The 62,031-nt window shown below is 44.2% G+C and overlaps 1 protein-coding gene across 1 annotated transcript; it reads right to left on the bottom strand.

Moving 5' to 3' along the window:
- Positions 1 to 1,561: 1,561 nt before the first annotated feature.
- Positions 1,562 to 50,372, bottom strand: zswim5 (zinc finger, SWIM-type containing 5). Its single transcript, XM_060905631.1, has 14 exons — positions 49,446 to 50,372; positions 18,197 to 18,553; positions 15,025 to 15,173; positions 14,695 to 14,845; positions 13,660 to 13,836; positions 11,958 to 12,134; positions 11,730 to 11,876; positions 9,058 to 9,195; positions 7,712 to 7,969; positions 7,479 to 7,614; positions 5,992 to 6,149; positions 5,632 to 5,795; positions 5,472 to 5,553; positions 1,562 to 5,358 (listed from the first exon to the last, which is right to left on the bottom strand). Exons 1-14 carry the CDS (start codon positions 49,972 to 49,974, stop codon positions 4,496 to 4,498), a joined length of 3,486 nt encoding a protein of 1,161 aa, XP_060761614.1. The 5' UTR covers positions 49,975 to 50,372; the 3' UTR covers positions 1,562 to 4,495.
- Positions 50,373 to 62,031: the final 11,659 nt, after the last annotated feature.

The raw sequence follows: 62,031 nt of genomic DNA on the forward strand, positions 1-62,031 counted from the left end.
ACTCGTTTTGTGCAATATTTCGTTTGGAAAACAGTTTTCAAAATGGCGGCACTGACACCTGGCTGACACTTCACGTTTCAAAGTCTCGCACAAGTCTCGTGAAGATCGCGCGGATAAGCGACGCCTGCCGTGGACCAAACGAACTAAATTCAACATGGCTAAAAACCGAATAGGCCGATAAGTATCATATTTAATTGCAATTAGTTGCCAATACAAGTCACGATATAAGGTTACTAAAACCGAAAACGTGATTGAATAACACGTTAATTAAGAAATTAAGCAAGTTTAAAAATGACTTCAGTTCTCCTTTAATAATCAAGGGCATAACTCTGGTAAAATTTGCCCAAATTAAACAAAATTTCAATCTGCGTATAACTGTCATATAACAAAGCGTTTTGCCAAGTTTGGTGAAATTCCTCCACTAATTGAGAGAGGAGTTGATTTCAGAAGAGCGTACACCCTCATGAAATTATCAAAGTACAAGTTATTTAATCAAGGGTCAAAACTCTGGGAAAATTTTCACAAACGAAATTAAATCGCAATCTGTGTATTACCGTAATATAATAAGGCCTTTTGCCAAGCTTCGAGAAATTCGTCTAAAAATTCTGAGAGGAGTTGATGTCAGAAGGCAAGCACACCTTCATGAAATTGTGAAAGTACAAGGTTGTTAAATCAAGGGCCGTAACTCTGGTTAAATGCGACCGAATTGAACAAAATAACAATACGCGTGGGCGGCACGGTGGTGTAGTGGTTAGCGCTGTCGCCTCACAGCAAGAAGGTCCTGGGTTCGAGCCCCGTGGCCGGCGAGGGCCTTTCTGTGCGGAGTTTGCATGTTCTCCCCGTGTCCGCGTGGGTTTCCTCCGGGTGCTCCGGTTTCCCCCACAGTCCAAAGACATGCAGGTTAACTGGTGACTCTAAATTGAGCGTAGGTGTGAATGTGAGTGTGAATGGTTGTCTGTGTCTATGTGTCAGCCCTGTGATGACCTGGCGACTTGTCCAGGGTGTACCCCGCCTTTCGCCCGTAGTCAGCTGGGATAGGCTCCAGCTCACCTGCAACCCTGTAGAACAGGATAAAGCGGCTAGTGATAATGAGATGAGATGAACAATACGCGTACTACCGACATATAACAAAGCCTTCTGCCAAGTTTGGTGAAATTCCTCCATAAATTGTGAGAGGAGTTGATGTCAGAAGGAAAACACACTCATGAAATTGTGAAAGTACAAGGTTGCTAATCAAGGGGCGTAACTCTGGTAAAATGTGACCGAATTGAACAAAATAACAATATGAGTATTACCGACATAGAACAAAGAATCCTGCCAAGTTTCATGAAGTTCCTCCAAAAATTGTAGAGGAGTTGATTTCAGAACATGAGCACCCTTCCCGGGACGGACGGACAGAAATCACCATGACATAATTCAGGCCTTTCGGTCAGCGGGAAATAAATCAAATGATTTGAAGAAGTCACTTAACTAAATGTGCTTGAAGAATGAAGCTCTTCCATCAGATCACGAAGAGACGATGACGTGTTTCACACTTTATTCATAGAAAAAGCACTGAAATTCAACACAAATCATATAAAATGGTAGTAGCATTACATAAATAGTAATAAATTTTTGTTTATAGACATTAGCTCAAGAGGTTGCACAAACAAACAAACAAACAAACAAACAAAAAAAAACGTCGTCGAACTATACTTTTGTGGCAACAAATACTGGATACCTTTTTCATAATTCAGTAGCACGGAGGTGACAAAACACTTTTCCCTTAAATTAAAAATGAAAGGAGAGAGAAAGAGAGAAAACAGAACTCAAAACAGTAGATGAGCTAGTGAACAATCTCTACCAGCGATTATTATTATTATTTTTTTTTCCTTCTAAACTCTAGGGACAGATCAGAACACTGATACAGTCAACACATATAGACACTGAAAGAGTTATGGGACGGAGAGAGAGAGAGAGAGAGAGAATGAAATCAGAGCCGCAGGAATTCTGGTTGTTTTTTCCCCCTCTTTTTGCACTGCCGCTGGATCAGCTGGGTGAGCTACTGAAGATGTTCGGATGCATGGAGTTTGTTTAAGCAGGCAGCTACGATCATCCTGCATTCATCAAGAGGGAAAAAAAGGCCGATTTAATCCCTAAACCTGCAAAACATCTGCTTGCTCTTCCACCGATCACAGCTGGATCTGGTCAAGGTCACACCAGATGACTTGGAGAAAGGCTGTGGAAGGTTTCTCACTTTTTTTTTTTAAGAAAAAGGAAAAAAGAAAAAGAAAGAAAAGTGACTTATGTGACTTGAAGGAAGTTACAGAACGGAACTGGAGGGGAAAAAAAAAGAAACCTCAAAAGTGACTGAAAGTGAAGAATCCTGACATGGAGCCAAAGCGGCGTCTTTCAAAAGTCTCGAGGCAACATCACATCAAAACAGAGCTTTTCTCCAATTCCCTCCGTAAAAATATAACCAGTGGGTTTGGACTAGGCGTGTGCTGATGGTAACGTCAGTAACATCGCTACGTTCGCTTTTACAGCACGACGCAGCGTGTGCTTCCTTTATATAATTGAGCATCCCATAATTCCAAGACAGTTTGAAAAGCATGGTGGATAAAACTGTCACTCTGACTGAGGAATAATTCTTTAGCACTTACAATTAAATGCTTAAGTGAACGTTAGATTATGGTGATGTAAGATCAACACAGGCCTAGTTTACACCGCTCGTGGCATCCTTCTGCAATCAGACTTGCTAAATCACTTTTAGAATTTGATAAGGCTTCAAAGTTAAAACGAAAGAAAGAAAGAGAGAAAGAAAGAGACATATGCAAGTCACTCAATCAAAAGGCAAATGTCCCAAAACTCTCCGTTCCGAAAGAGGGTTAAATAGAGGGAGAAAAAAATATATAATATATATATATATATATATCAGGAAGTGGTTCTGCATAGTCAGTTCAACGGCTGTTCTTCCTTTTCTTTCTTCCCTTCAGTATTTTTTTTTACAACACACCATGCTTCTCTTGCCAAAAACTAAGTGTACAAAAGACCAAAAAAAAGAAAGAAGGAGGAAAAAAAGGAACTGTTCACAGGAGCACCTGAGAAATGTTTTTTTTTTTAAAGTCTTTCTGCCATCACATTCCCAGCCCGCGACAAATTCAAGTATCCGAAAAGAAAAAAAAAAAACAAAAACATACAGTTATCATAAATAATTATAACTTTACAATTTTTTGAATTGACACTTTCATATTTACAATATCTTAAATGCTTATGCTACTATTTTTTTGTTTCGTTTCTTTAAGTGATTCCCTGAGAACTGAGTTGAGCATCTTGTCCTTTCTTTCCAGGTTTCCTTCCGTTCATAGCCGCCGAGTGCATTCTAAGTGTTGGGAGCCGAGCAGGCGCTTGGAGGGAGGGAGGGAGGGGCGTGGTCAGGGGTGGCATGTGGAACAGGTTTTATTTAAAAAAAAAAAAAAAAAATCTCAAAATGTGACCAAATTTTGATTAATGCTTAGGAAATAGAATTGTTAATGCAGACAAGGTGAAAGGGGCCGGAGTGAATCAAGTGCTTGTATTACAACACAATTACAGTTAGGATATTTTTGTTTCTGATTAATTTTCTCTAAGAATGTCTTGGATGAGAAGAGTCACGTGCCAATAATCGCTGCCAGACATTACTACTTCCAAGAAGTCACAGCAAATTTGACGAAGCATTGCATGCATGATAATGCTAAGCTTTAACGGTGCAAGAATCTCCATCTGCAATAACCCCTCCCCCAAACCCCAAAAGTAAAGCCATCTTTATAAAGATGAGGTTTTTGTTCAGATTCAGGCGGAGAAGGAAACCCTGTGCTCTTCTCAGGTGTGGAGGCGTGGCTCTCAGTAACGTTCCCTTAAATCGCTTTCTTCCCAACACGAGAAAAAAGGGCAAAGACAAACCAAGAGGAGCGGGGGGACACACACACACACACACACGGAAGAGTGGCGTTCACGGCTTGGCTGATTCCTGGGTTACGTGGGATTGCGTTAAGATGACGAACACCTCGATATTTCAGCTAGCTTTTTTGCTCTACCCCCGGCGAACAAGGCCTCAGCCTCGTCCTGTTAAAGCTGTTCCTTAAAATACGATCGAGGTATAACTAACACTGTGTGCGAGTGTTTTTTTTTTTTTTTTTCCGGAATGACTGTTTCGAGCGTATGAGCTCTTTGCCGAAAAAAAGAAGAAGAAGAACCACCAATCACCACGATGGAAAAGGCTCGAAAGACTCCGCCTATCATTTGGTTTCTCTTTATGTGCCACTTCTGCATCTCTATTAAACTAAAGCCAAAATAAAAAGGTTGTTCTGGCCTCCACAGGTTCGAATAAATCAGTGAACGTTGGTTGTCCACTAAACGCGAACTGTATTCGACTAAGAAAAATAAAAAATAAAGGATAATCAGAATATACAGGAAGAAAATAATGCCTTAAATAAACGAGGAGTGAGGAGCGGGTGGGGAGTCGTTGATAATCTCCTCAGCCGAATCGCTCACGCACGAGCATCATGAGCTTCTTCTTGCCCTTGTAGATCTGCTTGAGGTTGTCGATAAACTGGGCGAACTGCACGTGACCGTCGTGCGCCATCAGGAAGGTGTCACGAGCTTTGCCCAGGAATTCAATGAACTCACCGTAGTGGCGTGGGCTGATGTGCGTGAGGCGCGAGTGTGTGGTGCTGATGTAGGCGCCGATAGCGGCGTCCAGCAGTTGGCGCAGTGGCGCCTTGTCCGTGCTCATAAGCTTGCCTGAGCTGCGGCGGCCAGGGATCCCAGCCAGGCCAGGTGCTGTGACCGTGCAGCGGCGCAGGATGTCCGAGAGCACGGTGGCACAGCGTACACCTTTTACCACCAACGGCACCATGGCGCCCAGCTCGTTCTTGCCCAGTGAGTGGCTCAGAGCGCACGCCCACAGGACGTCGTTGATGGCTGGATGTGTGTCCTGGTTGTACGCCAGGCTCACGTGTGCCATGGCCAACGACGCCAGCTTGAAGGCACGCAACGGGTAGCCACGGTGCTCCATGTATCGCGCGATGGTGAACAGTTGCGCGTGCGTCATAGCCGTCGCCGCCGCATCCACGGCGATCTGGTAGGCTGTCTCGAAGGCCACGTGCTCCTTCTCACAGAGTGTGAGTGCAGACAGTGCACAATTGGCAGGGTCCTTCATGGCACACTGCAGTGCGAGTGTTCTGGCACAGCTCGCCAGCTCCTCACGCTGCCCGTAGTCCAGGCTGAGTCGCAGCGCTGTGCCGTGAGACATGACCGCTGCAGCAACAATACTCGTAGCCTCAGTGGGTGTGAACAGCGTGTACCAACTCTGCAGAATGCTCACCAGCGCCCGCAGCCCTACAGAGAGACGGCAGGGACAAAGAGAGCGACGAACGTCAGAACCAGCAAGAAAAAAGTGTTCCAGATTGATTTTACAATAATATAGAATGCAGGCGGAGTTTGATACAGACCGACTTCCGTAGCGCAGGTGACGAGCCAGCGCACCATCTCTCTGCGTCTCCAGTTCAGAGTGGACAGAGTCATCCTCATCACCTACAGGAAAACAAAACGCCTTGATATAACGGACTTCACACAGATGGACAGAATAAACGAGACGAACGGCACACGCACCTGAAGGCCGAGCTCCAGGGCCACGTTGAGCAGGGTGATATCAGGCGGGCTGTCTGCGGGCGTGGCAATCTTGAACGCGTCTTGAGCCAGTTTGAAGATGAGTGACGAGGAGTGGATGTTTTTCTGGATGGCCTCGAGGACCGTGCGCAGTCTCAGCATGTCTCCTGAGCAAAACAGAACACTACGTTAGCTTCAAAACTACAGAATCGGAACCAACACGTCTTTGGGTCTCTGTGTAATGGACGCTCTATGACGGAAATTGTGTAATCATTTGCGTTACTTTTACTTTAATTTAATACAGTGGAAGAAGAGAAACATATGAAAACGCTGCGTGTGTGTGTGCGCGCACACGCGACTCACCCTTGGCTGCGGTGAGCATGGTTGATGCCAACTCGCACTGCTGGGACTCCAGGTGCCCGAGGGTGAACCAGCGTGGGTATCTGCTCGGGACAATGGAGATGCCATGGTGCGGGTGACCCACATCACCCGATGGAGCTGTGGACTCCAGAACAGGCAACCTGCAAAACACACACACACACACACACACACACACACACACACACACACACACACACATAATGAACTGTGCACCATCTTATTTATACACAATAACACACTATGTTTATAGATACGGGAAGCCATGGCCTAATGGCTAGAGAAGTAGCTTTGGGATCCAAAGGTTGCCGGTTTGATTCCCTGGACCAGCAGGAATGGCTGAAGTGCCCTTGAGCAAGGCATCTAACCCCCAGCTGCTCTGGGTCTGTCATACATCGCTCTGGATAAGAGCGTCTGCTAAATGCTAATGTAATTTACTGGAACATGATTGGCTCTTCCATACTGTGATGTAATAACACTTATGTCGATTTCTAGATTAAAAATGTTCCCAAAATGCAGCTCTTAAACCGACTCCAGACAACAGAGACGCTCAGGGTTCACTCAGCTCAGTCTTTGTGCTGAGGCTGCAGCTCTGTGCTCGATTGCTCGTGTCTGAGTGTGCAGCAGGAGCAACGTTATCGATCGATCGTATATCAGCAAGAACCGCAAGGATCTGGAACCTGATTAGTGACGGCACTGTAATAACAGCCTACAGAGACTCCATGCAAACACCATTACACAAGAGACACACAGTCCTGCAGTGTGACATGACCACGCAGTGCTGTTTTCTCTCCTGTAACACTGATTCAGCTCATCTTGGGTTTGATCATGAGCTGACGAGTTAACGTGAGCATCTCGCATCTGCCTTCTGCTTCATACGATGGAGCTCCAGGAACAAAAATCGACTTGTTCGCATCATAATAATAAGTCAAGGGTGTCATGATGGTGTAGTGGTTCGTGCTGTCGCCTCACAGCAAGAAGGTCCGGGTTCGAGCCCTGTGGCCGGCGAGGGCCTTTCTGTGCGGAGTTTGCATGTTCTCCCCGTGTCCGCGTGGGTTTCCTCCGGGTGCTCCGGTTTCCCCCACAGTCCAAAGACATGCAGGTTAGGTTAACTGGTGACTCTAAATTGAGCGTAGGTGTGAATGTGAGTGTGAATGGTTGTCTGTGTCAGCCCTGTGATGACCTGGCGACTTGTCCAGGGTGTACCCCGCCTTTCGCCCGTAGTCAGCTGGGATAGGATCCAGCTTGCCTGCCACCCTGTAGAACAGGATAAAGCGGCTACAGATAATGAGATGAGATGAGATAATAAGTCACCAGACAGCTTTTTACAGTCGTTGCTATAATTACGTCATGCAAATATGATTCGATATGCTTTTAATCTGCCTCTCAGAACATATTGGAGTTTTTTTTTTTTTATAAACAGGGTGTTGCACATTTTAAATGGTCTTGGGATGACTATACAACGTTCTCACCTCATGGCCCTCAGGCCGATCTTGTAGGCCAGGTCTGTGTCATGAGGAAGGAGTGCTGTGAACAGGTACTTAGCAAACGTATGCATGGGCACGCTCTCTCTGTGGATCACTTCACCCAGGCCGCTGAAGGGACCGCCTATATACATTATACACACACACACAGAGAAGAAAGTGTCAGGATTCAACATATTCTTGAGTTAAGCATCAATTTGTGGCCAGAGTTAAAATCGTACCTTCCAACAGAAGCATGGCCTGCTTGCGCAGTGTGTGTACCAGCAGCTCGTCCAGCTCCAGTTCCTGCAGCTTGGCGACAATCTGCTCCTCGTTACGACACACCTTATCCTGGGCATATAAGCCCTCGGGCATCAGTCTCTGCTGCCCCATACCCATCAGTGCTACCTCCAGCGCCAAGGCCAGGTACGACTCGCCGACGTCTGGACAGCCCCACACGGGGACGTGCTGATACACGGGGGATTTGGGATCACCGGAGTCTGGAAGAGAACAAGAGTAAAGTCAGCTGAGAAAGGTTTGGACACTATTTTTTTTTAGGCTACACTTAGATTAAAAAAAAAAAAGTTTAAAATGTGAAGGCATGCATGTGTGTGTGTGAGAAAGTGTGTAGAAGTGTACATGTGTACGTGGGTGAGTGTAACCTGGGAAAAAAAATAACAAACACCACCATCTGTTTGATAAGAGTGTCAACACCAGTGATTAAATCCTGGCTACGATTCCTGTGTTTGCATTAGATGGTGTGAGGGAACACCAAAAACACACCAACATGCACATGCGTGCGCGCACACACAGGATATAAAATATAGTGTAACACAGCAAAAGAGAAAGACAGAGAGAGAAGGCCTGGAGGACACCTACGGAGTGACAAATTAACACGATTTGTTAATTCACACGTCTGTTAGAAATGACCGAGTATACTTATGAAGGTGTGAACGAGTGCCTGGAGATCGTAAGGGTTTTCTTGCACAAGAACGAAGGGGGGAGAAGAAGAAGAAAAAAAAAAAAAAAAAACAACAACAACCCAAACCCCAAGACAGTCGGAATGCGAGAGGGAACAGAAGCAGAGGACAGAGAGAGGGAGAGAAAACCAAAGAAGGAGAGATGTTTGCGTTCGGAATATACGCTCCAGCTGTTGCTAATGCTCGAGTTTCGGACTGGATGAGCTTTTAGGCCACACCCACCATGCTACAAAGTACCAGATGTTTCCAAATGTGTGATGGGAGTCAAACAAAGGGCTGTGCTACGTACACTCCTCACACACTCCAGCACACAGACACACACACAGTACCACTTGGCTGCATTATTCCAAAATCACAATAGCTCCCTGTTAGTTTCGTACAATAGCAACACAAAAGGCTACACTCTGCAGCTTGGAGCGATGTATGGAACGCAAACGCCGATTGATTTTATACATTTCGCTCCTCTGTGTCGTCAGAGTGACCACACTGCTACAAACACACACATACAAAGTAATACAGTACTGTCGTGTATTAAGGTACGAAAGGCCTGATCAGATTCCTTCCAACATACAAGCTCCGCCCCCATCTTCCAGCCCATAATAGTCTACCTCCAGTATCCATGGCGTTGTCGTCCTCCATTCGACACGTCTCTGTTAGAGTGGCGAAGAGGCAGCCGATGGGGTCAAGCGGGTGGCCCACCCAGCCCTCCAGATTGGTAGTGTTGGTCATTCCTCTCTGCAGCAGCTCTGCGTGTGCACACACACACACACACACACACACACACACACACACACACACACACAAATGAATTATGGGTGATAAAAGGCTCAGCTCAATTACTCGAACAGCTAACAGTGAATCTGCTAAGTATCTCTGCGCTAAACATTTTGGTGTCAACTCTAGATTTGACTTGTCAATATGTTTGAGCAGGAGACACACGACAGATGTTCAGGTGCGATTCTGAAGCTCCAAAAGCAAAAGTGAGCGCCCCCCCCATAGATCAATTTTCACTCTTTAATACATTTTCTTTGCATAATCAAATATTTTTTTTTCTGTAACTGATATTTCTGTACAAGCCGTGAAATATTTTAGGGTCGTATCGATCCAGGCAACTAATTTGCTGAAACGGTCCTCACTTAAACAAATACTTTGATCTAGCACTGGGGGGGGGGGGGGGGGGATGACACACGGCATGACGACAACCCTGCTTTCTATCTAACCCTAAAGAGTTACACTACACAACACATTCAAGTCAACACAAGTCTTTTTTAGTCAAAGTTTTCATAATTTTTATATGTATTATTATTATCATCAAAAACGGGGCGGCACGGTGGTGTAGTGGTTAGCGCTGTCGCCTCACAGCAAGAAGGTCCGGGTTCGAGCCCCGTGGCCGGCGAGGGCCTTTCTGTGCGGAGTTTGCATGTTCTCCCCGTGTCCGCGTGGGTTTCCTCCGGGTGCTCCGGTTTCCCCCACAGTCCAAAGACATGCAGGTTAGGTTAACTGGTGACTCTAAATTGAGCGTAGGTGTGAATGTGAGTGTGAATGGTTGTCTGTGTCTATGTGTCAGCCCTGTGATGACCTGGCGACTTGTCCAGGGTGTACCCCACCTTTCGCCCGTAGTCAGCTGGGATAGGCGCCAGCTTGCCTGCGACCCTGTAGAACAGGATGAAGTGGCTACAGATAATGAGATGAGATGAGATTATCAAAGACACATCTACTTGGTTAGAATATTTAGATTTACTCATTAGCAAGAATGATATTTGCGTCTTTCTGAAAATTTTTGGTCTATGTTTCCAGAATTTTTATAATATATAGCTTTATTATTATTTTTTTTTTGCAAGGAATGTTTTTAAAAGATGTATATGAGTGATTCCACGCTTATGGGTACTGAAATGGGGACATAAACTTATTTTTAAAAATTCACCTAAAACCATTTCTTTTTTTACCATCAGGTCACAAAACATGTAATCTTTAATGAATGATATGTTAAAAGATAACTTTAATTTTCTGAGATGTAATAAAAACATATTTATATGCCAAAGTCAGAACGTAACAGAAGTGTTGTGACATATATATTCTCAATTTTAACAATGTAGAATTACTTTTTGAAACATAGGAAGGTGATGTTTTAGCAAATATAATTAATAAACATGTGTAGTAGAATAAACATACACATTCTTTCAATAAGATTAACATGGTATATAGCTAGATTGAAATTAATTTGTAACAGACGCGAGATGGACAATCGTAACAGAAGTAATGTAACAGACATCATTTTGGAACTCATAGGCTTGACTTTGGCATATAAATATGTTTTTATTACATCTCAGAAAATTAAAGTTATCTTTTAACATATCATTCATTAAAGATTACATGTTTTGTGACCTGATGGTAAAAAAAAGAAATGGTTTTAGGTGAATTTTTAAAAATAAGTTCATGTCCCCATTTCAGTACCCATAAGCATGGAATCACTCATATTTATTTCATAGGACCTTTTATAGTACTTTTGTCAAGCACTTTAGAGTATTACATATAAATGTGCTTTATAAATGAAATCACCACTACATAGACACTAACTTTTAAAATCAGGTAAATACACAAAAATTGCTCGTTTCAGGAAAACTCATCAGCATTTTTATATCTGCATTCATTTTAAACCTCCAGTGAGTCAACTTTAGTTCACTTAGCGAGCTAGTCAAGTTCGGTAGCCAGGTTTCTCTGCCAACATTTACTCGATCTGAAGAATAATGGACCAGTCCAGCATGAGTAAGCGTGTATACGGACTTAAAACAAACAAAAATAAATAAATAAAGTAACAACCACACCTACACAGTGCCTTTATTACACATTCAGACACATTGAGTTAAACTTTTACCTTCTGATACAATGTGAGATACTTCCTAAAACTTTAATGACATCACTTGGGTCTTGTTTGTTTGTTTATTGATTACATAAACAGTCATTTATTGCTTCATAAAATATTCATGCAATGCTAGGAAAGTGTTCTGAAAGCTCAAAGTAGGTCCTTGGTTCTCAAATCTCAGCCCAACACACCTCATCTGGACTTGGCATCAGTTTGAAACTAAACACTTAAAACACAAAAACATGCTGTGTGATGGTCGAAGGCCTTGCAGCGCTACACGAGGAGATAAGCTCAACCTGCTCAGTGTGGAGCACAATGCAGCTTTTGTAGGTTTTTGGCTTCTACAGGTGTGGTATGATGCCAAGTAGATAAAGATTGATGTAAGGTCATGTTCCAATCTGTGTGTGTGTGTGTTACCTTTCTTCTGGTGTTTGTAAATGTCCAGCTGCCTCTGCTGCTGAAGCCGGAGTGTGTTGATAATCGCCACGGCCAATCGTAGGGCTTCTCTTGGGTAACCGTGGGAACGCAGGGCGTCCACCCTGGCACATGCAGTAGGCACATGATCTGCAAGGAAGGTGACACACTGTTAGATATGGGTGTGTTTGCACGTGTACACGTGTGTGTGTGTGTGTGTGTGTGTATTACCCAGCCACAGTGGCAGGCCCTGAGGGTTAAACAGCAGGTTCTCTCCCTCTCTCTGGTAAGCGGGCGACACATAAAAATCGCTGCTGATGATTCGTTGCAGGTGGCTGTCCTGCCAGTGCAGGTCGCACGCCTCCATGGCACGAGTGAACACCGTCCGTCTCGGTCTGGCCAATGAATCTAAACCACACACGTGGAGTTCGTGTCAGTCAGGAACACACTACAAGAAACCACGAGTCACAGCTCTGTCCGAGTGGGTGATTTTCACCTTCATTTGGGTAGAAAAGTTTAAATTTTTTAATAAAAACAAAACAGGTTTTTTTTAAAAATCCTTTTATAGTTACATCTAACACAGCAGAACATCTCAGGAGCTACTTAGTTCCTGTTTTCACCCATGTTATAACATCTAAACACTTTCTGTCTTTCTTGAAGCTGTTACACTGGAGACTCCTTACTTATGAAACATTATAAAAAACAGCCAGGACTACGACTGTACAGTTGTTTATTTTTAATTTGTTACATAAAACATTTTCAAACCCATTTACTTTATCTCATTATCTCTAAGCGCTTTATCCTGTCCTACAGGGTTGCAGGCAAGCTGGAGCCTATCCCAGCTGACTACGGGTGAAAGGCGGGGTACACCCTGGACAAGTCGCCAGGTCATCACAGGGCTGACACATAGACACAGACAACCATTCACACTCACATTCACACCTACGCTCAATTTAGAGTCACCAGTTAACCTAACCTGCATGTCTTTGGACTGTGGGGGAAACCGGAGCACCCGGAGGAAACCCACGCGGACACGGGGAGAACATGCAAACTCCACACAGAAAGGCCCTCGCCGGCCACGGGGCTCGAACCCGGACCTTCTTGCTGTGAGGCGACAGCACTAACCACTACACCACCGTGCCGCCCCCATTTACTTTATCTTAGGTTTATTTTCGGATCGCGTGGCACATCAGTCATGCAAGTTTTTGTTTAGCACTTTTAACACCATATATTGTCGCAAAGCAGTTTTACAGAAAGAAGAAAACTTTATTCATCACACGCTTGTGAATTTCCTCTCTGCATTTAACCTATCTGAAGCAGTGAACACACACACACCTGAGCAATGAGCACACACACACACATACCCAGAGCAGTGGGCAGCCATGCTAACAGCGCCCAGGGAGCAGTTGGGAGTTCGGTGCCTCGCTCAAGGGCACCTCAGCTCAAGGCCGTCCCATATTAACCTAACCTGCATGTCTTTGGACTGTGGGGGAAACCGGAGCACCCGGAGGAAACCCACGCAGACACGGGGAGAACATGCAAACTCCGCACAGAAAGGCCCTCGCCGGCCACGGGGCTCGAACCCAGAACCTCTTTGCTGTGAGGCGACAGTGCTAACCACTACACCACCGTGCCGCCACTAAAATAAAGACTTTAAACATATGAGCTGATTTTATCCCTAATAAATTTATGATCAAGCCTGAGGTGGCAGTGGTGGTGAGGAAAAAACCTCCCTCAGACGACATGAGGAAGAAACCTTAAGAGGAACCAGACTCTAAAGAGAACCCATTATCATCTGGGTGAGAACAGAGCCTGTGAATGAGCTGTTGCTATAGAAACGATAACGGATTGATTAATTAATATGAATTAATCCAGAATTTTTGGTCGAATCCCAGTGCAGTTCTAAGCTCGAACGTGTTTTCTGGATGCCCACCGTGTGCCAGGTTGCTCTGAGGCAGGGCGTTGGTGATGTTAGGAAGCTCGCTGCCGTAGTTGCCGTCCTCCAGCGGGCAGATATCCATGTCGCTCCACTTCTTCAGCTGTTTGAGCCATGCGCTCTTCTCCTCGCTCTTACAGTGAGGGTTCAGCACAATGCACACCCACAATGCACCTGTGGAACAAAGAGCACCGTTACTGAGGAGTGTCTCGGAAAATGAGAGCACAAGAGGAACAGAGATAAACGGGGCAAAGGGAAAGATGAGAGAGAGAGAGAGAGAGAGAGAGAGAGAGAGAGAGAGAGAGGACAGAGTGAACAGAGAGACAGCCCGAGGCGGAAGAGTGGTGGAGGAGGAGGAGGAGGAGGAGGAGGAGGGAGAAGTGCTCTCTGCCCACCCGCCTGCCTGCAGCGTTTAAAAGTGAAATGGAAAAATGAGAAGCCTGTGTGTAATGGAGTAGGTGCTGGTGTTTGACTGTCGTACAGCGGAAGAGGATTTTTTTTTTTTTTGTAAGCTGAAGAGACCACTATCATGACCAACACACTCGCTTGGATATGTACATCGATCCCACTGTGACCCCGACATCCAATAAAACCGAGGCATGCTATCCGTGCAAATCTCCTCTCCTATTGGTCGACAGGATGATCCCTTGGCCAATCAGACTGAAGGTTCTCATTCATGTTGCTGAGAAAAGGGGCGGAGCTTTGCAACACAGCAGCCGTTTTCAGAACGTTTTAGACCCTTTAAATGAAAGTGGGCTGAAAGAAAGGCCATATTTGATGGCTAGCATTGCACTTCCTTTCACGCCAGCTGTGTCTCCCGCTTTCTGACGTGCGTTAACGTTTCGGTGCTCTTAATAGCGAGGAAATAATTTATAAAAGAGGTTCTAGTCACACATACAGTAAATAGTACAAGCTAATTTCTTGCTAATCAATATTTCCAGTGCATCCCGGATGGAACTGAATGAAGTTATAGTGCTACGATTGTTTCAGCTTGTGCATTTTCGTGACATGGAGACGGACACGACGACTCACCCAGTTCGTCCCACAGCTGCCGACACTTGTCAGTCATTCCCGTGCCTTGTTGTCGCCATAGCGACAGGCGCGGGTCAGCCATAAACTGCTCCGTGATGAGGGTGAGCATGCGCGCTCCGTTCGAGTCCCGCATACGCAGCATCTCCCGCACCTACACACACACAGGAAATAAGAGGTTGCTTGACATTTTATTAAAGCACGTCGATTTAAATAATCCTCGCGGGATTTACTAGCGCCATAATTTATCACAACAGCATCGTTAATACTGAGCATGTCTTTCACTTCATGTGCGCGCGTGCGTACACACACACATACACACAGGTCTCTCACCTTGGCGAACATGGAGTTAAGCTGCTTTCCCGAGCCGTAGTAGCCTCCCTGAGAAAGGAACTGTTTGACCTGCTCGCGTACCTGCTCCTCATCCAGGTGCCAGCAGTTATCATCATCAATACTGGCTCCTGCTGTAGGGTCCGGGGCCCCTAAAACACAAAAGCAAACGTGTTGTTTTGCTGTACGACTTGTAGTAAGGGCGGCACGGTGGTGTAGTGGTTAGCGCTGTCGCCTCACAGCAAGAAGGTCCGGGTTCGAGCCCCGTGGCCGGCGAGGGCCTTTCTGTGCGGAGTTTGCATGTTCTCCCCGTGTCCGCGTGGGTTTCCTCCGGGTGCTCCGGTTTCCCCCACAGTCCAAAGACATGCAGGTTAGGTTAACTGGTGACTCTAAATTGAGCGTAGGTGTGAATGTGAGTGTGAATGGTTGTCTGTGTCTATGTGTCAGCCCTGTGATGACCTGGCGACTTGTCCAGGGTGTACCCCGCCTTTCGCCCGTAGTCAGCTGGGATAGGCTCCAGCTCGCCTGCGACCCTGTAGAACAGGATAAAGCGGCTACAGATAATGAGATGAGATGAGATCTAGCATTTATGTTCACTCTTTAGAAATCTCCATAGCGTTTCTGAAATTCTCCGGCTTGGTTTCCGGCTCGGTTTCCTTTTAATTCTCCTTGCTGTCATTCTTTTGTCTGGTGTCGTTGAGATTTCCTGAGCTGAACCTTCACCTGATATTAATCCCTCATGACATCGTAGAGCAAACGTTCATAAAGCTGATTACAAGGTTTCAGAAATAAGAGAAAATCAGCATCCTCGAGTTCTTTTATGATGACGTCAATATAGCGGTATCATGCAGCGATAAAACGTAACTAAGCACGCACTCGGTGACTCACGTTACACCTAAAACGAACAAACGCGTCATTTCAGTAGACAATTTGCAGCATGACATTTATAAATAAAATCAGATTTACGATGTTCAGGCTGCAAAATGTTTCTCACTCTGCAATAACACCACCTCTTTGACCAAATCGCTCCAAAGCACTTGATTTTCACCTTATAAAAATGCTCTTAAGTATTAAGACTTCATCTCTGGAACGTTAACGCTAATGTTACACATTCAGCGAAGAGCACACGCTGATTGGGAAAGAGCAGATGCCAGGTGGAAAACATTAAAGATGACGCATTTCATCACTTTAACAAGATGGAGCACCATTTCTAAGATACCAGTTTGTTTAAATTGACTCGCTTTAAATCGGTTTGCTTGAAAGCATACGTGCGTACACACACACATCCCTTCTCCACACTGCAGTAGTTCTGCTTTTTATATCCAAACATAGCCATGAAGAAATGCATGCACGAAGATTAATACGATAAGCTTTCAAATTGGTCACATATAAACCACTTGCTCAGAAAAACACGTCGCTGATATGACATTAACACCCACTTCTTAACCAAGCACTTGCATTGCTAATGTTTCTTGCTAATTACACCAAAGTCACACCACATTTTAATAATAAGGCACGTTTGTAAAATATTTGGTCATAATTGTTTTGGGTTTTTTTTCTTATCTGTGGTTATAAGATAGTAGGGCAAAAATAATTTTTATAGAACATGTAAATGTATATTTAGCATCTGTGGAAGGAGTCAGAAAGAAATGTAAATGATTTCTATTTTTCTAGCTACATTCACCGGATATGAGGAATCGTGCGCTATGATTGGCTACTCGACTACAAGGATATCAACTCCTATACCGTAAGGAGAGAAAAACAAAATGTCCGAGCGTGTTGCTGAACCAACCGAGGAAGAAATAAAAACTCGACTCGAAAACAAAACCCCCAAAAAAGCAATGAAATGTGGAATGAAAGTATTTGATGGTAAGAATGTTTTTTTAATTTTTATTTTTTCAAGAGCTATTAATTATAGCATTTTTCACAAACTGCTCCTGTCATTTCGCCAAGTTGTTTACATTCTAAGCGGAAATAATTTTGTCGGACAAGTTTTCATTGATCAAATTTGCAAAAAAATAAAAATGCTCCATTTCTCAAAATCCAGTGAATGTGGATAGAATAAAGCAGTTATTCCACTCAATCTAGTCGTACATGGCTGATCGACAACTTGGTGCTACGCCGCTCGTCGGCTCATGTACGACTCGATGATTTCATGGAATAACTTAAATATCTCCAGACATGAGAAGGGGAAAAAAAAAAAAAAGATTTACTGCTTGAGACACAATTAAAATTATTACTGTATCATCATCAGGTTTGCTTGAGAGTTCATTTTTGTCCCACTAGTTCTCACCAGCCCTGGTCATGTGACCATATTCCTGAAATTTCCCCATCACCGTGTGGCTCCTGGTGAGCGCCTGATAGTCGATTCTGACACAAAGAGGGCACTTCCTGGCTAGGTTTTCTACCATATGTGCTGAAACTGGCTTTAATGTTCCACTTGAGGAGGAAGGAAGAGGAAGAAGAGGTCTGCTTTCGCTCACCCATCTACTTCAAAAACTAATTCTGGGACTTGCGAGAGCTGGGAACGCTCATATAAGCCGTGCAGGGATATTTCAGCCTAAAGAGGCGCACTTGGCAGAGCTAAAACTAACACAGCTCCCCGATAGAGTCTTAAAACGAAACGGTTACGAGCAAACACTTAAAGACTATTCTGAAGAGAACTCAGTCACATGACCAGATTCCTGGCAGGCTGCGTCCCATTTCCAAGAGTCCCCGCTCCAAGTGGAGCGTCGCTGGGAAGAGCCCGTGCTGATCGTTAACGATGATGATGTAAGGCAGATACCACAGCTCGAGTCAGACAGTAGGTGCGTGTGTACTGTACATTAAAATGAAATTTGACGTACTGTTTGAAAAGCTGAACTGTTTAATCATGCCAGAGAAACCGCTTTGAATATTTAAATGCCATCAGAACAAATTTCACTATTCAAATGTTCCATCCATCCATCCATCCATCCTCTGTAGCCGCTTATCCTGTTCTACAGGGTCGCAGTTAAGCTGGAGCCTATCCCAGCTGACTATGGGCGAGTGGCAGGGTACACCCTGGACAAGCCACCAGGTTATCGCAGGGCTGCAAATGTTACAAATTTTCCTAATATTTACGTAGTCTGAGGCAAAAAAAGTGGAAATTCCACTTTGAAATTGATTTGAATTTGTAAAACGGCATGATCCTCACCGTGCACTTGATTGATCTCAGAGTTGGAGGATAGGATCTCGTCGGCAAGTTTCTGCGCCGTGGGCAGCACTTCGGTGTGGTGCGCCGTGATCAGATACTGTACGAGTTTCTGCAGCTGGTCCCGGTTCATCTGGAAGAGTGTCTCGGAGATGGGCAGCCGCAGCTTCACCTGTTCGGCCCGTCGGATGCGGTACAGCGAGAGGGCCACCACGTGGGCGCAGTAGAAGATGTCGCGGTTGCCGCAGCCACATGTCACTGATGTAATCTTGCAGCGGTCGAAGCTGATGGCCACCCGGTGCGTCACCTCGGGCTCTGAGTGCGTGGCCGGTTCTGTTACCGTTCCACTAAGGTGGAAACCTGGAGAGAGAGAGACACATACATTATATATATATATATATATATATATATATATATATATATATATATATATATATATATATATATATATATATATATTTAAAAAAAAATGTTGTTAAACATATCCAGGTCAAAATAAAATTATTTACATTATAGACAAATTTTCTGACAAGCTAGCAAGATAAAGAGTGACAGCAATGCATGCTGGGCTAAAAAAAAAAAAGATGTCCAACGAAACACAAAGGTAGACAGTGTTAATCAAGTTCATGATCCAGAAATTGCAGTCAGGATTAAAGAAGCCATTTGTAACTTTTACAGCCCTTTCAAACCATTGGGGTGGGGGGGGGAATTCAGCATTCCAGTTACCCCAACAGCCCCTCACCCCTTCTGTCGAAACCCTGTATGCCTTATTTGTTGATATTTAATGAAACTGATGCAGGGGGTGGAGCTCATTTCAGGACCATAAAAATAGCCACAATCCACAACTTTTCTTCAATTTGCTGAAATTCTGATAACAGGTTTAGAAAAAAAAAAAAACATTCCAAACTTCAGCTTTAAAAAGTGTTGAGTACACTCAATGTGGTCACCGAACACTTTCCTGATGGCCTGAGAGGAGATCCAGCCGTTACCAAACCACCACCCGGGCTGCACTGATCTGACACAGTAATGGATTAAGGTCATCCAATCCTCTCGAGGGGGGAAATCCCAGGAGAGCTCAGAGACTCACATGTCCCGGGTCCTGGTAAGACAGGAGGTTACAAGAGGAAAGTAGATCCTCTGTAACCTTTGACCTCCATCTCCCCGTGGGCCGGGGTTGTGAATTCGTCCTTGGGGAGAGTGTATTGGAGTTTTAACACGCTCTGTAATACTGGGGCGGGTAGGTAGGGATAGGTGGGGATGCTACATAGTCTCGCCCTCAAACAAGTCCCAGAGGACATGGAGTTACGTAAAATGTGAGGTAACCGTGCTTAAGGGCGAGGGGTTGAGGAGGGAAGCGAAGGGAAAGGAAGGGGTATATGGCTAGCCAATGGGACAGCTTGTTTCCAGGCTTTGACTGGTGAAATATTAATGATTGGGGCATGGACAATGGGGGTGGCATGATGAGGATTATAGTATCACTCTACCCCTAACATGACACCATGGCAACCTGGACTGGTTCATCAACACAAGGGCTGGATTACTGGAACTTCAAACCAAAACCCACCTTGTAAACATGATGATATAAGCTATAAACCTATCTACTGTCCGAGTGAGCATTATCTACAGCAGGAAATGATGCTAGTTTACCACCGGTTGTGCTAAATGTTTGTGTGAACCCTCCTGAACTTATTAAAACCTATAGATATGGTGCTTGACATAGGAAATCCTGGTGTGTTAGCTTGCTCATAACATTTAACAGTTCGTACCTGTGCTAGCGTAAATTATCATTAGCAACGATCATCTTACAAACAAAACGCCAAGGTTTTAGCATAAAACAATGGAATGATTTCAGGATCGCGTTGAAGGCAGACAGATAAACTATAGGACTTGTGCACAGACCAACACTTTACACATCCTAAGACGACTAACCCTGTGTCCGAAATCGCTCCCTCCTCACTAATTATTTATACATGTGTGAGGACGCCATTTTGTAGTGCTGTCTGAAACCCTAGTGAGGATTATTTACACCCTGTATAGTGCACTCAAAGTATCCCACAATGCATCACGAAAAGTAGTGTACAACCAATGGTCACTAACCAAAGCAACATATCCCATCATGCATTGCAGTCACACTGAAAGCTCAACTTAAAAAGTCTCAAATTTGATTTAATAAAAGGCAGCGGCGAAGAAGAAAGGATTCAGCCTTAATTTAAAAGAACTGAAAGATGCAGGTACTTTGTATTTATTAATGTGGGAAATACGCTCAGTATAATATGAATTTATCACAAAAATACATGCATGTACTTATTATTTTGAAACCCACCAGTCGGCGGATCTGGCACGTTTTAATTGTGCGACAGTAATGACGTAAATACCAGCGCGACGGACTAGTGTCTGAAAGCGTCTTATCATTTTACCAATGAACTCACTATATAGTCCTCTATATAGTAGTTCACTATATAGGGAGTAGTGAACAAGTGAGCGATTTTGGACACGGTAAGAAATATAAACAAATGTAAATCACCTCCTATATATCCCCCCCCCCACACAAAACATGCTCATACACATTCACGATACGCTCCCACAAGTTGACGTATTGTGTGCACCAGCATCAAGTCTCATTTTAGCCTGACGTCTAACGTTGAGCTAGCATAGCTGTGCCAAATCCCACAAAAGGCTTTTCCAGACAAGTTCTCCTCAGAAGGCATCCTCCTCCTCCCTCTCCGTCGTCCCACCCCTCCTTGAAATTTTTCAGAAAACAAATCCGACGTCCAATTTACTGCCGAGCGCTTTCAGGCAGAGCCAGCGAGCGTGGAGGCACCTGATTAAGGCGAGTTTATGGTGATGTCTGTTTCCAGTTTGATAAAAGCCTGAAAAGGAGAGGGGCTAGCCTTGCTTCAAAGCAGATCTGAGCAGAAACAAAGACGCACGAGACAAGAGCAGAAGGTGGTTTTACAGACCCGGGCTTTTCTTTCAGGCTAATGTACGAGCTGTTAAGCCTTGTGTGGCCTTCATGCTGCGCCGAGAAGAACCGAGACGCCACTGAAAAAAAACAAAACAAAACAAACAAACAAAAAAAAAACCTAGAATGAAATAAAAGGAAGCACATAATGGCGAGATGCTATCCTTTTGCTAACTCCGTGGCAGGCATTGTACAGCAAGGCTGCCGGATAAATACTTAGACAAGAACGTACAGTACAATGAAACACCTCGCCTACGGCAGATCACGCAAACGTCAATGTGTTTTCCATTTCAAAGTGCTTTTGGCCTTGGAGCAGACTGAGAATCAAGGAGCAGATCATGGAGATTAGACGGCAAAACAATGGCTCTGACAGGACACTGCACCTTGAAATAAGTTCCACAACATTACATTTGAATATAAATGAAGAAAAAAACCTACGACGTGTGACTCTTTACAGCAGACTGCTGCGATATAAGAGGAATAAAACACTTCAGGATGTGCTGCTACTGGAAAATCGTCAACGTCAGCGGGATAACAGGATCTCTACAGAATTATTGATGGGATTACTAGCAAAAAATATCAAAATTAAAAACATTGGAGCGTTTCACCTGATGAGATGCAGGGAGGGGACAATTTGAAGTGTCTGTTTGTTAGTTTGTCGTAAATCACTGATTAACATTCGCATGTCAAATCACACAAACACAGACCTCCATCACATTCAACATACAGCGCAGTCTGTTACAACAACAACCAACAACACCACCGCACGTTAGCGGTCACTGAAACGCCGTAAATCTGAAGGCTGCGAGAGAGAAGAGTGCTTGAAGAAGAATCATTCTCCTGCCTCCTCCTCCCACTGTCCTTGCTGACTCCATTCCGCTAAATTGCTCTTTATCAGATACGCTGAGGGTGACTCAGGACTTCTCATCTGCTCAGGAGGAGGGAAAAAAAACGAGAGCGAGAAAGAGCAAGAGAGACAGGAGGATGGCAAGAAGAATGAAATCGAGACCGTGTGTGTGTGTGTGTGTGTGTGTGTCAGAGACAGAAAGACTCAAAAACAAGCCACAGGGAGTCTTGGGAGACCTGGAAACAGAGATTGGGGACCTTGTGCCGGTCACTGGCCTCCTTAACAAGAGGACAATATTCTCCACCAGTCTTACAGCACTGTGCCACCAACAGACACACACACACACACACACACACACACACACACACACACACACACACACGTTATGTCATCTGGCTGTCAACTTTCAATACCTTCCACTAACCACACTCCACTTCCTTTGCCCACGCTAGTTAAGCACAATTCATTGTCACCAAGTAATCAATAAACTGTACTAAGCCCCTAAAGCCACGCCTCCTTTATTGTGACTGAGGACAGAGGCCACACCTACTTCTCAGACATCAAGACACTAAAGCCATACCTTCTTCACCAAGTCTGCAGTATAGAGGCCACACCTCCTTCAACAGGACTGATGCACAGATGCCACACCTCCTTCAACAGGACTGATTCACAGAGGCCACGCCTCCTCAGATTGACTTGATTTAATTAATTCCTAAAAGCACTCTCGTAATTAAAAAAAAAAAGAAATGCAACCAATACATAAAATTTAAAGGATTTCATTCAAATCTTATATGTGACTAAACATTTCTCATTGGCTTGTGGGATGTCACATGAAAGGGGCGGGGCCTGACGCAGATGGATGTTAAAGGTCCTCCTTCTCCTTTCAATACAAGCCTTTGTTGCTTTGATAAGCAGTACATGCTTCACTACCATCCTCTCCACGGCTGCTCTTTTCAACGCTGACCTCGGAGGCCGTGTGTGTGTGTGTGTGTGTGTGTGTGTGTGTGTGTGTGTGTGTGTGTGTGTGTGTGTGCGCGCGCACACTGCTTCCTCAACCAGGTCTTTTTGATCATTTGCTACCTGGCTGAGAGGAGGCCTCGGGCACAGATCAGACAAAGAAGAGAGGAAAAAGACAGAGAGAGAGAGAGAGAGAGAGAGATTGGAACAGGGAAGATGTCGTAAGCAGATGGAGTGCCAGTGTCGATCACAATAAGCCATGCAGTGTCAGCCTGGAGGAATAATGACACTGCTCCAGTTAATGTGGGTCATTGTGCTCACTCTCACACACACCCTAGCTCGTGGGCTGGCATTCAGCCTACTTGACTAGCTTGTTTAAGATACACAAGGCTGATTCTAAACAAGATGACGCCAATGCTTAGTAAACAGTCCAATCAGGGCAAGCTAAACCAAATCAGATGCACTTTGTTGCACACAAAATACAAATCTTATAGGAATGAAGACAAAACAGTCATCAGGAGAATTCCCCTCCCTTTCCCACCCACAGCCTGGATCTAATCTCCATGCCACACTGCAGCGCTAAGCTAAAGAGGCTACAACAGTGTAATCCAGCCACAAGCTAATTCTCTCCAAGCCACAACTATTATCCAACAAATCTATTCAAGACTAAGCTCCTCGCTCCATCAAACAGATGACTGGATATAGACGACTTAATAAATTATTATTAAGACCATGGTGTTTCTTACATTTTTTTTGGCAGACCCAAACATCAGACCACGCACAACATATAATATTAACACGGTTTCTTACGACATTTTGGAACCTGAACGCTCACGGTGTCCTCGGCAGACCCGGCGTGTGGGTTTCTAACAATCATAATTAATCTATTGGCACTGGCTGCTAATTCTCAGCGCTAAGAGAGTCACTCATAGCGGGCCGCTCTATTGGCCATCTGTTTGTGGGGGGGTTGTGGGGGCTGATACCACTGCAGGCAGCGGTGCTCATTGGGAAACAGGAGGAGAGGACAAGAAAGGAGATCCACACTACACAGTCCCTTGGCACCATCTGCCAGCCTTCAAAGACACCCACGCAGAAACCCGTCAGCCAATGACAACACAGTCCCGCCCCGTTAAAGCTACAAAGACTTATCAGGAAGGATTCTGAGGCCCCTCCTCTTATGCACTAGACCCCACCCTTTGCATCCACTCCACCTCCCATCTGTCCCAGCAGCAATATGGTTAACACCGCACTCCCCCCGGTCCACCTATCTATCTCCACACAACAGACGCGCATTCGCACAAAGCCAGTCATTGAGGAGTCCAGAGCCGGGCCCCGATGGCCGCTTGGATAAAAGGCTGATTTGTTCATGACGGCTCCCGTACGCCAGGCCTTGCGCCTCATTTGTCATGATCAGCCGCAATTGATTTCTGATCCGTGGGCCTCAAAGCAGCCTTGCTTTCAGCCACCAGCGTCTAACTCAGACCATGCACGCGCTGTAACTGAGGGTGAAACAGAAGATGTAATTACACAGCAAATGATGGCATCCCAAAATAAATCAAGCACTGGATTCACAACCAACCCTGGCTGAAGAGCTTTTATTACCGTGCGGTTGCTAATTAACCTGCCGAGGGTTCGAGAGTCATGAAATGAAAAGGAGGTATAGGGAGAGGATGAATATGGAATACGGAAGGGTGGTAGAAGGGAGATGAATCGTGCAGGCCGTAAGAAGGACCGGATGTCCCACTGCAGATAAAAGCGGACGCTCTTGAACCGAAACCATGCAGCAACCATGGAAAAAAGGGGGAGGATATCCTTTCATTGTATTTCTGTCTCAAGGTCTTCTTGCGTCGGTGCTCAAAGGATGCCGAATATGCATCCAGACCCTTTACACACACTGTGCTAACCCTGGCTCTTTGAAATAGGAAGTAGAATGCATGGTGCAGAGCAGAGCGTGGCTAATTACGTTCCTGCTCAGTGACACCTTGAGGTCTACTTCCTTTTAGACATACACAGTTAACGGATACTCCAAACACTGCCCCGACTTTATTCTTGACAGTTAATAGCATACAAATGGAATGGATCAAGCCCATCCAGGAAGTGGCCTGGTCATCCAGTCTGCTCATGCATTTCCTCCAGAAACAGATCACCACCAATTTTCCAGTCACAGGGCGTCTCCCTTTGTCAAAAGAACCCGACAGGTCCTAAAGGTCATCACTTGTGTTTATGCACTAATCTGGTTCATTTGGTCCATAAATGACCGCTGCTATCATTGGGTGTGCATGATAGTTTCACAATGATGTGTCTGTCCAGCATGGCCTCCTTATCTTTATGACATGTTGGCCTTTTGCTGCTCATTCCCCCCCCAAACAGAGCCGGTATTAATATGTGATCGTGTACAAACCATCTGCTTGCCTGCAAATGACAAGCAGTAGTGGGAAGAGACACAATGGGCCTTTGGAGGCAGCTTCACTGGCTCAGTCATTCTGCACAGTCAGTGGCACTACAGAAAAAGATTCCCTTTATAAAGTTAAATCTCTTTTTTTCCCCTCCTTCCCTAAAACCTTACGACGACATCTTCTAGCACAGTAGCTTGCAAGTACGTTTGTAAAAGGTTTGCAACTTCTTAGCAAGCCTAGCTCTCTGTCTTCCACTATGCTAGCTAATATAACCGACCACCTTTGAGCTGGTCCACTCCCACCGCATTCCATCTTTTTAACCATTTCCTACAAGCACTTTGGACTTCAGCCTGCCTCGCAGCTGTAAAACAGGTACCAGAGCATAAACACTACCTTGGAACCACCTAGAAGCCTGTACAACGTTGTGTACTTTAACTTTACATCTACAAGGTTAGAAAAAGTCAATATGTGCCCAGGGCTTGTCCAAACATTTGCTAACGACTTTCTGAAAGTTAGCTATTGTCTTCCGCTCTCCCTCCCCTGTCTGAGCACACACGATGCCAAACTCATCGAGCGGCATGAGGGAAGTGGACAGTCTTGGCTGCTAGCATTCAAAAGCTGCTACGATGACAACAACAACAACATTGTCGATCAGCTCGTCTGTGCATAAAATACTCATCAACCCAGGCTAAACATATGGACGAGGACAACAAAAAGATGTGTGTTTGGAAAAGGGGGGTTTGGGGTAAAACAGACGCACAAAGCAAGGATGCACAGCCCTGTTGAGACCCTGAAGGTGTACTTTGCTTCCACAGTCAGCTGATGGCTGCATCTCGAAATTACCAACTCTCATCCCCCCTTCCTTTCTGTTCCAAACTTCAAGCTTCTCCATTGTCTGTGCCCTCCTTCCCTCCCTCCTACAGCAGTGCCATCCAACCCCTGCGTTGTCCTCTATGCTCCCTTAATCTGTCCCTGACCTGCTTTATTTACCCCGTCCTGCTGTTCTCCGGGTTCCCACCCTCCTATATTTTTTGTCTCTGCAGGGCCGTCTAGGCCTCGGGCTGGGATCTGGCTCGCCATTGTCGATCGCAAAAGAGCCAACAGCAGCAAGCAGGCGTCAGCTTGGAAGCAGGGGCATGGCGGAGAGGACAAGAGGATGGCAAAGACACTGATGCCAGATAGCTTGAGACAAAAAGCAACTGTAGTACGCATCGCAATATTTAACATCTTGTTGCAAATTTTTGTTGTTCAGGAGGGCGGCTGCTTAGGCAAGCACCATTCCTGACTGGATAAAGTCTCTCCCATTTGGAGATCATAAGCATCTTCTTGAGGTCCTGTTTTTGGACAAGCCAAGCTAACAAAAGGTTTTTACCATTACGAAAAACCTGAAATAAAAATCACACAAATGTTAAAAACTAACATCTTAGCAACGTTTATAAATGTTGGGTCAAATATCGCAAAGCACCCAAAACTTGTTCCCAACGTTAATAGTCAGAAAAATGTTCTACTAACCTCTCATTTTTAGCTGAAGGAGTGCTGTGAACACACGTGAAATATAGTCAAATATCAGGGTAATTTTGTAAACTGTCGGCAATCAGAAATAGCTAACTAAAAATGAGTACTGGAAATGTGAATTTAAAATAAATAAATTAAAAAAAAAAAAAAAAAACCTCGAGTCTTGGATATCCATTGCCGTGTTTATTTGGAATGATTAGTGCAAGATGAGAAATTCCAATTTTAATATCATATAACATCACTCAACGTAAACAGAGACCATTCGCAATTGTGTTTTGTCGACTTGATTAAAAAAAAATTGCTTCTATTTTGCGCAAAACTGTAACAGAAAGCCACCTTGTGATAAATCAGGTCACTCGTTGCTAGATGAAATTTTTGATAATGGTCCATGCCTAATGCCAGTGAGAAACCCCATCGTGTAGGAACAGCTGAGATCCATTTTGATGACTGTAGTTTTTTGTTGACAAAAGCGTCTACCTCAGAGGCATTATGGGCAAAGTTAATGGTGCAAGGAGATGAGTACCGAGCTGGATACATGCTCACAAAGAGGTCCTTGTTCGACTGGAATCATCACATGATCTGAAAGCAGTTTCTCGTAATCACTTTCTCCCCTAGGCCATTTCTTGTCACATTCCAACTAATGCAAGTAAAAGCAGAACAAAGACTCAGATTGCTTATGAAACGTGTGTCCTTTTTGGAGTGTCCCTCCCATTCAGACACATCATCAAAAACATCTCTCTGCCACACTGGCCCCACCCTTGCACAGTTTTAATAAAACTGTAAATTTGGCCCAAGTCCTCATAATTGGCATGCCTCGCTCATCTAATAAAGTCAGCAGAGCAAGACAAAGCTGCTTTGCAACACCCGAACGCGTATGTGCAGATGGTCCGCTGTGCATCGGCCATAATAGCCGATGTCATCTCTGCGCCGGCGCACTGAAGAAGGAAATCTATTCATTAAGGGGTTTCATTGTCACAGCTTACTGACCTTTTTCATTTCTGCCAGCCATGTGTGCAACCATACTGAGGTACCTACTGCAGTAAAATATTAAGACCAAAGGGGATTTCTGAAAGTGCTGACTGATCATCTGGTCAGGCTCGTTTCTAAAACTAAAGCCACTGAGGAAGAGTTCGAAAAGAAACACCTTACTGCAGCGCCGACGTCTCGGAGTCCTGTGTTCACATGCACATATGTGCATGCATACCGAAGAAAGGGAAATGTTCAGTAAACAATGCTACACAATGCGCCTTCACTGGGTTCTGCACACAAAGAAAGGCCTTTTGCCAAGCAGCCATTCATTCAAATGGCCCTGGAGCTCTCCAAAGAGCGGCTCACCAATAACAGCTCTTCTCTATGGCAAGCCGAGAGGGACCCGCAAGGTCACGTCTTTAAGACGACTGGCTCTCTTTTGAATAGGATGATTCATCGTCCTTCACCAATCAGAGTTCAAACAAACTAAAAAACACTAGAAAATATCTAAAATGGCACATCTTTGTAAGTATCCCCTGAACCGGGAGAATGAAAGACGTGCGTTTATAGCGACAGACAAAAGGTTACAGTGTGGCAACCGTGAAAGCACATAATGCAGTCCAACAACCTTGCATTGCCTTCAAAGCCCCTACAATGCACAATTACACCTCGTTTAAGCTTTATGAGGCTGCAGCTGCTTTAAGTGCCTGGACACTCATGCACAAGGTTTAAAAGCAGGCTTCGGCCTCAGCGCTTCGAGGAGCTTTTGGACGGCAAGGGCCTGCCTTACAATGGCAGCTTGATTACCAAGTACAGCTCCTTCTCCATTGAGTGTCAAAAGGAAAAGGCCATCTGAAAGTCACTTAAAGCCAAATTATGCAGATTTAAGCACAGCTTTTAGTAAGCAGGGACGGCGGCATGAATATTCACGCTCTCGACTCAAAGCCAGCTGTGAAGGACGAGGAAAGAAGAGACCGAGTGGAAGGTGGCTGATGAACCTGTAAGAACCTTTGAACAGGATGACCCCATTACCTCCAGGGGGAATAATACAGGACAGACACTTGTGGGGTTTTCAGCCATCTGTTCTTATGATAATTAAACTTGTGCAGATATGAAAATGAAAACGCTTGGCAGTAGAGGTTGAAATCGTCAGCATACTGTTCAAGTAAATGCAATAAAAAGGTAAAGTTTTTTTTTTTCCCCTCCTCCCCGTACAGTGATATTTCAATTTGAGTAGTTTCCAGGTTCTCACTGACTGGCTTGCTCTTTTTTTTTTTTTTTAAATTACATCATCCTGTCGAAAAACAATGCTTTTACTGGAAATCCGATTCAAACTGGCACAGTGTTGGAACAGAGAATATAAATAAATAGTGATGTGGCAAGAATGCACCAAAACAGCTGGTGTGGCTATACACGACAGCAACAAAATAGTCAGCTCAACAAATTTCACTCTCCACATCAAGGTCGTCGGTATCCCAAAGCCAAAACTTGGCACGAAACAGTAAAGCAGGAAAACAAAAGCCCGAGCTACGCCAGCTGGCCCTTGGCTTGCCTGGCGCAACGACTGTGCCACTATGGGAAAGTGGAAAAGGCTAGCATGCCTGGTGCCTTACATATAGGAAGAGGGAGAGAATAACTTTGCTCTTTCATTCAGTCGTGAAGGAGAAGCTTGACACCCCTCATTGGCATGCTCTGCCAGGGGAAAGTGGAGTGTGTATGTGTGTGTGCGCTTTTCCCTGCCTGGGATTAGAGGACTCAGCAGGGCCTGGCAGACCTTAAGGCAAACACTGGGCATTCCAGCAGCAACAAACACACACTCGCACACTTTCACACAGACCAAGCTGAACCATTAGGCTCGTGTGCCGTTAGGGAGGATGGAATTCTACACACCCTGAGCTGAAGTGCTCTGAAGGGCTGGGCCACAGGGTTTCCTGTTACCGTGAAGTAAAGGAGTGCATGGACACTGCACGACTAGCCCCCACCACCACACACACGAGAAATACACTCTGGAATTGTGCTTTGTGTAACTACAGCCGGAACTTTTTGTATAATAGAAAAGAAGAGCTGTGAAAGGCACCTTTAATCGCAGAGGTAAACTGAGAAAGAATGAACGAACAAACAATCTCTTAGACAGGAGAACATTCCAGAAGCTCCACAACACCAGGCGTCTCTCACACAAGCGTAGATTAAATGTCTTTAAAAAAATCTTCTTACTGCGAGTTGTGAAATGTTTTTCTGATGTAGGAACACCTTCAAATCACCAAAAAAATATGTCCCCATGGCAGTCACTGTTCAGACAACCAATTAAAACAAAGCAGTTTCAGTTCGGGCGGCACGGTGGTGTAGTGGTTAGCGCTGTCGCCTCACAGCAAGAAGGTCCGGGTTCGAGCCCCGTGGCCAGCAAGGGCCTTTCTGTGCGGAGTTTGCATGTTCTCCCCGTGTCCGCGTGGGTTTCCTCCGGGTGCTCCGGTTTCCCCCACAGTCCAAAGACATGCAGGTTAGGTTAACTGGTGACTCTAAATTGAGCGTAGGTGTGAATGTGAGTGTGAATGGTTGTCTGTGTCTATGTATCAGCCCTGTGATGACCTGGCGACTTGTCCAGGGTGTACCCCGCCTTTCGCCCGTAGTCAGCTGGGATAGGCTCCAGCTTGCCTGCGACCCTGTAGAACAGGATAAAGCGGCTACAGATAATGAGATGAGATCAAGGTCACCAAACCAATCTGCACTCAAGTCAACAGTTATTCCACTCACTCAATCTCGTCGTACATGGCTTATAGCCAACTTGATGCTACGTGTCTCGTTGGCCATCAGCTAACGTACCACTTGATTTCGTGGAATAACTTAAGCGTTGCCTAGATAGCTAATGAATAGCTAACCACTGCCAGATGGATTACTAATCGAAAATGAAACTTTTAGGAAGTAAGTATCTAACAAGCATTTACTTACAAATGCAACTAAAATCAAATGCAAAATGAAAAGTTAAGCTAGCTACTTTGTGTCACTACATGCCAACATGGCTAGCCTCCACGTCCACCATTCGATTAGTTCATGTTGATAAAGAGTAAGTACGGAGGTATAACATGCTCCTCTGAATTTTACTCTTTATAATAAACTAAGAGTTAAACTCTCAGTAACCTCACAGTGGCTTTTGTTTTCATATTTGCCTCAGTGCCCACCTCCGCTCCAACTCGTGCTTCCAATTATGATATATAAAAAACGCTGCGGGTAAAATATCATAAACCACTCTGGGAAAGAAGAATGGAATGCAGAGATGAGTCTATTTGTCATGCTGATCTTGCACAAGTCTTGGGAAGTCATGGTGAAGGAACAGAGCAATAATTACGGAGGAGTTTTTCTTGATACCACCCATGGCACTACATGTTGAGACAGGGTCCTGGGATGTCCCCTGACAAAGGGCCACGTGCCAAACATAATGACCCACGCACCACTGCCATGGCACTGGGGAGACAGCAGGAAGCCTGTGTATGTAACCGTGTGTAAGGCGGTCCAGTGGAATGCATTACTCAAATTCCACGGGCTTGCCGCCTCCCTCACCAAGGCAACAAAAAGAGGAGTGTTTGGACTTTGAGTTGGTGTGTGTGTGTGTGTGTGTGTGTGTGTGTGTGTGTGTGTGTGTGTGTGTGTGTGTGTGTGTGTAAAAAAGCAAGGGGAAGGAGGGAGGAAGACATCAATGGAGAAAACTGGGAACCAAGCCAAACTCCAGGATTTACTAGAGTAGCAGAGAGAGAGAGAGAGAGAGAGAACATGAGAACGAGAACGCGAGTCTGATGTCTCTCTGAAGGTGAGGCAATTCAATTACAAAACCTGGGAGGTGTGAGAGAGTCTCTCTAGGGGACAGGGTGGGCACGGACATCAAATACCATCTACAGAAGAAGTGGACGCAGCATGTCGCAAAGACAAACAGTACCGAAAAAGAAAGCAGCAGATAAGATGGAAGGGGGAAAAAAAAAAAAAAAAGGAGAGCGAGTATTTTGAGAGGAAGAAAGGAACAAACCTCTGCCTAATATAATCCCCTTGGATGAATCCTAGCAGGATGGCATTGCTGCATCCTAACACATACTGAGCTATTTTTCCATCAACACCAAAGTTGTCAGTCAAACACCAGTCACACTGTGGGTGTCTGAACAAAACACGCTGCAGAGCAAAACAAGATGCTTAAAATGGAAAAACTTGCCTTTTACCCCCCTTACAAGTTGGTCAAGGCAAACCTTGTTGTCAAATGATTGGTGTGGTGGCTCAACAGTTAAGGCTCTGGGTTACTAATCTGAAGGCCATGGGTTCAAGGCCCTTAAACTTTTCTGCTCCAGGAGCACTGGGTCATGTACCCCCTTGTTGTATGTTACCCTGGATAAGGGCGTCTGCTAAATACTGATCCCAAATCAGAACCTGGGAAGCTAGTACAGGATAACGCTCAGCATCCTAAGATGGACTGACCAGGGGCTCGTTAGCCCTGAACAGATGATCTGACAGAAATGCTGAACTGTTGTACGTTTTCTGAAACCAGGTTAAGACGCGTCGGACTTCAGGTTGTCGTGTAATCGTCATACCGGCAGTGGAGAATTTGTTGTTTTTCCCCCTTATGCCAGGGATTAACTTCTGCCTCTGAGAACACAACATGCCATCCATATGCATCCAAAGTTTATTTTCTCTAACTGTTAGTCTCCACTGTGCTAAGTGCAGCAAAGTACATCCATCAGTAGTGAGGCTCAGTTGGACCGCATGGACCATTAGTCTCGATCTGGTCTCTGATTATATGGACAGAGTTTGAGTTATAGGCGCAGCATTGAGCTCTGTTCCTGCGGGACGTGGGCATCAATCTTGGTTTGGGCGCTGTTTGCGTGTCCTTGAATGCCCGCTCGAGGCAGCGGTTTGTGCTAAAGATTTTACTCCGGTTTCTTTGAAGCGTTTTTCCATAATGTGACCTTAGAAATCATAAGCACAAGCTCGGATGCTTAACCTGATTATCTAAACAGGATAAGAGAAAATGAGATGCGACATTTTCAGTATTCTGCAGTTCACTGTAGGTGTTTGCGTGTGTCTCCACACGGCGGTAGATGTTCCTCATTTACAAGGCTCTTTCTTTTTAAGTTGCCCCAGGACAAGGAAAGGGTTTAATCAGCATGAGAAGGCAGATCTATCAGATATGCTAATCAGAGATCTTACCTGAACAAATACCCTAAAGAGCAGGCTTATCCATCTTAATTGGGAGAGACCTCGTTAATAATGCAGAGAGCAAGGTTTGGGAAAGAGGTGTTAATAGAGGCACAAGCACAGGGAGGGGGACTTTTCTGTCATCAGTGAGAACTGAATAGAATTAACGTTCTTTGATGACAAGTCTTGCAGTGTCTGCAGGTGCTCATCAATGAAGTAATCGAGCTAGTAAGAACCTTTATCGGAACAATTTACAAGCAGTTTCAGCAAAATGTCAAGAAAAACTGTACTTCATGGGATCTCATCAAGGGAAAAATTGGCAAAACAATACTCTACTGTCAAGCATGACATGTTGGAAAGGAATACCAAAGATAATTATCTCTGAACCAAGCCTGCATTCAGCCAACACATTGGAACACAATCCTTCCTAAGTGGAGTGAAGAGCAAGCTTTGAACATGAGCATAAAGCTCGCAGAACACAAAGGGGCTTCTAGGTTGTCAGTGGAGGCGAATGGAGGGCCAGTCGGCTATTGTGCCGTTCTTCTGGCTTCAAAGCCGGGGTGTGCATTTATGACACATGCACCATGTTTGAATTGGGCTGAACTCTATGAGACAGGAGCACCCGAGGGAAAGGAGGGGGAAAACCCCAGAAACACACACACACACACACACACACACACAGTGTTGCTATGTAAAGAAGAGCTTATAGTCCACACAGGAAAAACTGAAATAAGATCTTCCACTGGTATCATTCCTTTTTGTTTTGATTTTACCTTTCAATCTTTTCATCTCCTAGCTTGGTTTGCAATTCTGTAACAAATTGAGAGGAAGTAAACCACTAGCTTAAGTATTGTTTGAGAGACCTGGAGTTGCAAAGAGACCTGCTTCTGCTTGGTCAGGACATTGGGGTTTGAAGCATGGACGTGCCAAGTCAAGGGTTCTGATGACATGGTTTACCAGGGGCTGGTTGGGGAGTTCCCAGAACAACACTTTTGTAATAATCTGTTAAGCCCCAACCTCCTCAATTTACATGCCATCCTGGAACTAGCTTGGCTCACACAATGGAGCCTAGTGTTCAGGACAAGTTAGTCATTGGAATGCTGAATGAATAGCTAAGCCAGGTGCTGCTAACCACTTTCACCTTATAGATAATCTACACGGCTTTATTGTTGGCACGACCTATATGGAAATCATACGTATGACAACAGGCTTTATAATATTTTTCATCCCCTCCGTGAGTGACTGATCATGGAACAAAACAAAAGCGACTGAATCATCTGAAAAAGTATGACACAGGTGAAGAGTCGAAAGGAGACCACAGAGGAAGTGCTTGTTGCTGTAAGAAAAAGAATTATGAAGCCGACTTCCTGTGCAGGCGCCGCTTTTCATGGAAACCACATGCAGCAAAAAACACCCACTGGGTAAAAAATATGATTCAATATGACAGCTGATGCAGTTCTGTTTGTAACAGTGCTCGGGGACTCCTGAAACTATGACTCGTAGCTGCCGATGACCTCTTGATGGCCCCTAGGAAGCATGATGAACCCGTTAGGAAGAAGTACATCTGCTGGGATATTTCAAATTAGTTCCGGTTCAACTTTCAGACGCCGTAGCTGAGGTGCGAACTGGGAGAAAAGGAGACCCAGAGAACTTTTAATGGCAGGGCTCATACGGTTAAGGCCCTTCTCTATGTTGGACCTAGAATAGTAATGAGAGAGCGAGGTTGCAATCAAACTGAATTATCCCAGAAAGGCCTCTTCAATCACCCGCTGATTTGCTCCCTCCCTCCCTCTCACCACCCTGTTCTTTTTTTTTCCCCCCTCCAATCTCCCTCCCTTTCCCCATAAGAAAAAGCCTACGATGAAAGATAGTGGTCATGAATATTCCTTTAAATCACTCTCTAAATGAAACCTTGGAAGCAAGAGCACACCTGTTTCCAGACTGCAGAGAGCACGCACGGTGATGAGACATGGCCAGGGATGCTGGCTTTCATTAGGAAGCCTTTGTGCTTTCCCGTCACAGCCACAATGATCCACCATTTACAGGCTGATGAAAACAAATTGCGCAGCAGGCGCAGGTCAGTCGGCTCCGAACGCATCCATTACTGCGTAATATCTTTAGAACGGTAATAAGCTTTGCGAAGAAGCAAACGTTCAACTGCGGCCACCATGACAATCTGCGCAGTCATTGTTAGGGTGTACGGTAGCGTAAATTAAGTCTTCACACAAGGCTATGGAAACGAGATCTAGTGCCTAACTTTTAAGAGGCATTAATGGCATGATATGCATTTGTACAAAGCAGTTCTGTGTTTCTTGCTTTATTGCAAACTCATGCAGCTTTTTATTGCCTGTAGTGATATCCTGTCTTTCAAAACTTAAGTGAAAGACCTTTGTTACATATAGAAGAAGAAAAAAAAAAAAACCCTAGGGCTGATGAGACTTTCTGAAGGAATCAGATCAGATAATGTTTAATTGTGGCTTTCATGGGCTGCGCTTTAACGCCACTGTCGCACGCTTGTTTTTATCTTTTAGATAAGCCGGTGCACTTTCAACGCTTTGACGCCGGGTGCCGCTTCTTTTTGTGCTACCGCAGCATAAAATAAAATTGCTTATTGCTCCCAAGTTCTGAAGAGAAATTAGACCAGGCAATGATTAGAATTTAAGATCTAGTAGACAAATCAGAAAACGCAAAGCAAATTTGTTTTTTTGCCTCCAAATTTTTCAGCAGCGAATGGACATTCCTTTGGAGAACCAAATCAAAATCAGATTAGCGACCTTATTCACAACGTGGCCTTGATGCACTGCCTTTGGATCGGTCATGCTAAAGATCATAAATGCTGGCATGTGCAAAAAGAAACACCGTGCCAGTAAAAAGCTTGCTGAATAGCAAAGCCGTGACACATTGGACATCACTCTTCTTCTTCTTGACTTCATGCAATCAAGCAGAACACACAGTTCTCATTTTAATGACCCCCAAGATTACAAACAGCATCATAAATGGTTCTTTGGGTTGACTCTGAAATAAAACCAAGTTCCACAGAGCATATCATTAGGAAGGAATGGCTCCAAAAGAGCTTGGGTATTTATTTCTAGGTGCCCATCCTGGGAAAGTCCAAAAGGGTTTTACTGAAGAACTCCGTCCTCTGTCGTTCTCTTCATGCCCTCTCTCTCCCCCTCTCTTTCCTACGGTCACACAATGGCTGCCCCTGATACTCTTATCCTGTTACACCATGACCAGGAACACAATCGCGTTTCAGAATACCCTTACCCCACCCTTAGCCTATACAACTCCATGGTATATTCGAAGCATTGTTTTCTCCTTTACACATGACTCCGGTGCTAGTCAAGGCAGGTGAAGGAAGATGACTGCAGCTACGCATCCATACGAGGCATAAACAATGGAAATGGATGCCATGTCGGTTCAATATGGATGAAGACACCAAGCACAGAGCGAGACAATTGATTATTGCGTCTTCCGTGCAACACAGCTGGCTAAACGTATTGCAGCTACCATTTTTTGGAAGAGACCAGCAGTCTGATTCTGAAGGATTGCTGGCTGGGTCTGATGGGATGAATTGCATTTCCAGAGTGTTTGCCTATCGATTTGGGAAAGGAGGGGTGGGCAGAATTGTAGGGAAGTGGTGATGTTTGGGATTGTGCACGCACACGCACACACACACACACACACACACACACGTGTTCAGACGTATAGCCCCATGGTTGCTGCATTACATTACATTACATGCATTTAGCAGACACTGTTATCCAGAGCGACGTATAACGTACCCAGCATTCCAGCTGGAACACTGTGGCATTGAAGGAATCGAAACACTCAAGTGTCAACTTTGCTGGTCAGGGCATCTTGTCCAAATGGAGGACAACCGGATACCAAAAGCCCCCTTCAATGGGGAGCTAACAAATGGGCGATGCTCTCAAGGGGGGGCGGTACAAGAGGTACAAGGATGTTCTGAAGTCTAAAAAAATGTGTGACATTTCAATCAACACCTGGGAGCAGCAAGCGCTTAATCGAGCCGAGTGGTGAGCAACATCCTATGCTGGCGTGAAGCACTTTGAGGATCGACGGATGATCAAGCTTCAAGAACGACGTACAGCTCGCAAGGTGCGGCTATTAGCCCAACCACCCGGAGACACCTTTGCTTGCCCAGACTGCCAACGCCACTGTAGGTCACAAATTGGACTGCTAAGTCACCAAAGATCTAAGCACAAGGCCCCATAGAGAAAGGGGTCTGTATAACATGACGGCTCAGTCCATCATCATCATCATAACGTACCCAGAGCAGCCTGGGGAGCAGTTGGGGTTAGGCACCTTGCTCAAGGGCACTTCAGCCATTCCTGCTGGTCCAGGGAATTGAACCAGCAAACTTTTGGTCCCAAAGCTGCTTCTCTAACCTTTAGGCCATGGATTCCCCCATGCTGCCTAGATTAATCAAGCTGGAGAGCCAGGGGTTGGTGTGTATGTGTGCGAGGGTGGGTGGATAGAGGATGGAGGGCCGAGGACAGGGGGAGCCCCCTCTCTGCATGTCTGCTGCCCTGACATGTTGACTGTCAGCCCCAAAGTCAAGGAGGCCTCCAAGACTAATGAGGTGTCTCTCCGTCTTTCCCTACATCCACACTCACCCTCTCCACTTGCTAGTTATTTACTCCACCTTTCATGTGTCAGTTTGATTGTTTTCTCACTCACCCTCTGTCTTCTTTACCCCCCCAAACCCGTTTTCCTGCAGTCATCTATTCCTGGGTTGCTTCAGAAAAGCAAGTGTGTAATGGGCCATATCAGTGTGAGCACTGCTGGCAGATAGGGCTGAAATTGAAAGGCACAAAGAGAGCCAGGACAAGGAGAAAGGGCTATTGATATTTATATTGCACTAGCCACGCTGCTCGCCAGACTCACACCATCCTCAGTTTTATCAATATTTCATACGATACAGAGGAGGGTGGGGTGACGTCCAAGCTCACCATGTAAAATGGGGTATGAAAGAGCGGCTGACTCATGAATAGCCTTTTCATTATTTAGGACTCACGCCATTTTTACTCCTCTCATATGCGAGTGCTGACAGACAAGAAGGCCACGATGAAAAGACTTCAACTTTAAACCTAATCTACCGTAATGGAGGACTAGGCCATCTGCAAAAACACACACGCACAAAGATATTGGTTTCACCTTCGCTCAAAGCATCGAAATATTAGTGCTGCTCGTGTCTGCATATCACTGATCTCAGGTTTGCATGTGGCTCATCTTCTGAGATTGTGTTTTTTCCTGTTTAACGGACAAATTTGACAAAGCAGCACGTTGAACGTGCAGTTTAAGGTGTGAGCGTGTGCAGAGGTGATGAAGCAGGAAAACTCATGTTCGTGTGGTTAAAAAAAAAAGAATGAAACCTTCCACATTACACACGCGTGCACACAAACACAGCTTGCATTTCTTCCTCAAGCCAAACATCTCGCAAAAGACCATGACTCACCGAGCGGTCTCAAATCAAATCATGAGAACACCAAGGCGCATTTACTAAACACTTTGACAAGACAACACAATTCACGGAATAATTTACACACTTGACAGAATAATTTACACACTTCCAACATACAAGCTTTCCATCCTTTGCGAAACACCTACAGCTTTTCAGATTTCACCACATTAACACTCAATTATCAAAATTCCAGGCGTTCAAGCATTAGGGAACTGAACTGACGATGTCTTAGCAACATTGCTTTGTACATGTGACTTCATCTGCACTCGAGACAGAGGAGCAGTGTGCCAACAGTGCCGGCGTGGCTACACAAACATCCTCGCTGCCTCCGCCGGCCCTCCTCGAAGAAAACAGGACTCCAAGGTTCCTCTGAGGTGAAGCCACGAATGCTCGTTTACCTCAGGGTGGAGGTGCGTTCAGGTTTTAAACCCAGGCTGGTTTTCGCACCTCAGAGTCAGTAGGTAGCTTCAGAGAGAGAACGAGATGACGACGAGTCACTGATTTGGCCCTGTCCCAAATAAAAGCCCCCTCCATTTTGTGGTGCGTCTGAATTCGGAAACGTTTACGCTCAAGCCTGGACACGTGAAGCTTCCAGACGCTAAATAAAGGGTTTGATTGGAAATAAATCACAATGAAACATTTCATAAAAGGGCTTTAGATAGAGCGTGTTACTTATACTGAATGATTATACGTCCATATTCATAATACAGAGTACAATGCTGAATCTTAATTAACGGAGGTTTAATTAAAATCGCACATGCCCTTAATGCTTAACCAGGCGCATTTAGACGTCAGTTAGCAAGCGCTGGCTTTTTAAATATTCATGAAAGAAAGGGAAGCCCTTCGCCATCTGTGTGTAAACACCACAGCGGTGATACGGAGCCAAAAGAATGAGAAAATAATTTTTTTTTAAAAAAAGATTATTATGCTAACAACAACGATGCATTCCTTGAATTGCAAACAAGCTGCAATTGTTTCCACAAGTTCTATTTTAATCAAACACAACGAGACATTCATGTCGGAGTTAACCCGAGTAGAAAGCTCAGGTGCTTTGCATGGCTTTCCTGAGCACACGTTAAACACAGCCGTGTGGCATTTGCATAGAGGTTTGCACGGCGCTAACTGCCATTGACTGGGGCCCTTTTTCCCCTTCTTTTGCCTTCTGGCAGGATATTTGACCCCATCTCCAGCGTGCATTATCCTTCCTCCCTCGTCCAGACTGAGAAAATTAAGTTTCCATGTGAACTGGCCACAGAAGGAAGAAAAAGAGAAGGGGAAAAAAAAAAATCCCTTGCCGCAAATCTCAGCTGGATGAAAGAGAAAGGGGCTGCCGTGGGGGAGGGCGGCATGAGTTTCCTGCACTCCTCAGTTTAGTCTTACAGCCCCAGATGGAGGGCCTTTTCTCCTCTTTTTCCTCCCAAGCCAAAGTGCAACTCCGGTCTCTGTTCTCGACCTTGAATGTGCCTCGAGTATTATTCGTGCTCTTCCCCCCCCATTTGGTTCCCATTTCCCCTCCCTTGTCTCATTTGGACGGATTGCTTTGGTGATCATTTTCATTCAGTATTTATTCAAGAAAAAAAAACAAAAGGAGGAGTTTCAGGTTAAGGGTCTTGCTTGAGGGCCCAACAGTAATTCTGTACCAGTCCTGGGATTTGAACCAACAACCTTCCGGGTACTAGTGCACTCGTTCACTCACTCTCACACACACGGAGAACTGAACTGATCCAAGTATAATAAAACATTTTATTTATTTATACAGCGCTTACAAGGAGTACAAACCTACCATTACATTACATAAACATACACACGCACGGATGTAACCATAAATTAGCATGGGTTTGAAGCGAAGCCTGAAGTCACAGGTTGGGCAGGTTTAAGGCTTCGGAGAAAAAAAGAAAAAAAAAAAAAAAACAGACAGGAATTTGGAAGATGGAAATTTAAAATATATGTAAAACAGCTTTCCATTTTCGTTTTCCCTTGAATTCTACGGCATTTGTTAGGCAATTACAGCCAAATGTGCTTACATTAAGCAAGTCGGCATGCTGTCTGTCTGAGTAAACAGAAAGGAACCATGCCAGAAGAAAGACCATGTTCATAACTCAACCTGAGGTGAGAGCTGATGACAGATTGGGAGAAAATAATTCGGGAAATGGGAAGTCCCGTACAACTTAAGAGACTCTTTATCATCATTCATTCATTCTGAATATTTAAATAATACTGGCTTGCTTTTTTGGTGGTCTATCAGATATATTCTATTCAGCTAGCATGATACTGAACGAGTCGAAGACCAGTAGCTGAATGGAATATATCTGATATACCATGAAAAAAAGCCAGCCCATATTATTATTATTATTATTATTATTATCCATACACATTCCTTTCGGGGGCGGCACGGTGGTGTAGTGGTTAGCGCTGTTGCCTCACAGCAAGAAGGTCCTGGGTTCGAGCCCCGTGGCCGGCGAGGGCCTTTCTGTGCGGAGTTTGCATGTTCTCCCCGTGTCCGCGTGGGTTTCCTCCGGGTGCTCCGGTTTCCCCCACAGTCCAAAGACATGCAGGTTAGGTTAACTGGTGACTCTAAATTGAGCGTAGGTGTGAATGTGAGTGTGAATGGTTGTCTGTGTCTATGTGTCAGCCCTGTGATGACCTGGCGACTTGTCCAGGGTGTACCCCGCCTTTCGCCCGTAGTCAGCTGGGATAGGCTCCAGCTTGCCTGCGACCCTGTAGAAGGATAAAGCGGCTACAGATAATGAGATGAGATGAGATAATGAGATGAGACATTCCTTTCGGGTGTTCAACGCGTCTTTCTCTTTCAAAAATCTCTCAAAATCTTCCATATTTAATGAAGCAAACCTGGCGGCCATGTTTGTGTACAAATCGTCCAAGTTGCTTGCTAGCGCTGAAGTTTTACGTCTCTGACATGTGACGTCACATTGTCTTGACCATATTCAACGCTCATTCTCCATTGGGTAGAGTGACGTAATACTCATAGGATAAGCAATATGCTAACAATATTGCATGCTATCAAACCAAATGAATGAAACCCGCTAGAAGGGAATAGAACACGTTTTTATTCCATCAAAAAAAAGGTGTCCTCCATGTATAATCTCATCTCATTATCTCTAGCCGCTTTATCCTTCTAAAGGGTCGCAGGCAAGCTGGAGCCTATCCCAGCTGACTACGGGCGAAAGGCGGGGTACACCCTGGACAAGTCGCCAGGTCATCACAGGGCTGACACATAGACACAGACAACCATTCACACTCACATTCACACCTACGCTCAATTTAGAGTCACCAGTTAACCTAACCTGCATGTCTTTGGACTGTGGGGGAAACCGGAGCACCCGGAGGAAACCCACGCGGACACGGGGAGAACATGCAAACTCCACACAGAAAGGCCCTCGCCGGCCCCGGGGCTCGAACCCAGGACCTTCTTGCTGTGAGGCGACAGCGCTAACCACTACACCACCGTGCCGCTCCATGTATAATAATAATAATAATAATAATAATTCACGATATTCAGCCCACATTGTAGTTTGAATGCTTTCTATGCTTTCCAGGAGCATGCTACGGAAACATGAAGCGTTTTTGTAAGACAAACAGCATTAAAATTTGGAACCCAATGCAAGGACGTCCGTCTGAGATCGCCCATGTTGGATGAAGTCAAGGATTGGGAGTAAACTGATACAGTAGATTGTCATGTGACTGTTTGTATATTCAACAGAACAGGTCCTCGGAAAGGACAGAAAGGGCACGAGGCAGACGAGGGGCAGGGATGGGAACTTTGGCCCCTGGTAGGGAGTTAGCGCTCTATCTAATCAGTAAGGGGAGGAAAAGATTCTAGAAAGTTCCCAGACTCCCGTACGATCAAACCAACTTCACAGGAGTGACAATGATGCTACTGAACAATTATGTATTCTATTACATTTCGCACTGCTGAATTCTCGATTCCGATTGGTTGATGTTTCTAGAACTAGAAGTTGATGGAAGGAGTCTCCAGTGCCAGCACTTTGTAACAGTCAGGAGTACAGCTTTCATCACAATAAGGTTTCTTTAACCAACTGTCAAATTTATTCCTCAGCCAGAGCTACAGTGTTGTTGGTCCAGCAAACGGGGGGGGGGAAAGAAAAAAGTCCAATCCGAGACTGCATCGTCTCTAATAATCCACAAGGATAGTGGCGATGATTTTAAAAGGCCACCATAACTCCAGCATGCGCATTTGGACAATATTATTTGGATATAATTGATAAATCAGCTCATCTCTGTCCCTCTCAAATTCACTTTCTTTAGCGTCTTTCAGTCAGAAAATTCCTCTTTAGTCTTCCCTATTTCACTCGCGGAGTCTCCGACATTGTGCTGATGAGGTACCTGCCTCCTTCGCTACTTTCAAATTAATTTCCTTCCTTTGATAAAGACTTGGAGGAAGAGAGAAAGAAAAAAAAAGTGCTTAATGACCGTGTCCTTCAACGCTGACTCTTAATAAGTGCAAAAAAAGACGATTTATTTAACTGATTTTCTTTGAGACTCGCAGGCATGGAATTAATTACCTTGATTAAACACTGTCGCGAGCGGGCGCTGAAAGACGGAGCGGGATTAGCACTCACGTGGGTCTAAATGAGACGCGTCCCGATTACAAAGACCGAAATGACGCAGACGTTGACACTGGAAGGAGACGTCACGGCATTGTCACAGAGCAGACGCCCGGTAGCTGCCGTCTTTCTCTCATATGGAAGTGTTTTCTTTCATAACTGCGCCAAAAAGAAAGCGCAAAAATAGCTGCGGTTCATGCGGAGGGGAAAAATAGAGGGAAAAAAATGCGCTTGATCAAACCATCACTTAAAATGAGTTGTTTTCTGAATCGGTCGCGGTCGACCACTGCTTATGATAGCAAGAATGCACGGCAGGATTCGCCACAGCGTTCGAAAGAAAACAGTCTTTGGTGCGTTTTTAAATTTAAACTAATAAACCAAGATAAAACGAAGGAAGACTAGCTGAATTAGCAGACACACACAAACCCAAACCGCTGTGGCTTTGCGCATTCCTGGAGAAACCACTAACACCAAAAAGGCCCGTCAAAATCTGAGGATTGAGCAGGAAAGCGGAAAGCGGAAAGCTTGAGGGCAGGATCGCTCTGAAGCTCGAAGATGCAAAAAAAAAAAAAACTCTGAGGGAAGTAAACAACGATTCGTCCCTTTGGGATCCTGGTGCAACTTTTGCCTCCATAATAAAAACGCCCCGTCACAGCTGTGCGCTCATAACAACCCCCTGGACCCTCACTCTCATACCCATACTCACCTCCTCCTCTATTTGAAAACAAGAGGAATTTCTACAGCTGGGTAACAAAGCATGACCCATAATAATCCTCGGGCCTGACTCAAAGCTGGAAGCAGAAGAACCAGGCCTGGGGGAGGAGCCTTACACAAACACACTCTGGAATTAATTATTCTGATTAACACACCGACAATGGTGCATCAAGGGTCCTCGTTTTATTTTAGCTATGGAAACCTGAAAAGCTGTCAAACGTGCATTCAGATCACAGCGAGAAGCCTGGGACTTTCTGAAGGTCTCAGACACTTCGAGGGCCCTGGTCCACTCCCTAGCGCACCTGTAGGCTCTGATGGGTCACACAGCAAGCTTGTGAACTGATGAAGACGTTTCTGAGGCCCTTGCAAGTCTCCGAGAACACCTAAGACACATGGGAAGCATGTGTTATTAATACAGTACACCAGACCAGGTACAAGTTGCCTAGCACACTTATTAGGGAGCCAAGCACTAGTGAATACACTAGAAACACAGGAGATGCCTAACACGCTCACGATGAGGACTCTGACACATCTGTGAGCAGAGCTGGCTTCCTTGCACAGGCTGTAGTGTGAAACCCCAGGCCCTGCGTAGGCGTTAAACATCAGAGCGACTTTCTGCACCTCGTTTGCGGTTCCTTTGTGGCTGCCAGGTTCAAAGAAGGAAGGATTAAAAAAAAAAAAAAAATGAGGCCTGAGAAAAACAACAAAAACAAGTATTAAGTCTTCTGGCACTTAAGCGTGTCTCGTCTACTGCTGACAAAAGAAGGGGAAGGAGGGAGTGAGGGTTTCACACAAACACGCCTTTACACATCATCATAAAGCCATGCAAAGCAGCGATGGACGATAGGACAAAAATATCTCATTGCGACACGGCAGGATATTTTCACAATGTTAAAAATTTTGTGCCGTAAAGTGCCAGTAAAGCAAGCTTTTAATAAGCCAATGAAACCCAGTGGGCTTAAACATGGCTTTATTTAAGGGTATAGTCACACTAGAGGCGGAATGATCCGGAATGCCGTCAGAATGAAAATTCTCAAAACATTCGAAGTGCATTTGAAGAGGAGAAATATCAAATGGCATTCGAAGTGTATTCTAACTGCATTCTGAATATTCTTACGCCATTCCAACAGCATTCGAAACATTCTGATCGCATTCGAGGGAAAAACTGAAATGGCAAGCCACTTCAAATCCTGCCAAAATATCCCGAATGTGCCGGAATGCCGTCGGAATGAAAATTCTTCATATATTCCGGGATATTCGAAGTGCATTCTAAAAATTCTGACTGCATTCTGAGTGCATTCCAAACATTCAGGCCCATTCTTGTGGCCGGCCCGAATGCTTTGCTCATGCTCAAAACATTCGAGGTGCGTTTGAAGAGGAGAAATATCGAACGGCATTCGAAGTGTATTCTAACTGCATTGTAAATATTACGACATTCCAATAGCATTCGAAACATTCTGATCACATTCGAGGGAAAATTTGAAATGGCAAGCCACTTCAAATCCTGCCAGAATGTGCCTCGAATGAGCCGGAATGCCGTCGGAATGAAAATTCTTCGTATATTCCGGGATATTCGAAGTACATTCTAAGTATTCAAGCTGCATTCTCTTTGAATTCTTAGACGTTCGAAACATATTCGGCGGCTATTCCCGGGAGCGTTCTGACTGCATTTGAGGTGAATTCGTACAGCATTCGAGGCACTTTCTGACCAGACTTCGGGTGGTATTCGGGCAGCAATCGAACTGCACTCGTACGGCATTCGAAGTGCTTTCTTAAAGCATTCTAGGTATTCCTACTGTGTTCCAACTACATTTGAACTGCATTCGAAAGCTAATACACCCGGAATGTGCAAGAATCATTCGAGGTGGATTCGAAGTGCATTCTAAGTATTTGAACGGCATTCTTACAAAGCTGTAAGAACGTTGGTCAGTTTGAAATTCCCGCCCAAATGTGGCACGAATTTTGAAAAATTTTTCATTCCGGCTGGTTCTGCTTGATTCCTGCTAATTCCAAATAAGTGTGACGGGGCCTTAATGTCTAAAAAGGAATTTGGATGAGTTTATGAGAAAATAGATTTTATATCTAATTAGAGTCGGTCAGGATTATTAAAATGAATGACAAAATGCAGCATTATAGTCGTATCGTGTGGCCATACTGCCTTTATTCTGACATCAGAAAAGTATACTGCACTTCAAAATGCTGAGAACGAATAGCAAACTGAAGGAAAGGTGAAAGTGTTCGATCTGTCAGTGTTCATGTTGCTGCAAGTAACAACAACGTTATATGTCGTGACAAAGTTTTAAACAAAATCTAAATGGAAGATCACGAAAAAAAAATTCCGTCCTTTCATAAAGATGATGCGAAAAACAGGAATGGAAATTTCTCCCCCCAGGGCACAAGTCCTAATTTTATAGCTATGCCTAAACATAAGCGTGGTCACAAATGACACTCGTGTTTGGACAGATGATGAAACAAAACAATGTTTGCTCAAGCTAATTAACATAAGCAACATTAGGCTACGGTCACACTACAGCTCGCGATGGGTCATCAATGAAAATGAGGCGTCTTGGTGGCGATGTAGAGGCGAGCTAAAAGTTGTGGTCAGGTGAACACGATGTTCTTTTGAGGAGACCGGGCGTTTTTCCTAGTAGGCACACTTGAGGGTTTTGTACGCATCGCTGATGCCTTGCTCAATCGATTTCGACAACGCGTGACATCAGCGCCAATCAGAAACGCACCGTCTAATCGTCGCCAGATATTCAAGAACCCTTCGCCCAACCAATTATGAACCTCGGTGAAGGTTTGGCTATGCCTCGCTGCTGTGAGCATCAGAAATATGGATTTGAGACGAATACATCTCAAGAGGCTTGGCGATGCTTCCCCGAGCTTTGGGAAGACTCCCCAAACCCGTCTGTGAGTATTCACCACTTAGTTTGCCGACGAAAACAAACATTGCCACCAAATTTCAATGCATGCGTTGAAATTCTTTGCAAAGTTTTTGCCCACTCACGAGGTGGGGTCACACCAAAAAACAAAAGCTTGGAGAACATTCACGATTGGTAGTGATGCTACAATTTTTTTTAATTTTTAAATCGCCAAGTATTCGCAAACGCATTACGAGCTGTAGTGTGAGCAGGGCCTTAAACACATTACCGTGACCCCCAACCAAGCTAACGTGCTTAGCTCCTGAAAAAATCTCACTGTTTTGTTTATTTTTGCACGCATTCAAAAAATGCACTTTGGACATTGTATGTTTAAGTTGACTTCATTCATTTCGCTGACTTTTTGTTAAGTTGTCAAGACTAGAAAAGCAGCTGTTGATGTGCAAAGGACTCTTTTGGAAAATGTACTACAATTCATAATAATGTAATATCAGCACCACAAGGTGGTGAGTTCAAATCCCAGGTTGCTGAAGAGGAGATCATAATATTGTCAAAGTAAATAAATAGATGTAAATGGATTCCTCTTTTAAACCACTACATGGTCTTTACAGGAAGTTGAACACAGATCATTTGACTATAAACACAATATAATTATGCATCCACGTTAAGCCAGCTATATCATGTTTGCTGGAATCAACAACCATAACCCTAACCATCACCAAACGGAGCACCTCGCTGTATCCCTGCCCGTTTGCTCGTGAAGTTTCCTCCTGAGAAAGTAGACTTAATCTGTAGGCTCCCTATAAGGTGTGGAGCAGACGTGAACGAGACCTTTCAAGGTGGCTAAATAAGCGCCTGTGTTATTGCATTACAGCAGAGTTATCGCATTTCCACATGCGCAGGAACACAGTAGAGCTTTGTAAGAATAAACCGGTCACGGCTTCTTTATTCAATCAGCTATATGTATGCTTTCATGGGCCTCCTTACACCTAAGTGTAATGGGGATTTGGGGAATCCTATAAGTGCTATTTCAAGAAACGAAAACACACACTAAAGCCGGCCGACTCACAAAGGTGGGCTGTGTTCGCCGGACAGCACGGCCTACGGATAACCCTGCGTCTGAAGTACCACATGCTGGAGTAAACGCTTCAAACGTCACCAGCGCAGGCTAGAAGCTTCGACTGGCTTTCGGGTAATCATCATGATACATGATACTCGACGACATTTTCCACGGTATACGATCTATTGAGGAACAATGCGTTTGCTCAGGGGTATAAAAGTACCCACAAGACTCGTGGAAAAAAAAATATAATCACAATAGTCACGCTGTTAAAAAGTCTAGCTGACTGATTTCTCTGCTCCAACACCATTACTAGCCCTGATCATGGACTAATGAGGTGCGTTACATGCAGCAACAATATCACGCTCTACATATCTGTACAAGCATGCAGAAGATTATGCACGACTTCTCCTAATGTATGCGTAATAATCGCAACAACAGCAGAAATTCGTGCCACATATTCTACACAGTTTTAAATCCCTGTTCACATGGGCTTCTCTTCTGCCACCAGTCTGTTTACTGAAACACTCATAGTGCATGACTAAGCCTGTGTCTCTGCGTTCTGTGTCTATCCTGACGGCTCGCCTACGTGAGCAAGAAAGCACAAAAACAAACACAAACATAAGACAGAAGCATAAACATCAATGCATTCTACAGTACACACACACACGTATGTAAGAGGAATGGATCTGTTGTGGTTTCTCTTTGTCTGAAATAAGCGCCTTATAGAAGAGGCTTTCTTCCTGCGCTGATTGATGGGAGAGAGCTCTGTGTCCTGGATCATGGGGGAGGAGGAAGAGAGCTTATTGTGTACGCCTAATTTTATGAAAAAAAAACCCCAAAACCTTTATTCCTTATAAACAAGCACGATTTGTGATAGAAACCAACAGCAAAGCAGAATAAGCACGCTGTGTTGAGATAGTGATGGTGTTGAGATACAGCCCGCTCCTTTGTCCTGATCAAGCAACAAATAAACAAAAGCCATGAGATCTGGATTTGAAGCTTTATTAAAATCAGACATCTCTATGCTGTATTATTATTATTATTATTATTATTATTATTATCTCAGAGTCGGTGTGAAAAACAGACAACTCGGACTGTATAAACCTCTGAGCACTGAGGCAGATTATACAATAGGGGTTTGTTGTTTTTTTTATGTTGTTGTTTTGTTTTTTCCCCCCTTTCTTTCGAGAAGGGAGAGAATGAGCGCTCAAATGTCCGCTTTACAGGTTTTCCGACTTGCACAAATGACACATCATGGTGGGTTTTGGATCTTTTACAACCTTTATGCGTTAAACAGATCAGTTAAAAGAAGAAAAAAAAAAAGAAGCAGAAGAAGTCGGATAGGACATACTGACACCGACACCAAGACCGGGACCGGCGGCCCTTTAATCTTTAAAAGCCTGTCTTTCATTTCATCATGAGCAAATGAGACTCGAGCCCTAAACCTGCAGCAGATCCGACTTCCTCACACTGAGACCACCGAATCTAATGCTCTAATGGGAGTGAATTGTGAGTGTAAGAGGGAGGTTTATTTTCCAAAAATAAATAGTGAGCCCAGAAAAAGCCCTGGCTCCGTCTGGACTCTGCTGTACAGCCGCCAAACTTCGGAAACAGGAGCGCCCCTTTTTTTTTTTTTTTGACCCATTTCCGAGAATTCGGTAAACAAAAGGGGCCCGGGGAAAGGCACGGCGTCCGCGCACTTACCGACTTGCAGGACGTTTTCCACGCAGCCCATTTCCAAAAGGCGGATCCCGCGCCGGAAAGGGAGTCCGTCCGCTCCTGCGCTCGCGCCAGCGCCGGTGGAGCTCGAGCTGCCCGCCGGGGTGGACGCGGCTCCGGGACCTCCAGCGGATCCGGTGGACGCGGCGGCGGCGGAGGAGGAGGAGCTCCCGGTATTGGACGGAGACTCCTCGGCGGCGGCGCGGCACTGAAACGACGAGTACATGCAAATCTCCCGTTCGTTCCTCGGGAAGGACCAGAAGACGATGCGGCGCTGAACGGGCTCGGGGATCCTCTCGAAGCGCTCCTCCACCCGCTCGAAGGCCCACTTCTCCGCGACGGCCTTGGCGGCGCAGTCCAGCAACGACTCCGGGCAGCGAGGGCGCCCAGCAGAGAGCCCGGGACCGGGCCCGGGACCTGGACCGCGCGGAGCGGGACGCAGACACGGCCGCTTGCTGGCCGGCGGTGAAGCGAGCTGGAGCGGCGGCGGTAGATCGCCACGTCCCTCCGCCATGACAACCGACTGGAACACTGCGACTTCGAAGAAGACGAGAGCGTGGCTCGGGAACGGACCCGGGGAGGAACGGGAGGGGCGAGAGCGCGGCGGAGAAACACGTCACCAGCAATAACAAACGCGCTCGCCAATCCACACGGTGTGCGCGCGCGCGCCTGTATGTATGTATGTATGTATGTACGTACACGCGCGCGCTGCACGAGTTGACAGCTTCACGCGAACCCGTCATAAACAACTCTTAGATTTTATGTCACGTGCACTGAACAGAATAAATACCCCGCTTCCGGGTCAGAAGTTTGCATCTCATCTCGCAGGTTCTAATACACAGGCACAAACAAACAAACAAACAAACAAACAAAGCTCCTCGCGCTTCATCAGCGCTCAAAATATTCCAGTCTGATCATTTCGTTTCCACCGCCTTGGCGTAGCCGGACCTCCTTATATGGGCATGATGTCATAAAAACTTCACTGGGATGAATGAAAAAGACCTTTATTTTTAATTTCAACCACATTCTGTGAATTAGTTAATTGATTACAGATAATACAGTTGTGATTAAGAAAGAAAGCACAACTTTATTCATCACACACTTGTGAAATTCCTCTCTGCATTTAACCCATCTGAAGCAGTGAGCGCACACACACACCCAGAGCAGTGGGCAGCTATGCTACAGCGCCCAGGGAGCAGTTGGGAGTGAGGTGTCTCGCTCAAGGGCAGCTCAGCCCAAGGCCGTCCCATATTAACCAAATCGCATGTCTTTGGACTGTGAGGGAAACCAGAGCACCCGGAGGAAACCCACGCAGACAACATGCAAACTCCACACAGAAAGGCCCCGATGGTCACTGGGCTCGAACCCGAATCCTTCTTGCTGTAAGGCGACCGTGCTAACCACTACACCACTGTGCCACCATTATGTAGGGGGGTTAAAAATAAATAACATTCATATGAGAGCCCAAATGATACAAGCACCCATAATGCACTTTGATGTTTTGTTAGAGATATGTAGCTTCCTTTCAGTTTATTTCGATTCAGCTGATTGCATGAATTGCTCCACATGGTCACATTTCATCTCCGCTGTCACATCTTAGACCTTTATCTATCAGCTATTTATTGCTGATGATGATGATGATTATTATTATTATTATTATTATTAGACAGGGTTGGGGTTTTTTGGTCATTTGACAGGATGAGTGGCCACTTCCTGTCAACCTGTGATGTCACCTAATCACCTTTCACAAAGGGCTGAAAGTCCTTTAGCTTTGAGAAAGATGGCCATTCACCAAGACAGACCATCAAGGGCAATGAATTACTAATTCAATTCACACTCACACCTTTAAAACACTGTCTTTCTGTCAAATAAACATCCACTAATGTGTCAGTAAAGTTAGTGAAAGCTGACAGACCCCTTGTTTAGTGCTCCTTTCACTTACACACACACACACATATATATATATATATATATATATATATATATATATATATATAATATACACGGGTGGCACGGTGGTGTAGTGGTTAGCGCTGTCGCCTCACAGCAAGAAGGTCCGGGTTCGAGCCCCGTGGCCAGTGAGGGCCTTTCTGTGCGGAGTTTGCCTGTTCTCCCCGTGTCCGCGTGGGTTTCCTCCGGGTGCTCCGGTTTCCCCCACAGTCCAAAGACATGCAGGTTAGGTTAACTGGTGACTCTAACTTGAGCGTAGGTGTGAATGTGAGTGTGAATGGTTGTCTGTGTCTATGTGTCAGCCCTGTGATGACCTGGCGACTTGTCCAGGGTGTACCCCGCCTTTCACCCGTAGTCAGCTGGGATAGGCTCCAACTTGCCTGCGACCCTGTAGAACAGGATAAAGTGGCTAGAGGTAATGAGATTTATATATATATATATATATATATATATATATATATATATATATATATATATATATATATATATACTCCAGCAACAATATACAGTACTTTTAGGCAATAGTCTGTATTGCGTAATTTTCTTGTGAAATTCAGGATATAATTTCATCACTCTGTGACAATAAAACTACAGGAAATAGTGCTGAAATTACATCATCAGGAGGCTGATATCAACAATAGATTGCCAAGGGCATGTACATATTTTTCTTCTCATCACACCCATATGTTTCCAGTAATCTTTCCAGATGTGTGCATGTGATCTGTTTTTTTTTAAGTGGATTTCGGACAAAAATTATAATCCCAGAGATATTCCTGAAATAATTATTTTACAAATCCACATGTAAAATGAATCCAGCCTGAACAGGGCATAAGTCATGTGACCATAAAGAGCTTATCATGATTTCTTTATCACTTGTTTGTGAGAATAGTATATGGTCTACATGGAATGTTGTTTATTGCCTCAAACCCCTTCCACATACATCTCAGATAGCCACTTTTCATTCTCTTCCATTCACAACTTCATAACACACACACCCACACACACACACACACACACACACACACACACGAGTGAGTGTGAGGGCCTCTCACCTCTCTGGTCCTTGGCAGACAGCGAGAGACTCTCCTGCGGCCCACTGTTGTCGTGTCTTTCTTTCTCGTGATGATCCCCTGCCTCTCGCAGCTCCCTGGCCAACAAGCTGCTTTTTTCTCAGCCTGTTGAGATGCCTTCACCTCATTGTTCCTCAAAAAAAAGAAAGAAAAAGAAAAAAAACACAGGAGGGAGCTTTAAAGCTTCCTCAGACCTTTGAAGACTGAGTTTTGGAGTCCAGCTGGGAGTGGGTTGAAGGACGTGAAAAGAGACTCTTCTCTTTCTGTCTGTCTCTCTCTGTCTCACTCTCTCACCACTATGGGTGGCCTTTGGCTTGTAATCTCAATCAATGATGCCTTTGCTCTGAACAACACATCTCTCAAGGAGATTTGGGGTTTTCATGTTGGAGGCTCATATACATACGATTTCAAGTGATGAGTCAAACTTCGAGGACAAACTGCTTCAAGATTCAAAAGTATGAACCGATTCCTTATAAAAGTCCTGAATCATACTTACTCTTATGTATAACTTCAGTAGGTTGTGAGTTCAGATCCCACTCATGCCAAAGTGACACTGTTGAGCTCTTGAGCAAGCTTCCAGAGCTCAATGTGTTTACAATCCCCCCTCTCTCTCTCATTATCTCTAGCCGCTTTATCCTGTTCTACAGGGTCGCAGGCAAGCTGGAGCCTATCCCAGCTGACTACGGGTGAAAGGCGGGGTACACCCTGGACAAGTCGCCAGGTCATCACAGGGCTGACACAGACAACCATTCACACTCACATTCACACCTACGCTCAATTTAGAGTCACCAGTTAACCTAACCTGCATGTCTTTGGACTGTGGGGGAAACCGGAGCACCCGGAGGAAACCCACGCGGACACAGAGAGAACATGCAAACTCCGCACAGAAAGGCCCTCACCGGCCACGGGGCTCGAACCCGGACCTTCTTGCTGTGAGGCGACAGCGCTAACCACTACACCACCGTGTCGACCCTGTTTACAATCCATTAAAAAAATGTTTTTACTATTAGATTATCATAAAACAAAGATAACATTAATAAACCTGAAATCAAATTAATAATTTGAAATAGTTACTAATTTCAAGCTTGGATTTCTTGAGATTCTTTGCTTTCTTTTCTAGAAAGAATCACAACTTTTCTTCCAATAAAATAAGTTCAATCTTGAAATGATGAAGTCCAAAATGGATACTAATCTTGATATCTTATAATAATATAATAATTAATGAATAAAACACACAGTGTTGTGCTGTTATTGCAAAACAATCAACGATCGCATAGGGTGCTGTGATGACGTGATGAAACAGCACATCCTGAAGTGTTTTATTCCTCTTATACCACCCCAACTCTAAACTTTTGTACTTATTGAAGAACACAGCATAATTTTTATCCATTTCTAGTGACATTTAATGGGTTAACATCCACGAAACAAGTTCATTCCTATTCCTCATGTTATATCAGCAATAAAACAGTCACTCCTGTTTCCTCAGGGAAAAAAAACCAACAACTGAAGACTTTCCCGTGGCAGAAATGTTTAAATATAGCTTCTGAAAACGTTACATGTCGAGAAAACATCAACATGTCAATGATTATACACATTTTAAATCAGTTTGTATGGAGCATCTAGTGTACAAGTTCCCAGACTTTCTTTACTTTTATAGAGTACTGGAAGTAAATGTGGATGTTTTCAGGTTTCAAAATGGATGTGTAGCATAAAAGTGAGTCCATGTTTATTTGTATCTCTCTTTTTGTAATTCTGATGACGCAGAAGCAAACTCTTGTGATAAAAACTTGGCTGGAATCTGAAGCTTTGAGCTTGCACATCAGCAGGGTGCCATTACATTGACTTGTTGAGGTATCCAGCTGTATAGGTGTTTGTTTATGTGTGTGTGTGAGTGTGTGTGTGTGTGTTTGTTTGCTCAGTGACTCTTAAGGAGAGAGAAACAGCAGGTGTGGGGAGAGCTAATGAGAAGACTCCATTTTGCTGGCTGACATATCCCAGCATGCTCGCTGCTGTCTAGTCGAGCGCACCGAGTGAGAGATGATGAGCTGACAGCGCACCGCACAGGAGACGAGTCCTCAGTGTGTGTGTGTGTGTGTGTAAGAGGGGTGTTGTCACTTCTAGTGCTCCTCAAAGTACAGAGGGATAGAGGGATATCCTTAAAGAAACAATCCATTATTTATCCCTTATAGTGAATTTGAATTGCTCTTGAATTCTGGAACCTGATTGGTCAGAAGGTGTTGATTCATTTTCTATAACAGCAGCCCTGACAGTGATGCAGCTGCAAATCCCATGCTTATATTAACACACTCATTTTAATACATTTTCGTTTCTATAGTAACAGCTCATTCAGAGGGACTCGTCCAGCAGACGCTCTACATCAACAGACGTATATTTGTCAATATGGTCACGTTTTCTGTGAACAGATGTTTATTTAACGTTTATGGAAGGAGTCTCCAGTGTCAGTGCTTTGTAACAGTCAGAGCTAAAGCTCGAACTTTTCCTACATCTTCACAACAGAGAAGATTACACCTTAAACTCTTCTAAAACAGAGAACAACTTCATATCAGGTCTTATCACAACATCCTGTCACAGATTATTTTCCTGACGTATCCCAAATGTAGCATCAGCAGAAACTTGTTTGGCGGGGTAAGTTTGGATCCTTAGTCTTGTCTTTCTTTTTTTTTTGCCAAATGTTTCTAAGAAGTAAGAGAAGCTTATAACTACCACTTTAGCGTGACACCTAAATCATACACTCAGCTCAAAAGAATTTTTCATAAATTTGTAAAAGAAAAAAAAATCGGAAAAACAGTCATCTGAATCGCTTGTAAGGTACAGCTCCACCTTTAAACTTGAAGCCACGCCCCTTATCTGAGTCTGATGTTGATGTTATGTGACACCAAACTATGCTTAGGAAGAAGATAATAGCTTTTTGTCCAGCATGTCATACATTTTTGCAGAAAAAAATGTCGATGTCAGTACTGGTTGTAGCTTTCTTTAGTATGTATTTCATACTTGCCAACCCCCAGAGAATTAAAAGTGGTAGATCAGATTGCATGACACAGTCATACCCTTCTAGTGCGATCCAGGGGCATGAAACTTTTGGGAAAAAAAAAATCTACAGTGTTAAATGGCGCACTCTCCTGCATTCTGAGTGCCATATTTGAAGAAAATTGATAGAGAAATCGGACCAACACACTGTACTTCACAAAAATGCTGCTTCTCACCTCACCTCAATACTTTGATGCTTGACCAAAAGGTTGCCGGTTCGATTCCCTGGACCAGCAGGAATGGCTGAAGTGTGCTTGACCAAGGCCCTAATAACCCCCAACTGCTCCCTCTGGGTATGCTGTACATCGTTCTGGATTAGAGCGTCTGCTAAACTCCATTAAAGTAGTGTAATGTAATGAATGCTTGGATGATCCGATGACGAAGTCACCTTGAACTTGTTGTCATAGCGAATCTTTTTTGTTCTTCGGAGTTTTCACTGTTCGTGATTGCAGTCGGCGGTGTTCACCTGTCAAAATCGGTAGACTACTGCATGAATCACTGGCGTTGGCAAGTACTGTATGTGTATGTAGTAGAGCTTTAAAAATAATTTAAGGTATATAATTGGACTTTTTCAAGACCTACTTAAAGTCCTCCATGAAAACATGCCTGTTTGCTCTGTCAGATCACAAAAATCTTATAAAAAGTTTCTTTTATAGGCCTGCATGGCTATTGGTTCTGTTCTACTGCAGTGAACTTCAAATATTTATGCAATATTTTAGGCTGAAAATGCAGTACAGTACAATAGCAAGTAGCTTAGCAACAAGCTAGCCAGCTAACGTTAGTGATTGACATTAGAGTAATGATTGCTTTCACAAAACAGTGATTAGTCTGCTCAGTGTTCGAGATCTAACCAACCTGTCTCTGCATATTTAACAGTTATTCCATGAAATCGAGTCGTACATGAGCTGATAGCCGACGAGGCGTGTATCACCGAGTTGTCTATACACCATGTACAACGAGATTGAGTGGAATAACTTTTATTCTATCCACATTCACTGGATTTTGAGAAACAGAGCACTTTTGTTTTTATTTTTTGCAAATTCGGTCAGTAAAATTTTTTATACAAAACGTCCGACAAAATCATTTCCGCTTAGAATGTAAACAAACTGGTGAAATGACAGGAGCAATTTGTGAAAAATGCAATAATAATAATAATAATAATAATAATAATAATAATTCTTGAAAAATAAAAAAAAAAGATACGTTCTTACCTTGAAATACTTTTATTCCATATTTTATTGCTTTTTTTGTATTTTTTGGGGGTCATCATCTTCTTCTTTAGGGATTTTTTTTGGTGGTTGGTAAACCAACTTAAAGGTGCATTAGTGCCACTGACTGGGCTGCAGTGTGGAACAGGAGATATTGGGGGGGGGGGGGACGACTATATTCTTTTAGCTATTTCTATTTCTTTTAAATACTTGCTAACAATTTTGCGGGTTTTGTTTTCGATTTGAGTTTTTATTTCGTCCTCGGTTGGTTCAGCAACACGTTCCGCCATTTTGTTTTTCTCTACTTACTGTATATGAGCTGATATCCTAGTAGTAGAGTAGCCAATCAGAGTGCGCGATTGCTCATATCCAGTGAATGCGGAGAGAATAAAAACTGATCAAACACCAGTACTGTTGTAAACCCGTTTAAAAGTAGAGATACACTACCATTCAAAAGTTTGGGGTCACCCAGACAATTTTGTGTTTTCCATGAAAAGTCACATTTTTATTTACCACCATAAGTTGTAAAATGAATAGAAAATATAGTCGAGACATTTTTCTGGCCATTTTGAGCATTTAATCGACCCCACAAATGTGATGCTCCAGAAACTCAATCTGCTCAAAGGAAGGTCAGTTTTATAGCTTCTCTAAAGAGCTCAACTGTTTTCCGCTGTGCTAACATGATTGTACAAGGGTTTTCTAATCATCCATTAGCCTTCTGAGGCAATGAGCAAACACATTGTACCATTAGAACACTGGAGTGAGAGTTGCTGGAAATGGGCCTCTATACACCTATGGAGATATTGCACCAAAAACCAGACATTTGCAGCTAGAATAGTCATTTACCACATTAGCAATGTATAGAGTGGATTTCTGATTAGTTTAAAGTGATCTTCATTGAAAAGAACAGTGCTTTTCTTTCAAAAATAAGGACATTTCAAAGTGACCCCAAACTTTTGAACGGTAGTGTATGTTACTATACAATGTTCACAGTGTGAGCAACAGTGCTGATCTGGCGTTAATATGTAAACAAGGAAGCATCTGGATCAAAACAACACTTGGTTAAAGAGAAAATTAGGGAAATGTGTAAAATATGAACTAGTATTACATTAACAGCTGATGTACAGTATGGGTACATATACGCTTCATGTGTGATGTTCACACTCCGAAACACTCGTTTATTGATTTTTCTCATCTCAGATTTAGAAGGAACTATCCATTAGTCTCATGATGATACGAATGAAGTGTCTCCTTCTCTTAAAGGAAGCATTTAGGATCATTACAGGCGGCTCGCTCTGTAAACCCCAGGTTGCCACATCTACACAAATCAAACAATAGACCAAAACCTAATGGAGGATGCCACCAGTTTCCAAGGCGACGATTATGATAGATTTCAGTGAGACAAGACAGGTAATTGGAAAAAGATTGATGGGCAGAGAAGAAAAATCCTATCAAAGTCTCTTTGGGAATAACTATACGACAATGCCGGGGCCTGTATTCTTTCAGCCACAATCCCTCAATCCCACAATCCCTCTGTCCATCTATTTCAGACAAAGGCACAATTCGCTGGCTCTGACACACGAGACGTCTCTGACAATCCTCATCCACTGAAAGGAAATGAATGATCTGCTCTAACTTGCTCTCAAGATCAAAAATGATTTCTGGTGTTTGTTAACAGGATGCAGAGCACATTCTTACCTCCAGGACTGTTTTTTTTTTTTACACACTTTGGTTAAACCGCGCCATCGTAACAGCTGGAACCTTACGTCATCAGCTCAAGTGGGGTTTCGTCGACAAGGCCATAAATTTCCTTCTTTATTCCCTGACTGATGTTACCCTTTTTCAGTTTTACACTCGTAGCTAACAAGTAATAGAAGTCTCAACCAAACCCTTTACTGTAAATATCTCCCTCAGACCACATATCCATTTAAAAGATGTAATACTTAACCATACATAAACAATTTTATCTATACATAGAGCGTAGACATGACTTCAGCCATCTGGAGGAACACTTAAAGAATCCCTATAACCAAGTGTTTGCCTTTCCAGGATAGTTTCAAGTAGAACCCCAAGAAAGAATTCCAAGAGTGTAGGTGATAAACACTTTTAATTCACCAGAGGAAGTCAATAAGGGTGTGTTAAAAGAGCTAGGGTTCATAATGCACTCCTGTCACGTCCCCAGTGTCAATATCTTTGGCCCCTCCTTTTCCTCAACCTTCCTGCAGGCCGTGTTAGGATTTGGCAGGCTCGTTCCGGCACTTTGGGATGACACGGTGTCTAAGAATGTCAAGTCAGCCTCAGGCTCAGAGCTCAGGTGCACGTCACGTCGATCTCTCTGGGGTGGGAACGTGTGAACGAGTAGGAGGGGGCAAGTCGGAGGGAGAAGGGTGATTTTGAAATAGTGTGCGTAGGTGTGTGTGCGTGCGTGGGTTTTAGCTGCACAGCAGTTGGAACGGTGAACAATGATGGTGTCGATAAAGGACCCAGCTACACCTGTAGTACTTGATTTTATCGCACCGATGCTTGCGGCTGCTCCTCCTCCCCTTTGGGGCTTGTGCTGTCTCCAGCCTATCAGGAGCGCTAACTCTCTTGTTAAAAGTGACTCAGAGTCGGGCTTGAGTGGGGAGCAAAACTCGGCCATGTGTGAAAGAAAAGGAATTACCTCGACCTTTTGTTTCACGCCGCCTGGCTCTGCTAATGCCTAGCAGGCATGCTGGTCTCACCACAACAGACTTTTGCAACAGACAATGGAGCAGATAGCATGTAGTTTGGCATGCAAAACTTATAAAGCTGAGCCCCTTTTGTTGCCTGTGGTGACAGGTTCTCCCTCTCTCTCTCTCATTTGAACAGTTTAAGTTGACAACTAAGCTTTGTGCTAGGCTCCTTCTAGACTGAGCGTTTGTTGTGTTGACAGCACTGTGTTTATTGAGGCACCGTGCTGCGTGAGACATTTGTGTATTGGGTTCTATTAGAGTGTTTAGAGGGTGTGATTTCACCACACAAGGCTTTTTTTTCCCCATAAGTGTGTGTGTGCATGTCTCACTTCCTGGTCTGACAGAGGCTTAATTTAAAACACAGCCAACATCTCTGGGTTGTTCACACTGGAGGTGACAGAAGCTCTTAGCTACTCTTCACACGTCTCCCAAATTCTTCATCCTCTTCCTCTCTTGTTCTCTTTCCTCTGGCCCAGAGTTATTTAGAGGTCCAGGATGGAGGAAAGAGAGAGAGAGAGAGAGAGAGAGAGAGAGGATCCAATCCAGCACAAACAGAAAGACTGACTAGTCAGGGATCTCAGTTGACGGATGGCTGTTTTCTAAAGGCCAGGTTTTGTTATTGGCTGGGTTCGAGCCTTATTTACCCAAAAGCCACAAGCGTGTCCTCTGGGAATGGGGATGCAGCTGCAAGGGATATAAAGAAGAAAAAGAAAGGCTGTTAAAGATGCTGATGCACACCTACATGTCACTGACACTCAGAGGATCACTCTGCATTCACACCAGCAAGCGACAAAGTGACATGTGACTTCTGACTAACCTATATACCGTATTTCCAAAGTGTTTCGTTGTGGTTAAATGACAAATCCAGGAAACGATATCCAGCAAATGCATTAGACAAATCGCTTGGCTTGGGTTGCCCTAGCTCCGTTTAGTTCCAGTGAACTTCACCACCAATTCTCTGTTTGTAGTCACGTGACTTTTTGCCTCCTGGTTCACTTCCGGTTTCCAAGTGACGGGTAACAATCAAATATAGCGTCCAAGCCAAGCGCGTGTCCGTCGTTATCTTGTGGAAAACATTCTACATCTGACTGTTAACGGACTAGAACCAAAAGCAAAACTGAGATATCAAGAAAAAAATATATTTATATGAAGGACTGGACCCCTACAGCTTAAAAAAAGATAGACTTTTCAAGCATTTCAACAACTTTCCAAATATAGTTTCTGGATATTTCCAATTATTTGGTAGTCCAAACCTGTTTTACATGAAGAATCAAATGAAAGCTATCAAAAGACTTGAAGCCTGTAACGTTTTCATTTGTGGCTGGGTTCATGACGTTGGAATAAGACTTCTAAAAGACAATAATCGTCTTATTTTTGCAAGGGCGAGTAACGTAAGTCGAAGTGTAGTACGTGATCCGAGTCGGAGCGGCTGTAGGCATTTTTCCAATGATAACTTTTGATTTTAGATCCATAAAGTTGATGCAAGTACCTTAAACATAACAATCGCTGCAAACATGAAACTGCATGTGGGACTCAATTCCTTTCGAACACAGTGAAAGGTTTGCAATCCATTTTTCACAATGTCTTTTTGAGATTTTTTTTGTTCTTTCACCCTTTTGCACGACTTATTTTGGTATCCTATAATACCTTTTGTCTTTTTCTCGATTTGATCAGTTTGAACATCCAAATACAGAGTAACAATTGCCATATATGGAGGTGAAACACAAGAAACTACTGCAAAGCAACGACTGTAAACAAATACGATGCCTGCCTGTCAACTGGAAATCCAAATACATCGTGAGATGGATCGCTACCCGAAGAGACGTCTATTGCAAACAAAGAATAGGGCTTGGCTTGGATTTTTTAAAAATAAAAAACATCTCGGCTCATTTGCAGCACAAATTAAGCAGTTTGTTGTCGACAAAATGTGTTGTGTTCATAGAATTTCCCAACAGCCATCTAGCTAGCTGACTAATTTTAAAGTAAGGATGAATATGAATGGATAATCTATGTTTATTCAACCTCAGCACTGTTGAAAGCCCAAATCTGATTGGTCAGAAGTTGTTGTCATTTTCTCTACCTGGTTTATATTTACATGCTCGTTCTAAGACGTTATAATTTCTATAGCACACAGGGACTTGTATTGTGGACGCACCACCACATCACACCACACCACTAAGCATAATAATAAATGGATTAATGAATTAACAAAGAAAACTTTTATAAATCAGTGATATGGAGAGAAAAAGGAGGAGATGTTTATTGATATCCGTCACTATGAAATATACCTGAAAACGGATTTTAAAAAGTGTTATATTTTTGTTTAGTAATTAATAAATCAAAAATTGTAATCATTGCAAATTGCTTTGAAGCAAGACGTACAAGTAAAACGTACAAAATAATCAACTTCAGGATGAAAACAATCACTCGACTTCATCCCTCCACCAAATTAGTGATTCATTTCCGATAACAGGACAACGTAACGGGTTTATTCCTTATGTATTAATGCATTAAAGCATGGGATATTTATACATTTTACACACCCATACGAGGACACAATGCCCAGGATATCAGCAAATTG

The sequence above is a fragment of the Neoarius graeffei genome, chromosome 23 (assembly GCF_027579695.1).
Source record: "Neoarius graeffei isolate fNeoGra1 chromosome 23, fNeoGra1.pri, whole genome shotgun sequence".
Lineage (NCBI taxonomy): Eukaryota > Metazoa > Chordata > Actinopteri > Siluriformes > Ariidae > Neoarius > Neoarius graeffei.

What these genes read in the sequence shown, in the direction of transcription:
- zswim5 (XM_060905631.1), bottom strand. Translation starts at nt 49,974, where the DNA reads ATGGCGGAGGGACGTGGCGATCTACCGCCGCCGCTCCAGCTCGCTTCA. An exon ending in GGGCCTGCCACTGTGGCTGG is followed by an intron (nt 11,877 to 11,957) that starts GTAATACACACA and finishes CCTTCCTTGCAG; the next exon opens with ATCATGTGCCTACTGCATGT. An exon ending in CACCTGCGCTACGGAAGTCG is followed by an intron (nt 5,359 to 5,471) that starts GTCTGTATCAAA and finishes GTCTCTCTGTAG; the next exon opens with GGCTGCGGGCGCTGGTGAGC.